Source organism: Macaca mulatta, chromosome 17, assembly GCF_049350105.2.
Source record: "Macaca mulatta isolate MMU2019108-1 chromosome 17, T2T-MMU8v2.0, whole genome shotgun sequence".
NCBI classification, from domain to species: Eukaryota; Metazoa; Chordata; class Mammalia; order Primates; family Cercopithecidae; genus Macaca; species Macaca mulatta.
Genome location: NC_133422.1, coordinates 33,531,216 through 33,603,304, shown reverse-complemented (window position 1 = coordinate 33,603,304; position 72,089 = coordinate 33,531,216).

Sequence of the window (72,089 nt, the reverse complement as noted above, 5' to 3'; positions counted from 1 at the left end):
GCCTCAGCCTCCCAAAGTGCTGGGATTACAGGTATAAGCCACCGTGCCAGGCCATATTTGCAGTCTTTTATCTGTCACCCCTGTTCCACTATTCCCTCCAAGTCTCCAAAGGCCATTGTATCATTCTTATGCCTTTGTGTCCTCATAGCTTAGTTCCCACATATCAGTGAGAACATCGATGTTTGGTTTTCCATTGCTGAATTACTTCACTTAGAATAATAGTCTCCAATCTCATACAGGTCACTGCAATTGCTGTTAATTCATTCCTTTTAATGGCTGTGTAATATTCTACCATATATACATATGCCACAGGTTCTTTATCCACTCATTGATTGATGGGCATTTGGGTTGGTTCCACAATTCTGCAATTGTGAATTATGCTGCTATAAATATATGTGTGCAATTATCTTTTTTGAATAATGACTTCTTTTCCTCTGGGTAGATACCCAGTAGTGGAATTGCTGGATCAAATAGTAGCTTTGCTTTTAGTTCTTTAAGGAATCTCCACACCATTTTCCATAGCGACTGTACTAGTTTACATTCCCACCAGCAGTGTAGAAGTGTTACCTGTTCACTAAATCCACACTAACATCTACTGGTTTTTTTAAGTTTTTGATTATGACCACTCCTGCCGGAGTGAGGTGGTATCGCATTGTGGTTTTGATTTGCATTTCCTTGGTGATTAGTGATGTTGAGCATTTTTTCACGTGTTTGTTGACCATTTGTATATCTTCTTTTGAGAATTGTCTATTCATGCCCTTAGTCCACTTTTTGATGAGATTTTTTTTTCTCACTGATTTGAGTTTGTTGTAGATTCTGGATATTAGTCTTTTGTCAGATGTATAGATTGTGAATATTTTCTCCCATTCTGTAGGATGTCTGTTTACTGTTCTGTTAATTTGCCATGCAAAAGCTCATAGTTTAATTAGGTCCCAGCCATTTATCTTTGTTTTTACTGCATTTGCTTTTGGGTTCTTGGTCATGAAATCCTTGCATAATCCAAAGTCTAGAAGGGTTTTTCCAGTGTTATCTTCTAGAATTTTTTTAGTTTCAGGTCTTTGGTTTAAGTCCTTAATCCATTTTGAGTTCATTTTTGTATGAGAGATGAAGATCCAGTTTCATTCTCCTACATGTGGCTAGCCAATTATCCCAGCACCATTTGTTGAAAAGGGTATCCTTTCCTCACTTTGTTTTTGTTTGCTTTGTCGCAGATCAGTTGCCTGTAATTATTTGGGTTTATTTCTGGGTTCCCTATTCTGTTCCATTGGTCCATGTGCCTATTTTTGTACCAGTACCATGCTGTTTGGGTGACTATGACCTTATAGTGTACTTTGAAAACAGGTAGTGTGATGCCTCCAGATTTGTTCTTTTTACTTAGTCTCACCTTGGCTATGTGGGCTCTTTTTGGTTCCACATGAATTTTAGAATTGTTTTTTCTAATTCTGCGAAGCATGATGGTAGTATTTTGATGGGGATTGCGTTGAATTTGTAGATTGCTTTTGACAGTGTGGTCATTTTTACAATATTGATTCTACTCATGCATGAGCATGGAGTGTGTTTCCATTTGTTCGTGTTACCTGTGATTCCTTTCAGCAGACATCTTTCAACTCCTTGGTTAGGTATATTCCTAAGTTTTTGTTTGTTTGTTTGTTTTTGTTGTTGTTGTTGTTTTGCAGTTATTATAAAAGAAGCTTAGTTCTTGATTTGAAGAGCTACTGATTTGTGTACATTATTCTTGTATCCTGAAACTTTGCTGAATTCCTTTATGAGTTCTAGTAGCTTTCTGGAGGAGTCCCTAGGATTTTCAAGGTAAACAATCATATCATCAGCAAACAGTGACAGTTTGACTTCCTCTTTACCTATTTGGATGCCCTTTATTTCTTTCTCTTGTCTGATTGTTCTGGGTAGGACTTTCAGTGCCTTTTTTTTTTTTTTTTTTTTTTTTTGAGACAGAGTCTTGCTCTGTTGCCCAGGCTAGAGTTCAGTGGTACAATTTTGGCTCACTGCAACCTTGCAACCTCTGTCTCCCAGATTCAAGCGATTCTCCTGTCTCAGCCTCCCAAGCAGCTGGGATTACAGGCACCTGTCACTGCACCTGGATAATGTATTTTTAGTAGAGATGGGGTTTCACCATTTTGGCAGGCTGATCTCGAACTCCTGACCTTGTGATCCACCCATCTTGGCCTCCCAAAGTGCCGGGATTACAGGCATGAGCCACCGCACCTGGCCTCCAGTGCTATATTGAAGTGGAGTGGTGACAGTGGGCATCCTTGTCTTGTTCCAGTTCTCAGAGAGAATGCTTTCAACTTTTCCCATTAAGTATTATGTTGGCTGTGAGTTTGTCATAGATGACTTTTATTACACTGAGGTATATCACTTGTATGCTGATTTTGCTGAAAGTTTTAATCAGAAAGGGATGCTGGATTTTGTCAAATGCTTTTTCTGCATCTACTGAAATAACTATGTGATTTTTTGTTTTTAATTCTGATTATACTGTGTATCACATTTCTTGACTTGCATACCTTAAACCATCCCTGCATCCCTGGTATAAAACCCACTTGATCATGGTGGATTATCTTTCTGATATGCTGTTGGATTAAGTTAGCTAGTATTTTGTTAAGGATTTTAGCATCTATGTTCATTAAGGATATAGGTCTGTAGTTTCCTTTTTCGGCTATGTCCTTTCCTGGTTTTGGTATTAGGGCGATGCTGGCTTCATAGAATTAATTAGGGAGTGTTCCTTCCTTCTCTATCTTGTGGAATAGTGTCAAAAGGATTGATACCAATTCTTTTTTGAATGTCTGACGTAATCCGTCTGGTCCTGGACTTTTATTTCTTGGTAATTTTTTAATTACCATTTCAATCTCGCTGCTTGTTATTGGTCTGTACAGGATATCTAATTCTTCTTGATTTAAGCTAGGAGCATTGTATTTTTCCAGGAATTTATCCATCTCTTCTTGGTTTTCTAGTTTATGTTCATAAGGGTGTTCATAGGAACTTTGAATGATCTTTTGTATTTCAGTGGCATCTGTTGTAATACTTACTGCTTTGTTTCTTAGTGAGGTTACTTGGATTTTTTCTTTTCTTGGTTAATCTTGCCAATGATCTATCAATTTTATTTATCTTTTCAAAGAACCAACTTTTCATTTCATTTATCTTTTTGTTGGTTTATTTGTTTCAATTTCATTTAGTTCTTCTTGATCTTGGTTATTTCATTTCTTCTGCTGGGTTTGGGTTTAGTTTGTTCTTGTTTTTCTAGCTCCTTGAGGTGTGACCTTAGAGTACCAGTTTGTGTTCTTTCAGTTCTTTTGATGTAGGCATTTAGGGCTATGAACTTTCCTCTTAGCATCACCTTTGATGTATCCCAGAGTCTTTGATAGGTTGTGTCATTTAATTTTTTAATTTCCATCTTGATTATGTTTTTAACCCAATACTCATTCAGGAGCAGGTTATTTAATTTCCTTGTGTTTGCATGGTTTTGAAGATTCCTGCTGGAGTTGATTTCCAGTCTCATTCCACTGTGATCTGAGAGAGTGCTTCATATAATTTCAATTTTTTTTTTTTTAAATTTACTGAGGCTCGTTTTATGGCCTATCATATGGTCTATCTTGGAGAAAGTTTCTTGTGCTATTGAATAGTATGTGTATTCTGTGGTTGTTGGATGAAATGTTCTGTATATATCCATTAAGTCCATTTATTCCAAGGTATAGTTTAAATCCATTCTTTCTTTTTTGACTTACTGTGTTGATAACCTGTCTAGTGCTGTCAGTGGAGTATTGAAGTCCCCTACCATTATTGTGTTGTTGTCTATCTCATTTCTTTGGTCTACTAGTAATTGTTTTATAAATTTTGAAGCTCCAGTTTTAGATGCATATGTTTAGAATCGTGATATTTTCCTGTTAGACAAGGCCTTTTACCATTATATAGCTTCCCTTCTTGTCTTTCTTAACTCTGTTGCTTTAAAGTTTGTTTTGTCTGATATAAGAATAACAACCCCTGCTCACTTTTGGTGTCCATTTGCATGAAATGCCTTTTTCCAGCCCTTTACTTTAAGGTTATATGAGTACCTATGTGTTAGGTGAGTCTCCTGAAGGCAGCAGATGGCTGGTTCGTGAGTTCTTATCCATTCTGCAGTTCTGTATCATTTACGTGGAGTATTTAGGCTACTTACATTTGGTGTTAGCATTGAAATGTGAGGTACCATTGCATTCATTGTGTTCTTTGTTACCTGTGTATTTTGCTTTGTTTTTTTGTTTGTTTTGTTTTGCTTTTTAACTTATGTTTGTGTTTTAAAGAGGTTCTATTTTGATGTGTTTCCAGATTTAGAGCTTCTTTTAGCAGTTCTTGTAGTGGTGGCTTCGTAATGGCAAATTATCTCAACATTCATTTGTCTGAAAAAGACCGTATCTTTCCTCCACAGATGATTTTTAGTTTCACTAGATACAAAATACTTGGCTGATAATTGTCTTGTTTGAGGAGGCTGAAGATAGGGCTTCAATCCCTTCTAGACTGTAGGGTTTCTACTGAGAAATCTGCTGTTAATCTGATAGATTTTCCTTTACACGTTACCTGGTGCTTCTCTCTCACAACCTTAAGATTCTTTCCTTCATCTTAACTTTGCATAACCTGATGACAATGTGCCTAGGTGAAGATCGTTTGACAATGAATTTCCTGAATGTTCTTTTTGCTTCTCGTATTTGGATGTCTAGGTCTCTAGAAAGGCCAGGAAAGTTTTCCTCAATTATTCCCCCAAATATGTTTTCCAAGCTTTTCAGATTCTCTTCTTTCTCAGGAGCACTGATTATTCTTAGGTTTGGTAGTTTAACATAATCCCAGACTTCTTGGAGGATTTGTTCGTATTTTCTTATCCTTTTTTCTTTGTCTTTGTTGAATTGGGTTAATTAAAAGACTTTGTCTTCGAGCTCTGAATTTCTTTCTTCTACTTGTTCAATTCTTTTGCTGAGACTTTCCAAGCATTTTGCATTTCTAAAAGTGTGTCCAAAGTTTCCTGAATTTTTTGTTTTATATTTAAGCTATCTATTTCCTTGAATATTTCTTCCTTCACTTCTTGCATCATTTTTTTGATTCTCAGTTTGCGTTGGGCTTCATCTTCTCTGGTCTCTCCTTGAGTAGCTTAATAACTAACCTCCTCAATTCTTTTTCAGGTAAATCAGAGATTTCTTCTTGGTTTGGATCCATTACTGGTGAAGTAGTGTGATTTTGGGGGGACACTGAAGAGCATTGTTTTGTCATATTACCAGGATGGATTTTCTGGTTCCTTCTCATTTGAGTAGGCTTTCTCAGAGGGACAGTCTAGGGCTGAAGGCTGTTGTTCAGAATCTTTTGTTTCACATGGTGTTCCCTTGATGTAGTACTTGCCCCCTTTTCCTATGGATGTGGCTGCCTGTGATCCAAACTGCAGTGATTGCTGTCTCTCTTCTGGGTCTAGCTACCTGGCAAGTCCACCTGGTTCTGGCTGGCACTGGGACTTGTCTGCACAGAGTCCTGTGATGTGAACTGTCTCTGGGTCTCTCAGCTGTGGATACCAGTGCCTGTTCCAGTGGAGGTGGTGGGGGCGTGCAATGGACTCAGTGAGGGTTTTTAGCTTTGGTAGTTCAAGGCTCTATTTTTGTGCCGGTTGGCCTCCTGCCAGGAGGTGGCACTTTCCAGAAAGCATCAACTGTGGTAGTATGGGAAGGAATCGGTATTGGGCAGGGTCCTAGAACTCCCCAAATTATATGCCCTTTGTCTTCAGCTACTAGAGTGGGTAGGGAAGGACCATCAGGGGCCGGCGGGAGAGGGGGTTGGGGGGAGAGCTAGGCTTGTTTGAGCTTAGACTCTCCTTTTGCAGGTCTTATTGGGGCTGCTGTGGGGGATGGGGGTGAGATTCCCAGGATACTGGAGTTGTGTACCTAGGAGGATTATGGTTGCCTCTGCTGAGTCATGCAGGTTGTCCGGGGAGTGGGGGAAAGCCAGCAGTCACAGGCCTCTCCCAGCTCCCATGCAAACTGAAATGCCAGTCTCACTCCCATTGCGCCACCTGCAACAGCCCCAGTCTCTTTCCAGGCAGATAGCAATAAGGATCTGAAAACTGCCCCAGGTTATACACTTCCCAGCTGCGAAAGAAAAGGGTTTGGTTCTTCCTCTGCCTGTGGAGTCTGCACAAGGGATTTGCACTCTCCCCCAAGTTTTGGCCAGGAAGCTTCTCACGCAGTTCAAATTGTTACAAAGTTCAGCCAGAGATTTCCTTCTTCCTGTGTAGTTTTACCCCAAGCTTCTCTCCCCTTGGATCCCTGTGGTGCCAGGTAGGAATGGCCTGATAGGGGACCCATCAAGATCCTAGGGCCTTTCTCCTGCTTCTTTTATCCCTGTATTTTGTTTGGCTCTCCAAATTGACTCAGCTCCAGGTAACGTCGGAAAAGACTCCGGTAAACAAACCTTCAGCTTCTCCAGTGGGAATGTGTGTTTAGGAGAGAAGAATCTCCCTTTCCCGCTTCCATGGTTGGGGTACTCACAAGTTTGGGAAAGTGTCCTGGATCTTGTAGGAGCAATCTGCTTCATTCAGAGGGTCTATGAGTCCTCTTGGGATTGCTGGTTTGTTCTTGCAGTTGACCTGGAGCTAAAATTCACAATGTGAGCCCCCACATGCTGCTCTGCCTAGAGCTACAATCTAGTCCTGCCTTCTATCCGCCTATGATGATCCTTCCCCTTGCATTCTAGCTCTTCCTCACCTTTGCCTGTCCAGATTTCAGACTTCTCTGACCTTTCTTGTAAAAATAAATGTTTCATTTTAAAATGATCTATAATATCTCTGTGTTTACTATATTTCTCTTATAACATTCAAATGTATATTATTGGCCAGGTGAGGTGGCTCATGCCTGTAATCACACCACTTTGAGAGGCCAAGATTGCTTGAGTTCAGGAGTTCACAACTAGCCTGGGCAAAATGGCAAAGCCCCATCTCTACAAAATATACAAAAAAAAAAAAAAAGATCAGGGCATGCTGGTGTGTTCCTTTAATCCCAGCTATTCTGGAGGCTGAGACATGAGAATCACGTGAACCCAGGAGGCAGAGGTTGCAGTGAGCCAAGATCACACTACTGCACTCCAGTCTGGGCAACAGCTAGACTCTGTCTCTGAAAACACAAGAACAAAAACAAACAAACAAAAAACCACCAAACCAACCAACCAACCAAACAAACAAAAAAAAATCGCCACAGATGTATATTATTTTGTTATATTTATGGAGCTATGGTTTCTTGTTTATATATAAATGCCTACAAGAGGAGATTCTCTTTGCTTCCTCAGCATGTAGGAGTATAATGTGTATGTTCAATTATACTTGCTAAAATTAGTGGATGAATAAACGACCAATGAAGCTACCTTTGAGGATTGAGAAAGGATTTTTGTTTTGCTCATTTTTGCTTTAAATAAAATAATGCCCTGACCTCTAAATGGAGCCACTCTATCAGTCATGATGAGTAACTAAGTTACTTTTGGAAAACTCTGATGGATATTTTTGAGATCTTTGTGTATAGAACCATGCCTAGCATGGAAAGAAAACACAATGGATATAGAAGAAATTCAATTATATATTTGTGACTCATTGCTATTCTACCTAAGTAGGCACTGTGCATTTACTTATTCTATCTAGAAGATTTAGACATAGTTAAGAAAATGAATTATAATGCCTACAAATCTTTAACATTAAAAAATTAACAATGAAGTATAAGATTTTATGATAAGTGTGGAAAGTTATATAGGGAGGACATATTATGGTTTTAAATGTATTTGAATCCACTGTCAGAGCCATTGTATGAGATATACTTGGCCTATTGATAGGCATAAAAATGAGTGGTAAGACTCATGTTCAGTAAAGCTCAGCCAAGTATTCCTAATAACTCTGAAAAAAAAGTTTACAGCTTTCAAAAAGATTTTGAAAGTATAAATTTAGGGAAAAATACATTTATTAGACTATTTCAATCTAATGTCTTGATTTGTTGTATGTTACTCCAATCAAAATTCCACTCTCTTACCTAAATGACAAAGACAAAAGAGTAATTTATTCCCTGAGGTACTGGATGTTGAGGGTTTGTATTATGGGAGTAAGGACTACCAAAGATAAAATATAATTATTTCACTCGAATTGTTTTTCTTAGAATTTGTTATATTGTACATTACCCTATCCCCCTAACTCAGATTATAACACTAAAACATACCTGGATTATTAAATTTATCTGTGGATTACTTTCTTGTCCCTAGAAACACTGGCATTCCAGAAAGTAAATTTATTTTTCACTTTCGGTTTTAGATTACTCACTTTTGGTAAACCGTTTGTGCTATATATTTCTGGTGAATTGTTAACTGATGAGTCTCATAAAGACACAGTTAAATGCTATAAAGACAAGTCTTTTGGCTTTATCAAATATCTTTCAAAAATTGTGAAGCTAAATGAGTAGATTTATCCTGTCTCCCCTCACTCCAACATAAAGGAAAAAAAAAAATAGTTATCTTATTGCTGCATAATAGCCTTATACTATATATACACAGCCTCTTTTACATCCAGTATATTTTATTGAAATATACAAAACATTTAAAAATTGTAAAATATGCTAAAAAATAATAGAGCAAAATGCAAGTTATCCCTCAATGTCACCCTTTAGAAAAAAGTTAGGAAGCTATTCTACATATTTCCTCTGAATTTGCTTTGAAATATGAATAAATTCCCATGACATTTGGTAAATGTATTTTCCTAAGAAAGATGCTGTGAATTTCTGGAAGTGTATGATTTGGCAATTACTAAAGAAATTATTCATTTCTCATGTATAAAAAATAAATAGTTGCATTAAATACATGTAACCTGTCAAAATGTTACTTATGGTTGCCTCCAGCAATACCAACGCATGTGCTCTGCTCATTCAATGTAATAATACATTTTCAATAATAAATAAATTAGGCAACAAATTTGTGTTACGTACTGAAACCAAGAAATAATTTTTTTCTATCTCATATCTCTATGACTTTTCTCTGTCTTATCCTCTTTCTCTCCCCTTTTCTTGCTCTCTTTTCCAATGCTCAGTACTCCATTGAAATCAACATCTTTTGAAAAAAAAAGTAAAACAAGTATTATGCCAAGAGAAAAGTAAACAGTCCAAAAAACAGGTATAATCTATATAATCAACACTCCTTGAAGGAGGTGGAACAAGGTGGTGGAATAGAGCCTTCCAGTAATCATCACCACACAGGAACAACAAATTACACAACTATCTATACAAAAAATTATCTATACAATAGATAATTGTAAAACTATCTATACAACAAATTACACAGCTATCTATACAAAAAATTATTCACAAAAAAAAAATAGGAGAGAGATCACAGTATTTGATTTTGACATAATAACAATAAAAGGAACATTGAAGAGAGTAGGAAGTACAATCTCACATTGTTTATGATCCATCCACAAACCCCAGGCAGTGCAGTATGGAGAGAAAATCTGTCCCTTTGGGAGAGGGAGAGAAAAGTTTGCATGGAACTTTGCCTTGGAAGCCAGTATAGGCCCAGCCAAGGTAAAACATGGCATCCTGTGTCTTCTGATTCCAGGCTGGTGCCCAAGTAAAGAATCACCCTGGGCCAGAAGGGAATCTGCTACCTTGGTAGGATGAACCCAGTCCTGACTGGCCTTGCCACAAGCAGACTAAAGTGGCCTTGGGTCCTGAATAAATGTCAATGGCAGTCAGGTAGTAGCAGCTGTGGGCCTTGGGTGAGCCAAGTGTGGGAAGGCTTCAAGTGCAACCCAGCATGGTGCCAGCTGCAGTAAACATAAAGATGCTTGCATTACTCTTCCCGCCAACTGCAGGCAATGCAGCACAGAAATGTTTTATTGTTGTAGGAAGGAGAGGGAAGCGAGCGTGGAACTTTGCCTGGAAACTCAGAAAACTCCCCCTGATCTTCTCCAAATCCACCAGGAGTGAAGACCTAGGAATCTGAAAGACATTTGCAGTGAACCAGGATTTAGGGTGCTCTCTTGTGTTAAAATGTATGTAGTGATCACAGGCTTAGGGAATTCAGTAGTCATTCTCCTTTAAATTTCTACAAGGCCCTCAGAAGAGGGGCAGGTAACAAACAAGTTCAGACTGCAAAAACTAGAAGAAATACCTAATTTTTCAATACCTAGACATTGATATACATCCACAAGCATCTAGAATATTCGGGAAAATATAATCTCACCAAGTGAACTAAATATGGTACAAGTGACTTACCTGAAGATATGAAAATATATGACCTCTCAGAGAAAGAATTCAAAACAGCTGTTTTGAGAAAACTCAACAAATTTTAAGAAAACAGAGAAGCAACTCAAAAATTTACTAGAGAAATTTAATGGAGATTGAAATAATAGACAATCAAACAGGAATTTTGAAACTATAAAATACAGCGGAAAAAAGTGAAACTTCATTAAAAGGTCACAACAGCAGAATTAAGCAGAAGAAAGGATAAGTGGGCCCAAAGACAGGCTATTCAAAAATACATGGTCAGAAGAGAAAATTTAATAAAAAAGAAGAATGAAAAGCAGCAAAGAATTCTCTATGGTATTACATCAAAAGAGCAAATGTGAAAGTCACTTGTCTCCAAGAGTCACTAGAGAAAGAGAAAGCAGTAGGAATGTTTTCAGATAAGTAATAATGAAAAACGTTCCAAACCTCGAGAAAGATATAAATATCTGGTACAGCAAGCTTAAAGATCACAAAGTCATCAAGTAGATTCAACCCAGTAAGATTACTGCAAGCATAAAAGAATCAAATTCTCAAAGGTTAAAGACAAAGAGATAATCATAAATACAGCAAGAGAAAAGAAGTAAGTAACATTTAAAGATACTCTGATACATCTGGCAGTAGGCTTTTCAGTGAAAACCTTGGAGGCTAGGAGAGAGTAGGATGACATATTTAAAGTAATGAAGGAAATAAAACTGCCATCTGATAATACTGTACTCAGCAGAGGTAAACTTCAAACATAATAGAGAGATAAGCACATTCACAGATGAAAGTTGAAGAACTTCATCACATCAAACGTGTCTTACAAGAAATTCTAAAGATAATTCTTCAATCTGAAAAAAAGGATGATAATGCACAATAAGGGAACATCTGAAGGTATAAAACACACTGATAAAGGAAATATACAGAAATATTTAGAGTACTCTAACATTGCAGTTGTGGTTTATAAACCACTCATATCTTTAGTATAAAAACCAAAAGATAAAACTATTAAAAACAATAACTACAACAATTTCTTAAGACATAGGTAATATAAAAACATGTAAATTTAGACATTAAAGAGTCTAAATGAAGTTAAAGTTTGGAGTTTCTTAGCTTTTGTTTGTTTGCTTGTCTATTCTTTTTACAATCAAAGTTAAATTCTCATCAATTTAAAATAACTTGTTATAACTACAAGATGTTTTTGTAAGACTCATGGTAATCACAAAGCAAAAATCTACAACAGATGCCCTAAAATGAAAAATCAAGAAATTAAAACACATTACAGAAGAAAATTAGTTAACCACAAAGGAAGACAGTAAGAAAGATTGAAAAAAAAAAAAAAAGATAAGAGTTACAAAACAACTAGGAAACAAGCAGCAAAATGGCAGTAGTAAGTTGTCACCTATTAGTGACACCTTGAGTGTAAATGGACTAAAATCTCTAATTAAGAGACATAGAATGACTGAATGTATTTTTTAAAGACCCAACTATGTGCTGCCTATAAGAAATCACTTCATCTATAAAGACACACAGACTGAAAGTGAACAGAAGGAAAGATATATTCCATGCAATTAGAAAAGGAAAAATACCAAAAGTAGCTATATTTATATCAGACCAAATAGACTTTAAGTAAAAACTAATTAAAAAGACAATGAAGGCCATTACATAATGAGGAGAAGGAGTCAATACGAGCAGGAGGATATAACAATTATATGTATATATACACCCAATACTGAAACACATAAATACATAGAGCAAATATTAACAGACCTAAACAAAGAGATCTACTTCAGGACAATAATAATAGGGAACTTGAGTAACTTACTTTCAGCAATGAACAGATCATCCAGACAGAAAATTAACAAATAAACATCAGTTAAACTCTGCTCTAGTCCAAATGAACCTAACAGTCATTTACAGAACATTTCACCCAACAGCTGCTGATACAGTCTCCATGATATGCTATATATTACATTACAAAATAAGTCTTTTTTTTTTCTTTTCAACTTTTATTTTAGGTTCAGAGTGTATGTGTGCAGATTTGTTACATTGGTAAATTGCATGTTGTAGGGGTTTGGTGTACTGGTTATTTTGTCACTGAGGTACTGAGCATAATACCCAATAGGTAGTTTCTTGATCCTCACCCTCCTCCCAACCTTTATCCTTAAGTAGGTTCCAGTGTTTGTTGTTTACCTATTTGTATTCAGATGTACTTAAAGTGCGGCTCCCACTTACAGTGAGAACATGCAGTGTTTGGTTTTCTTTTTCTACACTAATTCTCCTCAGAATAATGGCCTCCAGTTCCATCCATGCTTCTGCAAAGGATGGGCAGGTAGGTTGATTCTATGTCATTGTTACTGTGAATAGTGCTGTAACGAACATACATGTGCATGTGTTTTTATGGTAGAACAATTTATATTCCTTTGGATAGATACCCAATAATGGCATTGCTGGGTCAAATGTTAGTTTCCTTTTTAAATTTTTGAGAAATTGCCAAACTGCTTTCCACAGTGGCTAAACTAATTTATATATCTACCATCAATACATATGTGTTCCATTTTGCTTACAACGTTACTAGCATTTGTTATTTTATGACTTCTTAATACTAGTCATTCTGACTGGTTTGAGATTGTATCTCATTGTGGTTTTGATTTGCATTTCTCTAATGATTAATGATGTTGAGTTTTTTTCTTATGTTTGTTGGCTGCATGTATGTCTTCTTTGAGAAGTTCCTGTTCATGTCCTTTGCCCTTATTTAATGGGGTTACAAAAAAGTCTTAATACATTTTTTTCTTTTTTTTTTTTCTGAGAAGGAGACTCATTCTGTCGCCAGGCTGTAGTGCAGTGGCCCCATCTTGGCTCACTGCAACCTCTGCCTCCCGGGTTCAAGTGATTCTCCTGCCTCAGCCCCCCGAATAGTTGGGACTATAGTCACCTGCCACCATACCAAAATAATTTTTGTATTTTTACTAGAGACGAGGTCTCACCATATTGGCCAGGATGGTCTTGATCTCTTGATCTTGTTATCCACTCACCTCAGCCTCCCAAAGTGCTGGGATTACAGGCATGAGCCATCGCGCCTGGCCCCATAAATTTTTAAAAACTGAAATTTTATCAAGCATCTTTTCTGCCAATAATGGAATAAAACTAGAAATTCGTAACAAGAGGATTTTTAAAAACTAAAAATACATGGAAAGTAAACAATGTGCTCATAAACGACCAATGGGTCAATGAAAAAATCAAAGAGAAATTAAAATATTTCTTATGACAAATGAAAATGGAAGTAGAACATACCAAAATCTATGGGATTCAGCAAAAGCAGATCTGAGAAGGAAATTTATAGCAATAAATGCCTACATCAGAAAAGTAGAAAGATCTCAAATAAACCACCTAGTGACGTACCTCAAGCAACTAGCAAAACAAGAACAATCTAAACCTTAAATAAATGAAAGAAATATGTAATCAAAATCAGAGCAGAAATAAACCAAGTAGAGACTTTTAAAAAACACAAAAAATTAATGCATCAAAGAGCTGGTGTTTTTAAGATAAACAAAATCAGCAAACCTTTAGCTAGATTAACTAAGAAACAAAGAGAATTCACATAAATAAAATCAGATATGAAAAGGAAACATTACAACTGATATAATGAAATACAAAAGATTATAAGAAACCACTACAAATGCAACTATATATCAACAAATTAGAAAACCCAGAAGAAAGGGATAAGCTTCTGGACACATATGACTTACCAAGATTGAATAATAAAGAAATAGAAAACCTTAATAGACCACCAACAAGCAAGAGGATTAAAACAGTAACAAACAATCTCCTATCAAAGTAAAACACTGCATTTGATGTCTTTATTGCTGAATTCTATCAAAACATTTAAAGAAGAGCTAATATCAATTCTACCCAAACTATTTCAAAAAATTAAAGAGAGTGGAATACTTAAATCACTCTACAAGGCCAACATTCCCCAGATATCAAAACTAGCAACGAACAAAACAAAACAAAACATAACAAAACTACAGACCAATATCCTTTATGAACAGAGATGCAAAAATCCTCAACAAAATACTAGCAAACTGAATTCAACAGAATGTTAAAAAGATTTTCACTATGATGGAGTTGAATTCATCACAGGGATGCAGGGATGGTTTGACATATGTAAGTTAATATGGTATGATATACCACAGCAATGTAATCATAGACAAAAATCACGTGATCATTTCGAAACCATATGATTTGTTTTTGGAAAAGGTGTTAAAAATATTCAACATCTTTTCCTCATGAAAACTTTCAACAAATTGTGTATAACCAGAAAATACCATACCTCAACATAATAAAGGCCATATATGACAAACCCACAGCTAACATCATACTGAATGAGGAAACATTGAAAGCTTTTTCTCTAAGACCTGGAGGAAGACAAGGATGCCCGCTTTCACCATTTTTCTTCAACACATATACTTTTTTTTTGGTGGAGTCTTTAGATTTTATGTATATATATATATAGAGAGAGAATTTATATATATATATGAATATATAGACACATATATATACACATATACATATATAATATAAAACTAAAGACTCCACCAAAAAACTATTAAAATTAATAAACACATTTGATAAAGTTGCAGAATATAAAATCAACATACAGAAAGCAGTAGTGTTTTTATACATAAATATCTAAAAAACAAATGAGGAAAGCAATTTTATTTATAATAACTACAAATAAAATAAAATACCTAGTAATAAACTTAAGGTGGTGAAAGATCTCTACAATGAAATATATAAAACATTAAAGGAAGAAACTGAAGAGGATACAAATAAATGGAAGGATATCCTTGGTCTCTGGATTGGTGGAATTAATGGTAAGATTTCCATATTACTCAGAGTAATCTACAGATTCAATGCACTCCCTATTAAAATGCCAATGATACTCTACACAGTAATAGAAAACAATTTTAAAATTCATATGAAAACACAAAAGAAACCCTACTAGTGAGGATAATATTGAGCAAAAAGTGCAAAGCTGGAGGCATCACACTGTCCCACTTCAAAATATATATATATATATATATATACACACACACACACACACACATACACACATATATATATGCACATACACACACACCACATTTGTATATATTGGTCAACTGGTACAAAATTACAGTTAGGAGGAATAGGTTCTACTGTTCTATTATACAGTTGGGTAACCATAGCAAATAACAATGTAGTATATATTTTATGATAGCTATAAGGGAAGGTTTTGAATGTTGTCACCATAAAGAAATGATAAATGTTTAAGGCGATGGATACGATAATTATCCTGATTTATTATACAATGTAAATGTTTGTTGAAACATCACACTATACTTAATAAATATGTACAACTGTTTTGTGTACATGATTAATAAAAATAATTAATAAAAGCATGTTTTAAACACATACTTACAATGTTAAAAATAATCTTTAAGTACTTTTACTTATAATTGTACTACTTTTTTACATTTCAAACTCATTTACAGCTCTAATCTTATTTTATCCTCATAAAATCTGATGAGGACCTATAATGTTATTTTGACAATTTAGCATCATTGGAAATCAAGTTCAATTCAGGTCAACTAATTGACCATTTCTCATATGAAGTAGTAATTAGCAGCATATTTAGAGAATACAGTTTTCTTGACTTCATTTTTATATCATTTCCATAGAACAGGTAAATAGGTAATACTGGTCTTTTAATCCACTCTCCCCTTTAATAGAGCCAGTTTCATGGCTTGTCTTTTATTCATGTTTAAGTGTTCTAAATTCTCCTTCCTTGCCTCTCTCCTAATACAGAAATATAAGCAGTTGAGAAGGTCTTTCCTGCTTTAATCTAAAGATGAAAATGCAATTTTCAGTTTAATGGGCTGAGATGAACTTGGTGCTAAATTTTGAGATGACATTGGAGTCAGGATTAATTGAAAATCAGAATCCAGAGGCTAAGTAAAGAAATCAGGACAAATTCAGGTAATAAAATAGACTTTTTTTAAAGCAATGAGGCAGGACACTGAAAAACGTATTCAAATCTTGAAACATGTAATGTAGCTTTTAGGATCAGAGTTACTGAGATTTTTGTAAGTCAGAGCTGAAAGCAAAAGCCCTGCTTTTGGTTAAACCAAAAAAGCAGAGGTCTGGAATGGTTGGATTCTAGGCAGAGTCCTGAAATAGTCGTTTCCAGTAAGTTTCAGTAGATTCTTAATATAAAGCCATTATGGATGAGGTCTGAGAATAAATTTGTACTTATTTGCAAAGGAAGTATTTGGTATTATGTAAGGCACATGAATACACGTGTGGAGTATAGCATAGTAAAAGTAGCATAGGTATTAGGATGACACAAATGTAAATACTAATCTTAGTTCTACTAGTCACTATCTATGTGGTCTTGGAAAGGCTGAGGTTCAAATTTTCAGCTAACAAATGATGAAGAATTGTAATAAAATTTAAATAAGTCATGCAGGTGCTTACTAAATATGTATGCTGGGTACTCTCATTTTGCTTCCTGTAGAGATGATCTTGTGCTCTCTACCTTGCATTTTAAGAACACTATCCACTAGTCTCCTCTCTTGGGTTCAAATGAAGGAAGGCATCAGCAGGAAAAGAGAGAATGGGAGAAGAATTCAGTCTGGATAATCATATCTCTTCCTACTGGGTTGGCAAGGACTACCTTTCTGCACAAAAGGAGAATCTTGATGTCCCATCAGGTGCCCTCTCTTACCCCACAGTTTTAAATTTTTTCTGGGTTGCAGTGAACCCTCCGTCCCTTAACCTCTGTTGGCCAAAGATGATAGTCTCTTTCCTACTGTGGTTAATCACCATTGCTCGTTAGTTTTCCTTAAACCACCTCACACTTTTGTAAATAGTCCCTTTATCAAACTCTCTTCAAGCGTCCCTTTTCCATGGGACATCTGCTCCCCGATTGGGGCACTAATAGAGTTGTTATTATCATGATGATTATTATAATTATTATAATAATTATAATATTGGGCAATTGGTCTCACCAAATGCCCTGCCAAGTGTTGTTATGAAGGAGATACATAGTAACTGGCTTGACATTGTGAGAGCTATCAGATGACACATTAATATATAAAACAATCCATCTTGTGAGGCTGGTGGATAATTATCGAAAGCATCAGATGTCAAAAAGGGACTCAAAAGTAGTCATATCTGTTGAGAAATATACTAATTTATTATTATTTATAGTTAAGAGGCTATTGTTGAAAATTGCACAAATGACTTATATCTATTGACTTCTGTAAATAACTGCAAATGTAAAACTAAGGCAAAAAGAATTTTATCTTTTGCATTTTTGAGAATCCATAAAAATGTTATTATGTCTTCCTGGGAGTGGCTAGTATGTGACTTGCTGACAGAGAAGCCCCAGTGAGAGAGGCAGCTGTGAGTCAGTATGCCCATCCTGACCTCACCAGTGCTTTTCCTCCAGTGGCCGATTCACCATGGGGACTGGCTCCACACGAGCTCAATAGGAGCAGTAAGAAAAGTCCATTCAATTGCATGACACAACTGGAAGATACCGAGTGTTGAATAAAACATTTTGGCAAAAGATAAGAAATAGAATTAAACCAAAATATATTTTTAATTTAGAATGCCACAGACCATATTAGTTAAATAATTTAAGTAGTCAGACTTAAAAAAATTACACGTTGATGTTTTTCAGTTCCCTGAAGCAGTTTAATATATTTCAGAGAAAATCAACGAATTCACTTTTACAGAGCCAGAGCAAAATAAATTAGGATGAGGTATTCTCCTCCTAGTAAATGTCAAGAAGATGAACATTTATTTTCCTGGTGTTTCCTATCAGTGAGATTTCCAATAACCCGTAGTTTCAGGCAATTCTCTTCTTCTACCTCGATTGAACCCAGGCATTGGGATTGATTGCTACTGGTTTAGTATAGCTACAACTAATGGTTTGCAGATTGTTTTATAATCAAGCCTCGCTTGAAATGTCTATTAAAGTTTGCCACAGGAATCAGAATGTCAAGGTACTAAGGATAAATGACCTTTTCCAAGTCAGGTATAAAAACACTTCCTAATAAGATATATAGTTGTTTATTTTGAAGCTACTAAGAGTAATAAAAAATTAAAATAAAACAACTTGCAAATGCTACAAGAGATAAGTAAAATTTCGGAAGTTCTCTAGAAGAAAATTATGTTTCACAGTCTTTTGATGACATAAAAGGTAACAGAAAATCCTGAAGGTGTGTTGCTTTTCATTTGTAATGTTCACCTGAGGTTTGCCATCAATGTACGTAGACTACAAGAGAGCAGTCTAATAACCTTGAACTTCTTTCAAACGTGACCATTTTTAGATCATTTGAACTTTAGTTTCTCAAGCATCTCATGAATTTAAACAACAAAGATGAAGACAATAAATTGAACCCAATTTTCTGGGACTTACTTTTAAAGGAGTCAACATTTGTTTTGCCTGATGATATTTTAAAACAATTATTTGTATGTCGTGCCTATAAGATGTGTCTTATAATCTTCACTGACATAATTAAGATGTCTAAAAATGTATTTCTTTTGCCAATACCTCAGTTAATCTATTTTAAATATTCCAAATAATATGTGTGTGTGTGTGTGTGTGTATATATATATATAAAATTATCTAAATTAAGCCTCCGATTTTTTTTTTTAAGTAGTGACAAAAATAAAAGGAAGAACAAAAAGTCTCAAATAGAGTCTTTAGGAATAAATTGAGCAGGAAGAATTCGTTAAAAATTTGAAATATAGTTTTGAAAAGATTCTACTAAAAGAACCAAATTTTGTTGTTTTTGTTGAGGCTGATAATGTCCTGATCTGGTTTAATTAATGTAAGACAAATTATAACTTGTTCCCTCTGACCAAGAGAAAATCATGACAAATTTTGAACTGCTCTGAAAGAGTCTAAAACAAATATTTTAGGTTTAATTCAGTAGGTTTTAAAAATGCATGCAATATAACCAAATATTTCTAAATGTATGTATTTTGAAATACAATACATACAAGTATATTTTGTTGGATTTTGATATATCTGAGAGTATTTTAAAATGAAGTGTGAATACAGCTTAAATGTTAAATTATGAAATAATGACATCAAAAGAGGACTAAGATCAAAATGTTGAACTATATTGTTCCTAGTTTAACATCTTACATCCAAATATTCTTCTAAAAATATCTAACGTTTTGACTAGTGCATTAGAAAGATAGTTTTGCATATTCAAGAGATACAAGAATCAAAATTTCTTTACTGCAATAGGTTTTCTACTTATTTGTATAAACTCAAACTAATAATCATGCAAAGAAAGAATTTTAAAAAATAAAATTCAACTCAAATTCAAACTGTTTGATTATTAAATTCAAACTAAGAATCAATGAAAAGGAGGGTAAAAAAAGCATGTTTTCTGAATACTTGGGTATGAGGTAGGGAGAGGATGTAGAAAAATAAATTCCCCAGTAACTCCCAAAGGGATGGGGAGGTAGTTGTGAAACCAGTTACACTGTCAAACTAAGATATACCATTATTTCTGTGACTATGCGAAATCATAACTTTTTCATTGAGTTACATTAAAAAAGAAAATTATGGGCACTATTACAACTGGTCGTGTTGTTTTAAGCACATATTTTCTATCTACTTGTGTTTCGGCTTGCCCACTGGATTTTATTTATTCATTTTGATATAAACAAACTTTTGTATCTCATAATACATACATTTTTCCATCATTTTTTAGTCATTGGTTATTTTGACCATGGTTGGTTGAAGGTTTTGTTTGATTATATTTTCTTCCTCTTTGATAACTTGGTCTCTGTGATTATTTGAAATCAATATGAAAATAAAAGTGTAAAAGTATGTGTGGGGTTTTTGCTATTATTGATTTTTTTTAGCACCTAGTCACACCTCAGTGCCACTTTTGGGGGTAGAGAAATTGGGACAGAAGAGAAGAAAGGTGGAAAAAATAAAATATGAACAATAAATATCAAATGTCTTTACAGATCAAAATTTGTTTCATTTAAATGATTTAAAGTTACATTATTAGTAATGCTACTATTTTAGTTCAAAATAAAAATATTTGATGTATTTATGGGTGGGAATATACAGTGAAAAGCTAGAAATAGACTTTGAGTAAATGTTTTGAATAGCCCTTGTAATGGTTGGAGAGGAGTGTGTTAAAAGACATTAGACAAAAATCCTTCCTTATTATTTTCTCAATCTTTTTATATTTTATTGGAGGGATCTTAAGCTTTTGAGGACTAATAATTCTCCTTGTCATGCATTAGCATTTGAATTTTGACAAACCATAAGTCTGTTCTGAAAAGCATAAAAATAGATAAGCTTATCAGGATATTCACACTCACACCCTTTTAAAATAAGGTCTTATGAAGTATTTTGTAGTAGTTATAGATGGACTATCTAAGAATAGTCCTTCTTGAAATGGTTTTATCCTTTAAATAACATAAAACTAATTAATGTGTTATATATTTAAATACTCATACTACTCTACAGAACCTTTGGATTGTGTAAAGAAAAACATATAGATAAATAATTTTAAAAATTTAGAATAACTATATTATTTATTGTCAACTGTAGCTGAAAGGTTAAATGTGCTTATTGATTAGTTGCCTGTAATAAGACAAGAAAACCCTCTCTTACCACTCTTATTCAACACAGTATTGGAAGTCCTGGCCAGAACAATCAGGCAAGAGAAAGAAATAAAAGACATCCAAATAAGAAGAGAAGAAGTCAAATTATCCCAGTTTACAGGTGACATAATTCTCTGTCTAGAAAACCCCATAGTCTCAGCCCAAATGCTCCTAAAGCTGATAAACAACTTCAACAGTTTTAAGATAGAAAATCAATATGCAAAAATCAGTAGCACTTCAATACACCAAAAACATACAAGCTGAGAGCCAAATCAGGAACACAATCCCACTCATGATTCCCACAAAAACAATAAAATCCCTAGGAATACAGCTAACCAAGAAGGAGGAAGATTTTTATGAGAATTGGAAAACACTGCTCAAATAAATCAGAGATGACACAAACAAACAGAAAAACGTTCCATGTTCATGGGTAGGAAAAATCAATATTATTAAAATGACCATACTGCCAAAGCAATATTACGGATTCAGTGTTACTCCTATTAAACTGCCAATGACATTCTTTACAAAATTATGAAAATAAAAAAAAAAAACTATTTAAAAATTTTTATGGAACCTAAGAGGAGCCCAAATAGACAAGACAATCTTAAGCAAAAGAACAAAGCTAGAAGCATCACATTATCTGACTTCAAATTATACTACAGGGCTACAGTAACTCAAACAGCATGGTATTGGTATAAAAGCAGACACATAGACCAATGGAACAAAATAGAGAATCCAGAAATAAGGCTGTACATCTACAACCATCTGATCTTTGACAAACCTGACAGAAACAAGCAATGGGGAAAGGACTCCCTATTCTGAATATGGCTAGCCATATTCAGAAGATCAAGCCTGGGCCTCTACCTTATCCATCATGTAAAAATCAACTTGAGGCTGGGCACTGTGGCTCATGCCTGTAATCCCAGAACTTTGGGAAGCTGAGATGGGTGGATTGCCTGAACTCATGAGTTCTGGACCAGCCTGGATAACATGGTGAAACCCTGTCTCTACTAAAATACAAAAAATTAGCCAAGCATGGAGGCATGTGCCTGTAGTCCTAGCTACTTGAGAGGCTGAGGCAGGAGAATTGCTTGAACCAGGGAGGCAGAGGTTACAGTGAGCCAAGGTTGCGCTGCTGCACTCCAATCTGGGCAACAGAGGAAGACACTGTCTCAAAAGTAAAAAATAAAATTAAAATAAATAAATAAATAATAAAAATAAAAATCAACTTGAAATAGATTTAAGACATAAATGTGAAACCTAAAACTATAAAAACCTTCAAAATACAATTCTGGACATAGGATTTGGCAATAATTTCATGACAAAGATGCCAAAAGCAATTGCAACTAAAACAGAAATTGACAAATGGGATCCAATTAAACAAACTAAAGAGCTTTCGTACAGCAAAAGAAACTATGTACAGAGTGAACAGAAAACCTGCAGAGTGGGAGAAAATATTTGCAAACTATGCATCTGACAAAGGTTTAATATCCAGAATCTATAAGGAACTTAAACAAATTTACTAACAAAGATAAATGGCCCCTTTAAAAAGTGGGCAAAGACTATGAAGATATCTTTTCAAAAGAAGATATATTTGCTGCCAACAAACATATGAAAAAAAGCTCAACATTATTGATAATTAGAAAAATGCAAATCAAAACCACAATGAGATACCATCTCATGCCAATCAGAATGGCTACTATTAAAATGTCAAAAAATAACAGATGCTGGCAAAGTTACAGAGAAAAGAAAATGCTTATACACTGCTGGTGCAAGTGTAAATTAGTTTGGCTACTGTGAAAAGCAGTGTGGTGATTTCTCAAAAAACTTAAATCAGAATTACCAGTTGAGTAATCTCATTATTAAATATATGCTCCCCAAAATATAAATATAAATATATATATATATAAATACGTGTGTGTGTGTGTGTGTGTGTGTGTGTGTGTGTGTGTGTATAAAATAAATCGACACATACTGAAGACTGCACCTTTGGCTTCCCCACTTTTAAGGCTTTTGAACTTGGAGTGAACTACTACTGGCTTCTTTCTTCGCCAGTGTGCAGAAGGCCTATCATGATGGGACTTCACCTAGTGATTGAGTGAGCCAATTCTCTCTAATAAACTACCTTTCATACACACATATATCCTGTTAGTTCTGTCCCTCTGGAGAACCCTGACAAATACACACACTCACTATATCACAACTATGAGCAGCATCTGAGAAAGCCATTGCACATAGTTTCTCTATAACCAAGATATTCACAGAGAGTCTCTGCTACTAAAGCATCCATAACCAAAGTTAGGCAATAATAAACATTATAGTGATATCCTTGGTGGGGAGAAAAGCCCAATCCAATCAAAAATAAATTAAAAATAATAAGAAGTAATAACCTATTTGGACAAGAAAAAACAAAACAGAAAAATAATTCTAAGCAATATGAAATAACAGAGTTTTACATCACCAGAGAATCACACTAATTCTGGCAATAGATCCAAACCAAAATGAAATCTTTGAAACACTAAAGAATTCAAAATATTGATTATAAAGGTGCTCCATGAGATGCATGAAACATATTAAACTAACATAAAGAAATTTAAAATATTCAGGATATGAATTAAAAAAATTCTAAAGAAATAGATAGTTAAAATAAACCAAAAGAAACAGAACTTCTGGAAATGAAAGACTCATTTGGGGAATTATGAAGTGCAGTGGAAAATTCAGCAATAGAGTAGACCAGGCATAAGAAATACTTTTACAGCTTTAAGAAAATACTTTTGGACCAAGCATGGTGGCTCATGCCTGTAATCCCAGCACTTTGGGAGGCTGAGGCAGGCGGATCATGAGGTCAAGAGATTGAGACCATCCTGACCAATATGGTGAAACCCTGTATCTACTAAAACTACCAAAATTAGCTGGATATGGTAGTATGTGCCTGTAGTTCCAACTACTTGGGAGGCTGAGGCAGAAGAATGGCTTGAACCCAGGACCTGGAGGTTGCAGTGTGCAGAGATCATGCCACTGCACTCCAGCCTGGTGACAGAGCAAGATTCCATCTCAAAACAAAAACAAAAATTTTTGAAATAATCTAATCAGATAAAAATAAAGAAAAATGAAAAGAAATAACCTAAATCTCTAAGAAACGTAGTATTATGTAAGACATCTAAGCCTAAGAATCATAGTTATTTTTGAGGAGGAAGTAGAAGAAGCAAAATGTTTGGAAAACCTATTCGAGGGAATACTTAAGGAAAACTTCCTGTGTCATGCTAAAGATTTAGATATCTAGATACAAGAAACCCAAAGAACTCCTGGCAGATTCATTGCAAAAACGATGTCACTATGGAATAAAGTTGGCAGTCAATAGGCTATTTAAAGTCAACAGAAAGAAAAGGATTCTAAGAGTAGTGAGACAACAGCATCAAATAACTTGCAAAAGAAAAACTATCAGACTAATAGCAGACTTCTCAGCAGAAATATTACAAGCCAAAAGAAATTGGAATTCTATCTTCAGTCTTCTCAAAGAGGATAACTGTGAGCCATGAATTTTGTATTCTGAAAAGCTAAGTTTCATAAATGAATGAGAAATAAATTCTTTCTCAGAGAAGGATTTGTCATCACTAGATTTGCCCTACAAGAAATACTCAAAGATGTTCTAAATATTGAAATGAGAGGTTGATACCCACCCATATAGAACTACTCAAAAGTGTAAAACTCACAGTGTTTATAAAACAGTAACACAAAAGAGAATACAAAGCAACCTGATAACAATTAGCATGATGACCGGAACAGTAGTAGACATATCAAAATCAACTTTAAATATAAATAAACTAAATGCCCCACTTAAATCATATAGATTGGCAGAGTGAATTTAAAAAATACAATTCAAATATCTGCTGTCATCAAATATTTGCTGCCATCAAAATACAGTTCAAATATCTGCTACCTAATTCACAAAGATTCTTTTTTTTTTTTTTTTTTTTTCTTTTTTTGAGACGGAGTCGCGCTCTGTCTCCCAGGCTGGAGTGCGGTGGCGAGATCTCCACTCACTGCAAGCTCCGCCTCCCGGGTTCACGCCATTCTCCTGCCTCAGCCTCCCGTATGGCTGGAACTACAGGCGCCCGCCACCGCTCCCGGCTAATTTTTGAATTTTTAGTAGAGACGGGGTTTCACCGTATTAGTCAGGATGGTCTCGATCTCCTGACCTCGTGATCCGCCCATCTCGGCCTCCCAAAGTGCTGGGATTACAGGCGTGAGCCACCACGCCCAGCCCACAAAGATTCTTAATAGACTCAAGGTAAAGAGGTAGAAAAAAATATTCCACACAAATTGAAACCAAAATCAAGCACCAGTAGCTATTCTTATATCAGAAAAAAAACAGACTGAATTAACAATAGTAAAAAAAAGAAAAAGAATGTCATTATGTAATGGTAAAGGAATCAAGTCAACAAAAAGTTGTAATAATTATAAATATATATTAATCTAAAACTGAACCTCCTAGATTCACAAAACTAATACTACTAGACCTGAGAAAACACACTGAAAGCAATACAATAATAGTGATGGGGGATTGCCAACTAGAAGCAGCAGCAATTGGAGGCTCCCATCAAAAAGAACCATAACAGCATGTGAATGCTGCACCGGCAACAGAGGTATTTAAGTTCTCTGATCAGAACTGACTAGGCTGCTGGCATGACCCATGGAGAGTAAGAAAGAGCAGTGTGGTACCATGGCCCACTTGAGAGCCACACGAGGCAGTGGAGGCTCAGCCCCCGCCAAGGGAGGCAGTGAGTGAGCATGCTACCCAGCCAGAGAAACTGAGCTTTTTCCAAGGAACTGTGCAACCCACGGATTGGAAGATGCCACTTGTGAACCTGTGCCACCAGAGCCTACAGTCTCAACCCTGGAGCCTTGCAGATTCTCAACAGTCTCTCAGTTAGAATCTGCTTAAGCCTACTTAGTTCCTGGGTGGAGGGGCAACCAGCACCATAGCTGTGTCTGCCTGCTGTCTAAGCCCTTTGAGCTCCTTGTGGGAGGGAGAGGCAGCAGCAAAAACAGACTCACAACTGTCTAACACACTAAGCTCCCTGAGCAGGGGGAAGGGTGGCAGCCATCTCTGTAGTTCCAGGCCACGCTTTTCCCATTGGAGCTAGAGAGGCTGGATGGCTTGGTCACAAGAGGTGTTTTCCACAGCTCAACACACCATCTGTGGAAGACTGCAGCCAGAGCTCCACTTCAGGCCTGACCCTGACCCATCACTCCTTACTGGACAGCGCTGCCCTGGAGGAACTCCAAGACTCCAGCCAGGTGTGCAGGGACAGAACTCTAATCTACCTGGGCCTGAGCCCCTTGGCGGACAAGTGGCCGCAGTCTCTGCAGACCAGGAGACTTAGCCTTTCCTCCTGATAGTTCTGAGGAATCCAGGCAGCCCAGACAAGTGAGTTTTCCCTTCAGCGAAGCACACCTTCTTCACCAAGGGACACTCAAAGTGCTTCATTAAACAGGTCCTGTTCCCCATGTCACCCAGCTGGGTGAGACCCTCCAACAGGGGTTGTCAGGAACCCTATACAGGAGCAATCCTACTGGCATCAGTATTGGTGACCCTTGAGTTCAGAGAACCCAGAGGAAGGAGCAGGCATCCATCTTTGCTGTTCTCCAGCCTCTTTGAGTGACATCTCCAGGTGTGAGAGCAAACCAGATGAATAGTAAACCCCCAGCAAACTGCATCAGTCCTACAAAACAGGGACTTGACCATTTAAAGAAAAACAAACAGAAAGCAACAGCAACAGCATCAAAAAACCCATCCAAGGGTCAGCAGCCTCAAAGATCGAAACGAGACAAACTCATAAAGATAAGAAAAAAATCAATTAAAAAACACTGAAAATCCAAAAGGCCGGAGTGCCACTTCAGCAAGGGTGCAGAACTGGACGTAGGATCAGTTGGACAAACTGACAGAAGCAGGCTTCAGAAGATAGGTAATAACAAATTCCTCTGAGCTACAGAAGCATGTTCTAACCCAATGCAAAGAAGTTGACAACCTTCATAAAAGTTAGAAGATCTGCTGACTAGATAGAATAACCAGTTTAGAGAGGAAATAAATGACCCAAAGGAGATTAAAAACAAAGCATGAGAACTTCGTGAATCATACACAAGAATCAATAGCCGAATCAACCAAGGGAGAGAAAGGATATAAGAGTTTGAACACTACCTTGCTGAAATAAAGCACGCGGACAAGATTAGAGAAAAAAAGAATGAAAAGGAAAAAACAAAGCCTCCAAGAAATATGGAACTATGTAAAAAGACTGAACGTACAAATGATTGGAATGCCTGAAAGAGACAGGGAGAATGGAAATGAACTGGAAAACACACTTCAGGATATTATCCAGGAGAACTTCTTCAACCTAGCAAAACAGGCCAACATTCAGATTCAGGAAATACAGAGAACATCCCTATGATACTACACAAGAAGATTAACCCCAAGACATATAATCATCAGATTCTCCAAGGTCAAAATGATGAGAAAAAATGTTAAGCGCAGCCAGAGAGAAAGGTCAGATCACCTACAAAAGGAAGCCAATCAGACTGACAACGGATCTCTCAGCAGAAGCCCTACAAACCAGATGAGAGTGGAGGCCAATATTCAACATTCTTAAAGAAAAGAATTTTCAACCCAGAATTACATATCCAGCTAAACTAAACTTCATAAGTGACAGAGAAATAATTTCCTTTCCAGACAAGCAAATGCTGAGGGATTTCATCAACACCAGGCCTGCCTTGCAAGAGCTCCTGAATGAAGCAGTAAATATAGATAGGAAAAACCAGTACCAGCCACTGCAAAAACATGCCAAAATATAAAGACCAATGACACTATGAAGAATCTGCATCAACTAATGTGCAAAATAACCAGATAGCATCATAATGACAGGATCAAATTCACACATAATAATACTAACCTTAATGTAAATGGGCTAAATGCCCCAATTAAAAGTCACAGACTGGCAAATTGGATAAAGAGGCAAGACCCCTCAGTGCACTGTATTCAGGAGATCCATCTCAAGTGCAGACACACATAGGCTCAAAATAAACTGATGGAGGAAAATTTATGACGCAAATGGAAGCAAAAAAAAAAAAAAAAGCAGGGGTTGCAATCGTAGTCTCTGAGAAAACAGATTTTAAACCAACAAAGATAAAAAAAAAAAAAAAAACACAAAGAAGGACATTAAATAATGGTAAAAGGATTGACTCAACAAGAAGTGCTAACTGTTCTAAACATGTATACACCCAATACAGCAGCACTTGGATGCATAAAACAATATCTTAGAGAACTACAAAAAGACTTCAACTCTGACATAATAATAGCAGAAAACATTAACATTCCACTGTCAATATTAGACAGATCAATGAGGCAGAAAATTATTAACAATGATATCCAGGACTTGAACTCAGTTCTGGATCAAGTGGACCTAATAGGCATCCACAAAACTCTACACCACGAATCAAAAGAATATACATGCTTCTCAGTGCCAGAAGGCATTTATTCTAAAATTGACCACATAATTGGAAGTAAAACATTCCTCATCAAATGCAAAAGAACTGAAATCATAACAAACAGCCTCTCAGACCACAGTGAAATCAAATTAGAACTTAAGATTCAGAAACTCACTCAAAACTACATGAGTACATGGACATTGAACAATCTATTTCTGAATGACAACTGGGTAAATAATGAAATTAAGGCAGAAATCAAGGAGTTTTTTGAAACCAGTAAGAACAAAGGGACAATGTACCAGAATCTCTGGGACAGCTAAGGCAGTTTTAAGAGGGAAACATACAGCACTATCTCTCAACACAGCTAAGGCAGTGTTAAGACGGAAATGTATAGCACTAAATTCTCACATCTGAAAGCTAGAAAGATCTCAAATTGACACCCTAACATCATAATTAAAAGAGCCAGAGAAGCAAGAGCAAACTAATCCAAAAGGTAGCAGAGGAAAAGAAATAACTAAGAGCAGAGCAGAATTGAAGGAGAAAAAAACACAAAAAGACATCCAAAAAATCAATGAATCCAGGAGGTGGTTTTTTGAAACAATTAACAAAATTACAGACCACTAGCTAGACTACTAAAGAGGAAAAGAGAGAAGAATCAAATAGATACAATAAAAAATGATAAATGGTATATCACCATGACCCCACAGAAATAAAAACTACCATCAGAGAATACTGTAAACACCTCTATGCAAATAAACTAGAAAATCTAGAAGAAATGTTTAAATTCTTGGACACATACCCTGCCAAGACTAAACTGGGAAGAAATCAAATCCCTGAATACACCAATAAAAAGTTCTGAAATTGAGGCAGTAATTAATAGCCTACCAACTACAAAAATCTCAGGATCAGATAGATACACAGCAAAATTCTGCCAGAGGTACAAAGAGGAGATGGTACCATCCTTCTGAAACTATTCCAAACAATTGAAAGGGAGGGAATCCTCCCTAACTCATTTTATGAAGCCAGCATCATTCTGATACCTAAACCTGGCAGAGACACAACAACAAAAAAGAAAACTTCAGGCCAATATCCCTGATGAACATCGATGCAAAAATCCTCAGTAAAATACTGGCAAACTGAATCCAGTAGCACGTCAAAAAACTTATCCACCACCATCAAGTCGGCTTCATCCATGAGATGCAAGGCTCATTCAACATGTGCAAATCAATAAACGTAATCTATCACATAAACAGATCAAACGACAAATATCAAATGATTCAATAGATGCAGAAAAGCCCTTTGATAAAATTCAACATCCTTTCACGTTAAAAACTCTCAATACACTAGATATTGATGGAATATATCTCAAAATAATAAGAGCCAGTTATGACAAACCCACAGCCAATATCACATTGAATGAGCAAAAGCTGTAAGCACTCCCTTTGAAAACTGTACAAGACAAGGATGCCCTCCCTCACCACTCCTATTCAATGTAGTATTGGAATTTCTGGCCAGGGCAATCAGGCAAGAGAAAGAAATAAAGGCATTGAAATAGGAAGAGAGGAAATCAAATTGTCTCTGTTTGCAGATGATGTTCTATATTTAGAAAACTCCATTGTCTCTGCCCCAAAACTCCTGAAGCTCATAAGCAACTTCAGCAAAGCATCAGGATACAAAATCAATGTGCAAAAATCACAAGCATTCCTAAACACCAACAAAAGACAAGCAGAGAGCCAAATCATGAATGAACTCTCATTCACAGATGCTACAGGGAGAATAAGATACCTAGGAATAGAGCTAAGAAAGGATGTGAAAGACCTCTTCAAGGAGAATTACATACCCCTGCTCAAGGAAATAAGAGAGGATGCAAACAAATGGAAAAATATGCCATGCTTATGGATAGGAGAAATCAATATCGTGAAAATGGCCATACTGCCCAAGGTAATTTATAGATTCAATGCTATTCTCATCAAACTACCATTGACATTCTTCACAGAATTATAAAAATCTACTTTAAATTTCATATGGAACCAAAAAAGAGCCCATATAGCCAAGACAATCCTAAGCAAAAAGATCAAAGCTGGAGGCATCACGTTACTTGACTTCAAACTATACTACAAGGCTACAGTAACGAAAACAGCATGGTAATGGTACCAAAACAGACATATAAACCAATGGAATAGAAGAGAGACCTCAAATATAACACCACACATCTACAACCATCTGATCGTCAACAAACCTGACAAAAACAAGCAATGGGGAAAGGTTTTTCTATCCAATAAATGGTGCTAGGAAAATGGCTACCCATATACAGAAAACTGAAACTGGACCCCTTCCTTACACCTTCATAAAAATTAACTCAGGATGAATTGAAGATCTAAATGTAAAACCCCAAATCATAAAAACTCTAGAAGAAAACTTAAGCAATACCATTCAGGACATAGGCATGAGCAAAGACATCATGACTAAAACACCAAAAGCAATTGCAACAAAAGTCAAAATTGACAAATGGGATCAAATTAAACTAAAGAGCTTCTGTACATCAAAAGAAACTATCATCAGAGTGAACAGGCAACCTATAGAATGGGAGAAAAATTTTGCAATCTACCCATCTGACAAAGGTCTAATATCTAGAATCTATAAAGAACTTAAACAAATTTACAAGTAAAAAACAAAATGCCCATTAAAAAGTGGGCAAAGGATACGAACAGACACTTCTCAAAAGAAGATATTTATGCAGCCAACAAACATGAAAAAAAGCTCAACATCACTGAACACTCGAGTAATGCGAATAAAAACTACAGTGAGATACCATCTCATGCCAGTCAGAGTAGCAATTATTAAAAAGTCAAGAAACAATAGATGCTGGCAAGGCTGTGGAGAAATAGGAACACTTTTACACTGTTGGTGGGAATGCAAATTAGTTCAACCATTGTAGAAGACAGTGTGGTGATTCCTTAAGGATCTAGAGTCAGAAATACCATTTGGCCCAGCAATCCCATTACTGGGTATATACCTAAAGTAATATAAATCATTCTACTGTAAAGACACATACACATGAATGCTGATTGCATCACTGTTTAAAATAGCAAAGGCATGCAACCAACCCAAATGCCCATCAGTGATAGATTGGATAAAGAAAATGTGGTACATATACACCATGGAATACTACGCAGCCACAAAAAGAAATGAGATCATGTCCTTTGCAGGCACATGGATGAAGCTGGAAGCCATCATCATCAGCAAACTAACACAGGAACAGAAAACCAAACACTACAAGTTCTCACTCATAAGTAGGAGTTGAGCAATGAGAACACATGGTCACAGGGAGGGGAACAACACACACCTGGGGCTGTTGGTAGGTGAGGGCAAGGGGAGGGAACCTAGAGAATGGGTCAATAAGTGCAGCAAGCCACCATGGCACACATATACCTATGTAACAAACCTGCACGTTCTGTACATGTATCCCGTAACTTAAAGTAAAATAATAATAATAATAATAAAAAGCAGTAGGGTACTTCAACACTCCATTGACAGCCCCAGACAGATCATCAAGGCAAAAAGGCATATAGAAACACTGGACGTAAACTGGACTCTAGAACAAATAGACATTTGTTCTGGGCTCTAGAACAAATAGATTCTAGAACTAACAGACTTTTACTGAACATTCTCCCCTAAAACTGCAGGATATACATGCTTTCTATCAGCAAATGAAACATTTTTCAAGATATACCATGTGATAGACCAATGGAACAGGACAGAGAGTTCGGAAATAAGGTCTCTGTAAAGAAGTCTCAGTAAATCACACACACACAAAATGAAAATCATATTTTCTTCTCAGACCACAGTGGAATAAAACTACAAATCCATTCCAAGAGGAACTCTTAAGACTCAATGCAAACACATGAAAATTAAACAACCTGTTCCTGAATGATCTTTGGGTAAATAATGAAATCAAGATAAAAATTAATATTTTTTTTGAAATGAATAAGACTAACACAAGCTATCAAAATTTCTGGGATACGGCAAAAGCATTACTAACAGGGAGGTTAATAGCACTAAAATGTCTTCATTGAAAAGACAGAAAGATCACAAATTGATGACCTAACATCACACCTCAGGGAATTAGAGAAACAAGAACAAAGCAAATTCAAAGCTAGCAGAAGAAAAGGAAGAAAGATTAGAGTAGGACTAAATTGAAACCAAAATAAATAAATAAATAAAATGATAAATGAAATAAAATGTTGGTTGTTTAACAAGATAAACACAATTGATAGACCAGTAGCTAGATTAACCATGAGGAAAAAATGCGATTCAAATAAGCGCAATCAGAAATGAAAATGGGGACATTACTACTGATAACACAGAAAAACAAAAGCTCATCGAAGACTACTATGACCACTTCAATGAACACAAACTAGAAAATCCGCATATGGATAAAATCCTGGAGGCATACAACCCTCCAAGTTTGAATCACAAAGAAATAGAAATCCAGAGCAGATCGATAATGAGAAGTGAGATTGAACTGAGAATAAAAAATCTTCCAACAACAACAGTGAAGCCCAGGACCAGATGGATTCAGAGATAATTCTACCAGATGATTAAAGAAGACCTGATACCAATACTACTAAAACTATTCCAAAATCAAGAAGGATGAAATTCCCTTCTGATTCATTCTATAAAGCCAAGATTACACTGATACCAAAGCCAGAAAAGGATGCAACAACAGAAAATAAGTCTATGGACCAATATCTCTGATGAACACAGATGCAAATATCCTCAATAAAATACAGGCAAACCAAATCCAACAACACATCAAAGAGATAATTCACCACAAGGTGAATACCAGGGATGCAAGGATGCAAGCATGATTCAATATATCCAAGTCAATAAATGTGATTCACTACATAAACAGAATCAAAAACAAAAACGATATGATCATTTCAATGGATGCAGGAAAAGTAGTCAATAATATCCAACATGTCTTTATGACAAACAACTAAAAAAACTAGGCATTGTAGGAACATACTTCAAAATAATTAAAGACATATATCACAAATGCACAGTCAACATTGTACTGAATGGGGAAAAGTTGAAAACATCCCCCCTCAGAACTGGAAAAAGCCAAGGGTGCCCACTGTTACCACTTCTATTAAAAGAAATGGAAGCTCTAGCCAGAGCAGTAAGGCAAGAGTAAGAAAGAAAGGGCATCCAAATTGGAAAAGAGGAAGTCAAACTCTGTTTGCTGATAATATAACCTTATACCTAGAAAACCCTAAAGAGTTCTTCAAAAGACCTCTAGTTTGAATAAATGAATTCAGTAAAGTTACAGGTTACAAAATTAATGTATATAAATCAGTAGTACTGCTATACATCAATGACTATCAAGTAAGAATCAAATGAAGAAATCAATCCAATTTACAATAGCTACAATAAAAATAAAATACCTGTGAATATACTTAGCCAAGGAGGTGAAACATTTCTATAAGGGGAACTACAAAATGCTGGTGATGTAAATCACAGGTAACACAGACAAATGGAAAAACATCCCACACTCATGGAATGGAATATTTTACTTTGTGAAAATGACCATACAGCCCAAAGCAATCTACAGATTCAATGCAATTCCTATCAAAATACCAATGTCATTTTTCACAGAATTAGAAAAAATTCCTAAAATTCATATGGAACTAGATAAGAGCCTGAATAGTCAAAGCAATTCCAAGGAGAAAGAAGAAAGCTTGAGGCATCATGTTGCTTAACTTCAAATTATAGTGTAATGCTGTAGTAGACACATAGACCAATGGAACAGAATAGAGAATCCAGAAATAACGCCAAATACTTACAACAACTGCCTGATCTTCCACAAAGCAGATAAAAACATACACTGGGGAAAGGACACCCTATTTAATAAATCCTAGGAAAATTAGATAGCTACATGCAGAAGAATAAAACTGGATCCCTATCTGTCTCTCAACATATCAAAAATTTAACTCAAGATGAACGAAAGACTTACATCTAGAACCTGAAACCATAAAATTTCTAGGGGGGAAAAAAAAAAACTAGGAAAAACTCTTCTAGACATTGGCCTAGGCAAAGAATTTACAACTAAGACCCCAAAAGCAAATTGAACCAAAATGAAAATAGACAAGTGAGATGTAATTAAACTAAATAGCTTCTGCACAGCAAAATAAAAAAATCACATAGTAAACAGACAACCAACAGAATGGGAGAAAATATTTGCAAACTGTGTATTCGACAAAGAACTGATATCCAAAATCTACAAAGAACTAAAACAAATCAGCAACAAAAACCAATAATCCTATTAAAAAGTGGTCCAACAACATGAATAGACATTTTTCAAAAGAAGATACACAAATGGCCAACAAACATGAAAAAATGCTTGTTACTAATCATCAGGGAAATGCAAGTTAAAACCACAATGAGTTACCACGTGACCCCATACAGAACAGCTATGAGTGAAATGTCAAAAAATAATAGATGTTGGTATAGATGCCATGAAAAGGGAATTCTTACACACTATTGGTAGAAACGTAAATTAGTACAACCTCTATAGAAAACGGCATGGAGATTTCTCAAAGAACTAAAAGTAAATCTACCATTTGATCCAGCAGTCCCACTACTGGATGTATGCCCAAAAGAAATTGTCATATCAAAAGACACCTGCATTTGTATTTTTATCACAGCACAATTCACAATTACAAAGCTATGGAATGAGCCATACGGTATATGTATGTATACCATGAAATACTACTCAGCTATTAAAAAGAACAAAATAACGTTTCTTGCAGCAACTTGCATGGGACTCTGAAGGCCATTATCCTAAGCGAAGTATCTCAGGAATGGAAAACCAAATACTGCATGTTCTCACTTGTTAGAGGGAGCTACATTACGGGTATACAGGAGCATACAGAGTGGTATAATGGACAAGGGAAACTCTGGGTGCAGTGGAGAGGGATGAAAAACTACTTATTGGATACAATGGACACTATTCAGATGACAGGTACACTAAAAGTCCAGACTTTACCAACATACAATTAATCCGTGTAATACAAAAATCACTTGTACCCCATATCTATTGAAATAAAAACAGTTTCAAAACATGAGTGTAAAGGTAGAGGCCACACTTCTATGTCTAAATTAAGGCATTTATGCTTGGCTTTACTACAAATTTATCGTATGGATCCCTCCTTTTCAATGAGTCTGTATACATCTTAGAAACAATTATTTAAAATAATTTGTTGACAATGATATATTCACAGAAAAATAATAGAAAATCCTGTATGAATTGAAAGGCATTTTAAGCTAAATAGTACTTTACCCAAATAAAAATGTTTAAAATTGTTTTTGTTTTGAATAAAGGTTTCTATTGTTTTTATTTATATGAACTATATTTTTGTCATTCAATAAAATCAAATTTTTGATTGAAAAATATTTTCATGAAGACTCATTACCCTGCTAAGCTTTGTTGACTCAGCATTTAATTATGAGAAAATAGGCAGTTTCAAAACTTCGTAATAGCAGTCATCTCCTTTGCAATGGTAGTCATTAAACCTGGGAAAGGGTACACCACAAATCTCACTAACTGGGAAAGATGGCATCTTGAAATTCATAATGTTTAAATCAATAATAGTAATATAAATGTTTTTAAGATTGAAAAGTCTAATTCAAATGGTAGTTATTTTAATCACAATGGAAAATAAGTGCACAGTTCAACCTACAAATAATATGGTGAACATTTTTAAAATATGCCAGTCTCCAAATTAAAAGCATAATTATGTTCAGAATCAGGAAGGAAGGATGACAGAATATTACCCATTGCTTTCTTCATTTGTCATTAATAAGCATTATGCTCTTTAGAATTTAAATGGACCTAAGAAGAGCACAATGAAATAATTTTTATTTCATTTTGAAGTGCAAGTAAAACCATCTCATTAAGGAAATCATGTTATAATGACTGAAGAACAACTAGTCTTATATAACTGCATTGAGAGCAAAGGCTATCTTTAATACACACAATGTAAGAGCATTATTGAAAGATTTTCTGTCATGCATTTTCAATTAAAGCCAATTTGTCACCAAAAAAGACATTTCTTAAGTCATTAGCTAATTGTGAGTATCAAAAGTTCTTGGAATAAGGAATCCCAGAGAGATAAAAATGATCATGATTATATGAGTACCACTATGTAATAATATACCAAAAAGGGATCTAAGGAATGTTCTTTTTTGACCTACACTGTTGTTTAACAATGGGGTCTTTAATCTCCCAGCATCTGGGGATTTTCAAGGTATCTTTTTGTTATTGATTTCTAATTTAATTCTATTGTGCTCTGAGAACAGACATTGTATGATTTCTATTCTTTTAAATTTGTTAAGGTGTGTTTTATACCTTAATTTAGACCTAGAATGTGTTCTATACCTTGGTGAATATTCCATATGGTTTTGAAAGAATGTGTATTCCAGAGTAGTTGGACGAAGCAGTCTATAGATGCAAATTTTTTCAAAGAGGATACTTTTCCACCCAGGAGGATCTTGTTAAAATTTTCCTGTCAGTGAGTAGAGAATATCAACCTAATTTACTTTCATATATTTAATTTCCCCCATCTTTATACAAATACTTTCTACACTCATATTCAGCTTATCCTTAATTCCCATTGTGTTTCCAATTATCTCACATTTCAAACCACCTACTTTTCCATTACCATAGCCCTGTTAACCAAAATGCAGTCTAAAACTATTTTCATACTTAACAGCTTACTACCATCAAACTTTATATTTTGACCTCCCTATCTCTCTGCTAACGAATTACCATTCTCTCAGTTTCTTATGCACAGAAACTCAGAGTCACTTTTCTTCCTTTTATATACCCTATAAATAATCCATTGCTACAATTTAATTCTTCCACAATTTTCTATCACTTTTTTCCTCTGTTTACACTTTTATTGTGAACATTACAGTTATTACTGCATTATTGAGCAATTATAGTAGTTTTCCAATGGGTCCTTTGCTTCTCATTTTCTGATGCCTAGCAGAGTCCCTCTAATTCACTTCGTATAATACTAGCAGATAAATAATCATAGCATCCTAGTGTCACCAAATTACTGCTTCAGCCACAATGTCTTAGTTGCCTAGTCCTTCAACTTACAGAATTCAATATTAAGCACTTTAGATGGATTCAGGATTCTATACACATTCGTATTTCTTATGCTTCTGACAGAAGCTAAAAATTCTACTCAGTGTCTTCCAAATAATTTTATGCTATCTTATATCCACATCTGTAAATTTGTCCTTTTTCTTTGCCCATCAAATCTTCCAAATTATTTAAACTCTCCGTGAATCTTTCCATGTCCATGACAGATCATACTGGCCAATTTAACTTTCTGAAATATCATTTTTAATTGTAGTGTCCAATTATTTTTGTACCTCAATTTGCTAACTAATGTTGAAAAGATTTGAGTTCACATTTGCACGTTATGTCTCCATCACAATTACCAGCTTAAGGCAGAAAGAATATTGGCCGGGCGCGGTGGCTCAAGCCTGTAATCCTAGCACTTTGGGAGGCCAAGACGGGCGGATCACAAGGTCAGCAGATCGAGACCATCCTGGTTAACACGGCGAAACCCCGTCTCTACTAAAAAATACAAAAAACTAGCCGGGCGAGGTGGCAGGCGCCTGTAGTCCCAGCTACTCGGGAGGCTGAGGCAGGAGAATGGCGTAAACCCGGGAGGCGGAGCTTGCAGTGAGCTGAGATCTGGCCACTGCACTCCAGCCTGGGCGACAGAGCTAGACTCCGACTCAAAAAAAAAAAAAAAAAAAAAAAAGAATATTTTAGTTTTTGCTGCATTCCTTATAGCATATAGTAGCATATTTCAGATATTATAGACATCTATTATTATTTTGACTTTCTGTTTCTGCTTCTGAGTCTATTGTAATTAATAATTACGATTATTCTGATAAAGGAACTTGATATTATGAGAAGCTCTAATTACTGTTACCGTTAACTTAAGTATCTACATACTATTAGATGATATAACGTCAGAGACACAGTAACAGGATTCCACAGATAAAATAATACCAAATAGGGACACATCCATTAGCAATCACAGCACAGTAAACGTCCCTGAGTTGGACTATTTAACCAGTCCCTGTGTGGGATTAGGGGAACTGGGGGAAAGGGGAAAGAGGAGAAGAAAGGTTACTGTTTAGATCACTAGAGTTAAGCAAAGAACAATAGATTATCTCCTTCCTAACACATATCTCTTCCACACTATCTTGTTTTATTTATTCATAAGTTCAGTGAAAAGCATTTGTCATGGGATAGATTGTGTAAATGATATTTTGTGTTCTCAATTCTAAAACGTATGTTTTATTTCAGGTTTTTACATTTCTAGGCCAAGGCATGTCTTGCAATTTGTGTGTGTTTTTCATGTGGTGCAGTTATTATACATAGTTTTAAGTATGTAACTTTTAAACATATGATGTACCAAACACAGTCAAAATCTTAGAATTAAGGAAATATAATATATTTATTGATGTTATATGCAGTACACTTCTCAAGACAATGAAGGAATAGAAGCTTAATCTGAATCGATATACAATCTGTTGGAATCTTCATGCGTTCTAACCATTAAACGTTATTCTCAGTATTAGAGTTCCATTTTCTTATGGTTAAAACTGTAGTAAGTCTTACTTTAAAAATTACAGCTATAACACATACTCAGCTGTAAATTATAAGAATGGTTTGTGTTCACAATTTGTTTTAGCTGAAGAAAATAGGGAACATTTTGTCTATTAGGATGAAATGGTTAAGGAAGAACATTAGCATCCAGAACATAGTTTTTTTAAATTTTTTTCTTCTACTACAATTGTGGAGCACTGCTACGATGACTATTAGAATTGCTAAATTTTATCTTTAGCACATGAGTGGCTTATCAGAGAAGTGGAGTAGAAATTAGTTTCAAGGAGCCAGGCCATCAAAGTTGAGTGTGTGGACCATGTGAATTTCCTTAGGGATTCCTATAAGTGAGAATATGGGTTAAAAATTAATTAAATGAAAATTAGATTTTCTCGATTTATGCAAAATCAGAGGGCACAAAGTGGTTGTAATTTGGAAAGCTAATGTAAACACTCAAGTTTATAAAACTATGATATACCAGTTACCACTATGAAATAGGTAATAAATTTTAAAGTGATTTTAAAAAGTGGTTCATTAAAATAAAACCTAATAATGGTAGCTGAAATTCAAACAGATAAGATGTTTTAAAATATAACATAATTTCATAGTCTTTAAATAAGGAGTGGCCATTAACAACAAATGAGTTCTCAGACATAACAAATAAAAGTACAGTGTGTGTTAAATGTGAATTTCATATTACACATACCTGTACAAAAAAAAAAAAAAAAGTATTGCTTAGTTGGATGTCCTATATTTTTTTTCTGGAAACCCTATACTAAGGCCTTACTCATTAGAACACAGAAACAACAGACATATGACTTTCTCTAAAATTGCAAGTTGTGTTAAAAACAGTGACAAATATACCAGCCAGCCAAATTTCTTAGCAACTAAGATAAATTACCTTGCGTATTTACCTTGCATATTTCATTGCACATTCTGCTTAACTACCCAAATGGCAGAGAAAATTGAATAGCTCTAAATCTGTGTAAGGGTCCGTTGCTTTAAGTCACTTGTTTCAAATTACAAAATTCTTTGAAGTCTCTTTTTTCTGTTTTAAATGTATACATTGTATTTCATACATATATAAATTGTTTGTACAAAAATAATGCTTTAAATTATTTGTAGCTGAATAAAACTGAGAGCCTGGCCCGAATGCCAGATTTATCCCAAAGCTTCTCTTTTGCCCTGGTACACTGGAGGAGCATCAACACCGAGTTAGTGAATTGCAGGTACAATGAAGTTAGCACAAGCCTATAATTTCACTTAGAATAGCTTCACTGTTTATTTACTTTTTCAGCAGTCTGGAAGCAAATTTTTCCTGTTTCCTTTTCTCTGCTTTTTACACCTTTAGTCTTATTCATACTCCTAAATATTTACCTTATCAATTACCTCTCTTATATTTCCAGCTCCTTATCATTTCTTGCCTAGATATCTATAAAAGCATCTTAATTGTTGTTCTGCTTTCAGCCTTTTCTTCTTTCCATGCTCCAATCCAACCTCCACACTGCACCAGAACTATTTTTCTGAACAGAATATGTATTATTGCATTATTGTATTATTTCCCTGTTTAAAATACTTTAATGATTCTCTTTTGTTTTCAAATCCATATGCCTTAATTGAATACACAAGTTGCACCATGTTCAAAGTCTAGTTATTTCAACTTTTTTTCTATATATCCCTTTAGATTACACCTACTTATCTCTCAACCTATGTTGTTTGCATGAATCCTTTCCTTGATCCCAACAGAATGACTTAAGTTTCATCTCCTATGTCCTTGTTGGACCTTGTGTGTAACTTTTCTTGGGAGCTCTTTTCATTTAATCTACATTGCAATTATCACTAAATTTTCAGTCACTCCTATTAATTCCAAAGGCCCTCAGAGAAGAATTTGACTTTTAAGTCAATTATAATACTTAGTACACTGCCTGAAACATTGTAATCACTCAATAAATGCTTGTGGAATGAATATATCAATGAACAACCTGTGTTTTAATTTCATATTTAACAGTAAACAATCAACATATCTGATTGTTTTCTAACCATAATATGAAGAATGGAGCCAAAGCTGGTCAATAAAGTTGTTTTTGCTGTAGTATTCTAAGCCACATATAAATTTTGCTGCTTACTTATTCTAACACATTAAATTTTTCTGAAATATATAATTAATTGAGCGATATTTATTGCACATTTGCTACCCCCATGGCAGTTCCAAAAGTACAATGACAAGACATGAATGACATATCACTGCTCAGGTAGTATAATGTTCAGGGACAAGGATCATTTATCATGCCTCAACTAGGCCTTAAATTATGATAGAAATGCACTGAGGCTCATTTTTGCTGGTTTCATTAGAATGTAGTCCTATATTCCTTGGCAGGCATTTCAGCTCAGACTCCCCACTGGCAACTTAATAATATTAAAGGATAACAAAATGAGTCACGAATGATGAAAATAGAGTTACAAATAATAGAATACTTGGAAGTGAAATATGTTCATTATTTTGTTTATTTTTAAGTGAGCAAAAAGCAGTTGTAAAAATTGTTTCTATTGATAAATGTTTATCGTGCATTTATATTTCTCAAATATTCACCGGGCAACAGAGTGTGAACAAAAGAGCTTATGTCACAGAATGCTTGTAGCCGTGAAACAGATTATGTCAAGACAACATAGTTAGAGATTACATGGCATCCTGCTCTTAATTATCCAGCATCTTTGAACAGAAAAAGGAATTCATATCTTTCACTCATTCAAAATTTCCATATTGATCAGGTCAAACTATGTGACATATATTGTAGATATGAGATATACTACAACCATGATTACATCTCAGAAAATATGATTTCATCTCCAACAATCTAGTGCAATTAATTGAGTACTGATAAGGATATGTGCTGTTAATGATTTGTGCCCTGGGTCCCATAAGAAGTAAAATTTCCCTTTCTTTTGGGTAGTAGTTTTAGGTTTACAGCAAAATTAAAGGGAAGGTACAGAGATTTTCTGTATACTCCCTACCCCATAAATGCATAGCCTCCCCCTTCATCAACATTCCTCCACAGAGAGGTACATTTGTCATGTGAATGAAAAATATATGTGGACATATTATAGTCACCTGAGTCCATAGTTTACGTCAGGGTTCACTCTGGTGTTGAACATTCTATAGGTTTAGACAAATGTATAATGACATATATCCATTAGTATAGTATCATACAGACTATTTTCACTACCTCAAAACTCTTCTGTGTTCCACCTATTCATCCCTCCCCCTCCCTAACCCCTGGTGAGCATTGATCTTTTTGCTGTCTTCATAGTTTTGCCTTTTACAAAGTGCCATATAGTTGGAATCATACATAATATAGCCTTTTCAGACTGGTTTCTTTCACCTAGTAAAATGCATTTAGGATTCCTCCCAGTCTTTCCATGGCTTCATGGTCCCCTTCTTTTGTTCTGAATAATATTCCATTATCCAGATACATCACAGTATTCTTATCCATCGACCTACTGAAGAATATCGTGGTTGCTTCCAACTTTTGGCAATTATGAATAAAGCTGCTATAAACATCTGTGTGTAGATTTTTGTGTGGACATAAATAATCATCTCCTTTGGGTAAATATAAAGAAGTTGATTGCTGGATTGTGTAGTAAGAGTATGTTTAGTTTTGTTTATAAACCACAAAATTGTCTTTCAAAGGATCTGTACCACTCTCACAAGAAATGATTGAGAATTCGTGTTATTGTACATCATTGCCAACATTTGGTATTGTCAGTGTTCCAGATTTTGGCTATTCTAATAAATGTGCAGTGGTATCTCTCACTCTCACCGTTTTAATTTGCATTTCCCAGATGACATATAATGATGAACAGATGTTCATATATTTATTTGTCATCTGTAATCTTCCTTGGTGAGGTGCCTGTTAAGGTTTTTACTTATTTTTAAATTAGATTATTTGTTTCCTTATTGTGGAGTTTTAAGAGTTCTTCATATATTTGGATAACAATCCTTTATCAGATGTGTCCTTTGTAAATATTTTATTCCACACTGTAGATTGTCTTTTCGTTCTCTTAGCACTGTTTTTCATAGAGAAGAAATTTTTAATTTTAATAAAGTCTAGCTTATTGATTCTTTCTTTCATGGATTATGTTTTTGGTGTTATATCTAAAAAGTCATATCATACCCAAGGTTTTCTCCTATGTTGTTTTCTAAGAGTTGTATACTTTCATGTTTTACATGTAGGCCTAAGATATTTTTTCAGCTAATTTTTGTGAAGAGTTTAAGGTTTGTGGTGTCTAGATTCCTTGTTTTGCCTTATTTGACATGCAGATGTCTACTTGTTCCACAGTATTTATTAAACAGATTATATTTGCTTCATTGTATTGCCTTTGCTCCTTTGTCAAACATCAGTTGACTAGATTTATGTGAGTCTATTTCTAGGTTCTTCATTGTGTTCCATCAATTTATGTGTCTCTTCTCTTGCCAGTATCATGCTGTCTTAATTTCTGTAGCACTAGAGTAAATCTGGAATTGGGTAGTGTCAGTCCTCCAACTTTGTTATTCTCCTTCAGTATTTTGTTTGATATTCTGAGTCTCTTACCTCTCCATATAAACTTTAGAGTTAGGTTGTGAATATCCAAAAATGCCTCACTAAGGTTTTGGTTGAGATTGCATCGAATTTATAGATCAAGTTGGAAAGAAATGCCATCTTGATGATATTGAGTCTTTCTATAAACGAACATGGAAAATCTCTCCATTTATTTAGGGTTTTTTTTTGTTTATTTATCAAAGTTTTATAGTTTCTTGTATAAACTTTTTGTTATACTTAAGAATGTAAGTGGTATTGTGTTTTTAGCTTGTTATACTTAAGAATGCAAGTGGTATTGCGTTTTTAGTTTGTTATACTTAAGAAGGTAAGTGGTATTGTGTTTTTAGTATCAAAATATACTTTTTCATTGCTGGTGAGGAAAGTGATTGACTTTTGCATATTAACCTTGTGTCCTGCAATTTGCTATAATTGTTATTGGTTTCATAAGTTTTTGTAAATTCTTTTAGATTTCTACATAGACAGTCATGTTATCTGCGAGAAAAGTTTTATATTTTCCTTCTCGATCAGAGTACTTGTTATTTTCTTTTCTTGTCTTATTGCATTAGTACTTCCAGAATGATGCTAAAAAGAAGTGATAGGAGGGGGACATTCTGTCCTTGTTCCTAATCTTACTAGGAATGCTTCACATGTCTCGCCATTAAGTATGAAGTTAGCAGTAGGAATTTTGTACATATTCTTTACCACATTGAAGTTCACTTATATTCCTAGTTTACTGAGAGTTTTCAATCAAGAGTTAAGTGTTAGAATTTGTCAGATTTATTTTTTGCATTTATTGATATGATCATGTGATTTCTTTAACCTATTGACATAATGGATTACATTAATTGGCTTTTGAATGTTCATTCAGCTGTGTACAGCTGGGATAAATCCTACATTTTTCTTTTTATATATAAGAAAAATATTTTTAAATAACTTATAATTTGTTCATGATAACATTTTGCTAATGAATGAACACTTTACTAATGAACTAACATTTAATGAATGTAAAGAATTAGAAAATGCAAAAAGAAAGAATTTCAAGTGCTTTTGCGCCTTTAATGGGTCTTGATGCCCTTTGAGAACCTAATAAAAGATTATGAATTCTAAAGAATAATGCAAATTGCACAAATAAACACAATTTGGCATTAATTTGTACTTTGTGCCACAGAAGTAATTATGCTCCACTTGCCTGTTTTAATAGGTAAGTAGGCTCTGAAGAGTTAAATATTCTAAATGAAATGCACTAAATACAATTATAACTGATGCTACAAGAAGGATGTGTGTAAATTGGTTTTGGGTTAAATTAATTTATGGCAATTAATGAAAGAATATAATAGAGTAGTTGCTTTTAAGGAGATTTTTAAAATGCAAAATTACATGTACTTACTACTTTGCAGGAGAGGTAATTATTTCTTTGAGTTGTATATTGAAAATTGTAACTCTTACACCATTTTATAAAAAGGCTAAAATAGAGAAATAGCTTTACCTACAATCCCAATTATAAGGGTGTCATTCCCATGGCAACTCTCACTATATCTTAGGCATTGCCACATTTTTGATAATATGATGTTGTTTCCTAAATTAATATTTAACGGTTATTAAGGCTGGTTTATAATTCGGAAAAGTCACTGAACTTGTCTACCTGCTGACCTTGACTCATGCTATCTTTCACTAGAATGTCCTGGGGAGATCTTAGTTAGCAAATTAGTTATGGGCTCAGATAACAAATAGCTTTCCTTGTGAATTATTCTAAAGCCTCAGATAGACAACATTGCTTATTTCTTTGTGCTCCCACAGACTCAGGTCACACAATCAGGTTACAGTTCATTCATTCAGGCTCTGCAGTCAATATCTTCTGATAGATTATGAGTTCTCTAGGGCAGGAGCAGAGTCTCATCCATCTATGCTATTTCAGCCTCAGTGCTTGTCAAGAGAGTAAACCTTCACATTGGTTTGCTGAATCAAGACACTTAATGGTTTTTCTGTCAAATGTAAGCATATTATCAGTAGTTGTTAAGAATATTTACCTATTCTTACTAAATTCTAAGAAGCTGTATAAGCAAAGAAGCCATATTTATCTTATGCACCATTGAAAACACAACATTGGTCATGGTGCTTGGTACATTGCAGACAATCAATAAGTAATTGCTGAATGACTATTGAACAAATTAATTCAAAGTAGCATGAAGGGTACTTACAGAATATATTACTCCCAGTAAACATCTTTTAAATGCTGTAAGTTACAGGAAGGCTTTTCTTTCAATTCATAAAGAAGCTCTTTTGTCATTTATTTATTCATTTCTTTACATCACAGCTATTACAGCAGAGAAGGAAAAGAAGTCACTACAATAAACTGTGATGAGGGCCATGAAAGAGAAGTACAAGTCTGAATTAAGTGCATAGACCTAGCAAATATCATTGTATAAAAGTCTAGAAAGTCTAGAAAGACCTAGAGAAAATGATATTGAAAATGAGAACTGAAGTCTGATGAATTAGACTGGGAAGAAGGCATGGAGGTGAAGAGTGCTCTTGAAGAACAACTTTCCTTAAAAGCCAGAAATTTAAAAAGCAGAGAATTCCAGAAAATAAAAGTAAAGGGAGTACCTATAACTATGACTCACTGCTACCCACATACACTGGGTCCTCTCAAGTACAGTATATTCCAATCTTTCTCAACTTAAAAATAAAAAGAAAGAAAATTTAAAACCAACCTGTTGAGAAGCACCCCCAACACACACAATGCAACCATTTTTTCACTCTCACATTCTACCATTTCCCACTGAAATGTCACTTTGTCAGCAGGGACTTTCCTTACCACTGCCCTCTAGACTTTGTATCTCCCTTTCTTTCATTCACTGTCACCTGAGGAGGTGTATGTTATGTTCAACTGTTCATATCTGTCTCCTTTTACAGTAAAGCGAAAGCTCTTTGAGGGACTTTTGTCTAGACTGGACTAACTAACTGAATGAACAGATGAAAGCAAAGAGTCTGATGCTTTCATTATTGTCAGCCCCTTCAAGCCATAGAGCAACCTTTGAAATATTTAAAAAATGTAATTTTTTTCAGGCCATTCACTTATTTAAACCTGCCTATGTCTTTGCACTACAGGAAAAATATGAGCTGCAATTCAAAACCTGGATTGATAAAATGTCTGTAAAATCTGGCTTCAGGTTCCCTAGAAACTTAAGCTTTACTCTTCAGCACCAAGGAGAAAGGCTTTTTATCAATTTCTTGAACAAATCATGCTTTTCCCCTCCGCCTGGCATTTCCAGAAGGAATCCTCTTCCCTTCTTAGGAAGCTTCTTCTTCCAACTTTCTCCCTTCATAGAACTAACTCAGGTTTCAGAACTCCACTTCAGCACTTGAATAAAAGTGCTGTAATTTATAGCATGTGTGTGAGCCCATTTTTTAGATATTTCCAAAATTTCTTCAAAGAGACCATGCAATCGCAAAAGCAATGTTTCTATAAGGACTTCTATATGTCTTATGAGGTTATTCCTTTTTACTTCGTCTGTCTTGGCAGTGTTAATAAACAATACCTTCTTTTAAGTGTACATTTTGTAATTGTGTATGGCTTTTGGTTTGTCGTTGGTAGTGGGAATTCAGTAAATCACCAACTGTGTTAGTCCATTTAGTGTTCCTGTAAGGGAATACCAGAGGCTGAGTAATTTATAAAAAAGAGAAGTTTCCTTCGGCTCATGGTTCTGCGAGCTTTATAGGAAGCATGTCAATGGTATGTGCTTAGTTTCTGGTGAGGGCCTCAGGAAGCTTCCAATCATGGCAGAAGGCAGAAGGGGAGCAGGCATGTCACATGGAGAGACAGGGAGCAAGAGAGAATAGAAGTTCCAGTTTTTTTTTAAAAAACAACCAAATCTCATGTGAACTCAGAATGAGAACTCACTTAACTCACTCATTGTCGTGAGGATGGCACCAAGCCATTCATGAGGTATTCGCTCCCATGACCCTAGTGTCTCTCACCAGGCCCCGCCTCCAATATTGGGGATCATGTTTCAACATGGCATTTGGAGGGGACAAAAATATCCAAACCATATTATCAAGTATTTATTTGTTACAATCACTCTTAGTTTTATATCACTGCCACGACAAATTACCACAGATTTAGTCACTTAAAACAATACAATTTTATATTACAGTTATAGTGGTCAGAAGTCCTAAAAAAGTCTCAGTGGGCTAAAATCAAGGTCTGACCATATTACTTTCTGGAAGCTTTGCATTCAGTTGCCTTTCCCAGGTTTGAGAAATCAACTGCATTCTTCAGCTCATGGCCCCTTCCTCAATCTTAAAAGATAGTAACAGCGGACCAAGTACTTCTCATGCTATTGTATCTTTGTTTCTCCACAACTTGTTCGAGTCTCTACCTTTATGGAATCATGCAATTAGGTTGGGCCCACCTGCATAATAAAGTTTTTAAAACACATTTTTATTTCTTCATTTGGCTGAAAACTACATATTCTAATTATTTTCTTTTGACAATTACACAGTTTTATTCTCACTGCTTAATTTTACATAATCTAAATTTAATCAATAAAATGATGTTTAAATGCAATCTTTTTAAAATGTTATCTTAATTCATAATGTATTTCTGCCTTGTCTTATACCCCAAAGATTTGCCATTATAGTTACTACTGCATTATCATGCTTATTTTACATTTGCTTAGGTTTTTTTTTTTGTTTTTTGTTTTTAATCACTACTTGCATCTCACTCCATTTTCAAGGTAAAGTTTTCTTCTTTCTAAAGTGCACACAATTTTACTTCCTACAGTGAGGGTCTATTAATGATAAAGATTCACTTTGTGTCTCTCTAAATATATGTAGTATCTATATATTAACATATATACACACATATAACCTACACTATTGTTTTATAAGTTTTAGATTATTGCTATTTTCTTGTGTTGTATTATCATTTGGCTCTGTTATTGTGAATAGCCGCATGTCAGTGAAATTACTGATTACCAGAGGTAATTCTTTTGTATTGCTGTTACAAACTTATTTTTGTATTGTTTCATCTAACTGAGTGTTCTTTGTCTTTTAGAGTGCATACTTTGTGTCCTGATTTTGAAAACTTATGTGTTTTTTTTCCATCCTGGGAAATTATCTATAAATTTTTATTTTAATACTGTCTCTATTACATTTCTTTTATGTTTCATTCTAGAAATATTTTCAAACATAATTAACTTTCTCAATCTTTTGTTTTTTTTCTTTTAACCTCTGTTTTGTATTTTTAATATATCTCTCTTTTAGTTGGCTTCATTTGCAGTTTTCTAAAAGTAATTCAATCTTCAATCATTTCTAATGTATTTTTACTTTTATATCATTTAGAACTTAATTTTTAAAATTACACTTTTTTATTTCTACAAGTTGTGCTGTACATTTTGTGTTTATTTTTTATAGAATTATGCTTTAACATTGGATTTCTTTTATATTTAATTTTGTTAAACATAGAGAAAATCTTGTGATGTGGCTCTTTCAGTTTTATAAAACTTGAATTAGCATAATAGTATACAGTCATTTTAAAACTAAGATGACTTTCAGTCATGTCTTATAGATTTGTAAATTTTTTCTTTGAAATCACCAAAACTGAGGTGACATTCTGGTATAATCGAGCTATCCCACATATATAATTTATGTGAAAGCAACCCGACTCAAATCAGGGGAGGTTAGATGAGCTTAAAAAAAAAAAAAAAAAAAAAAAAAAAAAAAAAAAAAAAAAAACCACAAAGCTTACAAGTTTAAGGTGACAGTTTTCTGAATATAGGTCTGATTTTTCATTTAAGAACTGTTGATCTTAGACACACTCCTAGCAATTTTAATGAGCTCTAATACTGTCAGTATAAGACAGAACTGAGAAATATAGAAAAATAAAAAATGCCTAGATGTAGAGAATATTGGAAGGATGATAGAAAAACAAATCAGGCTAAAATATACTAATGGTCAACAATGAAAGGCATAAAATTGTAGTAAAGGAGTTGCGATGTAATCCTTTAGAAGAATACTAAAATATTTTGATGGTGTGAATGCCATGATCAAATGTCTATTTGAGAAAGTTAACATAGTTTTCAGCGAAAATGTAGAAATAAGTTCAGAGGCTATTGTAATAGTACATTGATCATATATATGATCCATCATCTTCTGTCCACTGTGAACTTCTGAAAGAAGGACTCAGTGATTTATATATCGACAGGTGTCCCCAGAACCTTAATTCAGTTACTGGAACATAATAGTTAATCTCTAAGTCATACTTGAGTTGAACTAAAAATAAAAAAAAGAATGGCTTTAAATGCTAATGTTTAGAAAATGTAGTAAAAATAAGATTCTCAGTTTTTACCTGTGCTTTTTATATACCTTTTACTATTGACATTTAAAACCTAATAAAATGGCTATGTATAGTAAGTGGTAAAAATTTGAAGTAGATATTTAGCTTCTACTATAAAACTTAAAGTGTTTGATAGATATTGGGTTCTATTATTAAGATTTTAAATTATCAAGAAAAATAGTGACACATTGTATATTTTGGTTATAATATTTAGCTACTCTGAACTATTTTTGTACTAGTAAGATATAATACAACTATGTCTATTAAAATGTGTTCTATAAGATACATCATTTTCATCGAGATAAATGGATTAAGGGAGCAGATGGTGGAAGGGGCAAAAAGGCGACTTCAAGCTTCCTTTATAGTGGCACCTAATCCGATTTATGTGGGCTCCACCTTCATGGCCTAATCACTTTCCAAAGTCCGTATCACTCAATACAATATAATCTTGGTGGTTAGGCTTTAATGTATGAATTTTGGAGAGACATAAACATTTAAATTATAGCAGTGATGAACCCTTGTATATCCCAAGGTAAAAAAAAAAAAAAATGAACCTCAACTCATATTTTTCACTGAAGTTAATTCAAAATGGATCATAGAGCTAAATGTTACAGTTAAAATTATGAACTTCTAGGAGATGACATAGCAGGCTATCCTTGTGAAATTGGATTGCAAAATGTCTCTTAGGTACAACAAAAAAGCCATATTCCATTAAAAAATTGATAAATCAGACTTTACCAGAAAAAGAAATTCTGATTTTCATAAGACACTAAGAAAATGAAAAAAAAGTTACAGACCGAGAAAAAATATTTACAAATTAGTATCTGATAAATGATTTGTATCCAGAATGTATAAATAACTCTCAATAATAAAAAAGCAAATAATCTAATTTTAAAAGGCTAAGAATGTAAGCAAACATTGGCCAACAAGGTATCAGATGACAATATAAAAGGTGTTGCTGAGAACGTGGGTCAATCAGCATTTTTACACTCTGCGGCTAGAAGTTGAAAACAGTGCATCTTTGAAAAGCAGTTAGCAGTTTCTTAAAAGTTCAACACACATGTATCATGTGAAGTAGTCATTTCATTCTTAGATATTTATCCAAGAGAAATGAAAGCGTATGTACTCAAATATTTAGAACAGCTTCATTTGTAAAAACAAAACTTTGGAAACAAGGCAAAAGTCCATTAAAAAGTGAATGGACAAAAATTCTTGATATATACATAAAATTGAATCCTAGTCACCAATTTAAAAAAGTAATTGTTTATACAGAAAAACACATGGATGAAAATCTAAAAAAACTATGCTGAGTGAAAAAAATTAAAAGAGAATATATAATATGTAATTATGCCTAAATAAAATTATAGAGAATTCATTACTAATTGTAGTGAGAGAAAACAGAACAACATTTGCATGGATAAAGTGAGAGAGAAAGAAGGAAGTAGAAGGAAGAAAGGATTACAATGGAGCTTGAGGAAATTTTAGTCAGTGATGGCTAAGTTTGCTATCTTGATCGTGGTAATATTTTAACATGTGCATGCATATTTCAAAGCTTCCCAAATCATAAACTTTAAAAATATGCAGTTTATGTATTAAATAAATCATTTCTTAAAAATCAAAATTTTGGGTATAACACTCACCAACATTAAAAATTAACTGTTTGGACAGGAAATATAAAAACAAGTCTGGAGCATTTTGATGTATTAAAGAAAAATCCACAATGATGAAAATATCTCAAAAGAGCATGGAAGCCAATTGGAGTTCTCAATATCAAAGACGAAACAATTTGAACAATAAAACAAATAAAATAGTGATTGAATTACAACCTGAAATATAAAACGAGTATTACATACTTAAATGATTAAATGACTGAATAAATAAACAAACAGGAGAAAACACAAATCTCCTGTGCAGAAAAATCCAAAATAACTTGTGTAGATTCTCTACCCTCAGGAGGTGGAATATAGTTCCCTATCCTGAACTTGTGAACTGTGCATAGTGACCTCCAAAGAGTACAGTGTGGAAGTGCAAGAGAAGGGAAATTTACAGTGTAGAAACCTGACAAATATTCTCTCAGCCAAGTGAGCAAGAACAGCTTCAACAAGTGATGGATAAGTCATATTAATTGTATGCACTGCTGATACGATGTATTGAAAATGGCACTTTACCTCTGGTCTTCCTAACAACTTGTAACACCAGGTCAATCATAAGTAAAGCATAAGACAAATCCAAATTGAGGAAATTTTTACAAGAGCTGACCATTACTCTCTAAATTATCAGGAACATCAAAAACAAGGAAAGCCGGAGAAACTGTCATAGCCAAGAGGAGCCTCGAGCCACATGGTAACTAAATGTAATATGGTATCTTAGCTGATAGCATAAAGCAGACAAAGGGAATTATTAAAGAAATCTGAATAAAGAATGGACTTTAGTTAATAATTATACATTTTAAAAACATGCAGTTTATATATTAAATAAATCGTTTCTTAAAAATTAAGGTCTACAATATAACATTCACCAATATTAAAAGTTAACTGATTGGACAGGAAATATACAAAATGAGTATGGAGCATTTGATGTACTAAAAACAAAACCACAATGCTGAAAATATGTGAAAAGAGCATAAAAGCCAACGGAAGGAATTCTCAATATCAAATGTTTATGTCTCTCCAAATATTGATAATGTATCAACATTTGTCCATTAAAATTGTGATAAATATGCCATACTAATGTAAAATGCTAGCAACAGGGGAGACAGGATGTGGGCTAATATGGAAACGCTCTGTACTATCTTCACAATTTTTCTGTAAATATAAAATTATCCTAAAGTTTTAAGAAGTTTACTTTTAAAAATGGTAACTGAAGCACACTACAAAAAAGTGCAGAGACACCAAATTTGTAGCTCTAGTGGCACAATCTGTTAGAATGTGATACTTACAAGAGACACCAAATTTGTTCTCCATAACTTCTGCCCCATGGTCAAGACTGCCCTCTACACTTACCTGTTTAATTTTCCCAACTTCTTGTGGGCTCCACCCAGTGAGTGAATACAATAGCTGTAAACAAAGGACTCACCGTAAGTATTCTTTTCTGTTTTTTACAAGTATTCTTAATAGAAAGTTTTCTATATTTTTGAGGAGAGAAATGGACACTAAACATAAATATGAAAAAAATAGCCAAGTAGTAAAAATGTGGATGATACTTCTCTATATGTCTTACAAAATCCATGGTGTGGCGGTTATACATCCAAACACTAGAGGCTTCAATCCTAGCTGTGACACTAGCAGTTTCACTTTTAGCCGTTGCTTTAAACATTTGTAGGAAAATGAATAGAAGCTACTTATATCATGCAGGCTTTACAAGGTGTAATTTGTGCACAATGTTTACAACTCTGTAAGATTAGTCACTAATACTACTTCGTGCCTCCCAACTATTCCACAGTATGGTAAACTATAGAATAATGAAGCCACAAACTCTAAGCTCTTTTCTTTTCTTTAACGTTTTAATATTAACCCTCTTTATACGGTTACATCCCAATTATTTTTGCTTGGAAACAGAGTGTAATGTGTCTGGAGAATGAATTCAAGCCTCATGTTAATTGTCTGAAATCCAATTTGTTGTCTGCATCCCTTTAGAAATGTGAGCTATGTAGTATGCAATATTCATTATATGGCTAGATACCTCATATGAGAGTAATTTAATTGTCAGTGCTGCTCAACCATTGTTTAATGAATTCCTAACAATTTGAAAGGCAAGCTGTTGGAAGGCCATTATTAAATTTCATATTTGCTCTGCAGTTTTCTTCACCATTGCTTCATCTATTTAGGATTATGATAACATTAACTTTTGAATTCCTTGAGAAAAATATAACTTTTTGCATAATGAAAAATTTGAACTTTTTATCTACTTGGAAAATAGGGTAAATTTATTTTGAAGGCAGGCTTGCAATTAGGTCGAAGAGTGATAATCACACTAGTCTGTATAATAAAACGGATTCATAAAACGAAAGGAATGTTTGTTCACTCATTTACACAGTAGCACACTAGACAACATTATGGTAGACACAGAAGGAAAATTCACGTAATTAGAGCAAAAGTTAATCTTAGCTTATAAGCAGCTTAATAAATTGTAACCACTAATATTTCAAAAAGAAAACTCTATCAAAGCATGTTCTATTTATATTATTGATGATGCCACAAAGCATAATAGACGATGTATTACTGTGTTCATTTATCATAATATCTCAAGAGGCACACAGGAAAATAACACATTTTGGGGGGGTTCATGTGAAAATCAAATAGATTAAATTTGAGGAAGAAAACTGATTAGATCAATAACTTTAGATGTCAAAAACAAGCAAAGCAGGTCTACACGAATATTTTCAGACTCTTCAGTATTATAAACCTTGAGTCTTACAACGCATTGAATAAAGTAAGTTCTTTCATGTACATTTGGATACTTCCTGAAACTCCTAAATATCTCATAAAATAATATTTACTTATTATTTCATCATGGCCAAGAATACTGAGAAAGCAGAAAATCATGACTGAGCTATGTCATATATATGTACATCCTTTCATGGACTCAGTGGGCTTTTATGAAAAATGCAAAATAAAATGCAAACATGTTTCCCAGATTTTGGGAAGACATTATTAATGAGAAGGATTGTTAAGCACACTGCAATTAAAAATTGACAAATTAAATAAAAAGTAACAATTGGGCTGTTTGCTGAATTAATGAAATCTAATGTATTTAAGAAAATCTATCAATTCATTGTTGCTTTGATGGAGCTTCAGGAAATTCTTAGTAGCACTAGGTAAAGTGTTGCCGATTATGAAGAGAAGTGAGATTACCAAACGCTTATATTTTGAGAAATAGGATGAATTCTCTGTCCTGATATTCAATACCAACTGCCAGGATTCATCATATAAACATTATCCATAAAATTAAAATAGGAGGATGACACAGTGGACAGACCATGCATGTTGCAGTTGAAGAGACACAAATGTAAATTCTTATTGGAACTCTGAAGGTTTAAAATTACTTATTGTCTCAGAATCCTAACATCCCATCTGTAAATAAGGAGTTTTGGTTACATGCTGTGGTAGCCATCTTTCTTGGTGCCTAGCAATACTTCCTTCATTCTTCACGTTACAGATACCATCCTCATGGACACAGAATGGTCATGTCACACAGGCTAGGCTAGTCAACCCGCTCCCCTTTTCCCAACCTCCAAGAGTGAATGATACCTAAGGATGAGAACCTCACCGAAGCTGGGTCAGTCAGATTTCCCCAACTGTTTTATACAAAGTAGAGATGAGGGACACCTGGCCCCTGTTCCCTTTGGTCAGGAATCTGCATGGCATTAAATCTGGAGTCAACTACAGACATGCTTCTGATAAAGAGAAGCACAGCTATGATAGCAAAACAACAACAACAACAACAACAAAAACAGATACGAGATGTGAAATAAAGACTTTCTGGGGTCACTCCCATCCCTGACAGCCCCGTGGCTTCAAATGCATGTCAACTAAACTTCCTTTTCAAATCAAGCAAGTTAGAGAAGAATTAGCCACTTATAACTAGATTTCTACTAATATTCCTTCCTTGGGGGATGTTTTTGGAGATAAGAGAGAGTGCATGTAAAGTATCAGTCATAGATTAGGAACATTGTGAACTGAAGATATTTTTATTATAATTTTTTTTACTCAGTTTATACATAAAGAGTCTGATTTTTTTTTGGACTCAGGCTGGGGTAAAAATAAAAGTAAAATTGAAATTTTCCTTTTGATAATTTAGGCCAAAATTTGATAGCACAATTGTTATGACTAGTACTCCCACTGTGACTTAGACCAGTATTGCTAGCACATCCATTATTGCTACTGCAACTACTACTTTACCTATATTTGCTGGACGACTAATATTTCTTCTTGTTTTGCTTTTTAACTTTTATTTTTTAAGTTCACGGGTACATGTGCAAGTTTGGTACATAGGTAAACTTGTGTCATGGAGATTTGTTGTACAGATTATTTCATTACCCAGGTATTAAGCCTAGTACCTATTAGTTATTTGTCCTGATTCTTTCCTTCCACTGACCTTCCACCCTCTGATAGGCCTCAGTGTGAGTTGTTCCTTCTATATGGCAATATGTTCTCATCATTTAGCTCACACTTGTAAGTGAGAACATCTGGTTTTCGGTTCCTGTGTTAGCTTGCTACGGATAATGTCCTCCACCTCCATCCATGTCCCTGGAGAGGACATGAGCTCATTCTATTTTATGGCTGCATAGTATTCCATGGTCTGTATGCACTACATTTTCTTTGTTGAGTCTATCATTGATGACCATTTAGGCTGATTCCATGTCTTTGCTAATGTGAATAGTGCTGCAATGAACATACACATGCATGCGTCTTTATGACACAACAGTTTATATTCCTTTGTGTATATTTCTTTTTGTAAATACCATTCCTTCAAACAATATTTCTGTCTTTGAGGAACTGTCACACTGTCTTCCATAAAGGTTGAACTAATTTGCACTCCCACCAACAGTGTATAACTGTTCCTTTTTCTCCACAACCTCATCAGCATCTGTTGTTTTTTTTTTTCTAACTTTCTAATAATAGCCATTCTGACTGGTGTGAGATGGTATCTAATTGTGGTTTTGATTTGCGTTTCTCTAATGATCAGTAATGTTGAGGTTTTTTTTTTTTTTCATATGCTTATTGGTCACATGTATGTCCTCTTTTGAAATGTGTCTGTTCATGTCCTTTGCCTACTTTTTAATGAGGTTGTTTGTTTTTCTCTTGTAAATTTGATTAAGTTCCTTATAGATTCTGGATATTAGACCTCTATTGGATGCAGATCCAACTTACAAATATTTTCTCCCATTCTGTAGGTTGTCTGTTTTCTCTGTCATTTCTTTTATTGTGCAGAAGCACATTAGTTTAATTAGATCCCATTTGTCCATTTTTGTTTGTCTTTGCAATTGCTTTTGGTATCTTCATCATTAAATCTTTGCTTGTGCCTATGTCCTGAATGGCGCTGCCTAGGTTGTCTCTCAGGGTTTTTAAAGTTTTAGGTTTTACATTTAAGTTTTTAATCCATCTTGAGTTAATTTTTGTATATGGTGTAAGGAAGAGGTCCTATTTCAATCTTCTGCAAATGCCTAGCCAGTTATCCCAGCACCATTTATTGAATAGGGAACTATTTTGCTTGTTTTTGTCAGGTTTGTCAAAGGTCAGATAGTTGTACATGTGTGGACTTATGTCTGGGGTCTCTATTCTGTTCCATTGGTCTACATGATGACTACAATTTCTGGCACCTATGCTAAGGCTTTTTTTTTTTTTTTTTAACATCATCTCATTTAATCTTCACAGAATTTACTTTATTCTGTTAATTTTTGTCATTATCCCAATTGATAAAGAAGAATAATAGTACCTTAGTGAGATTAAGGGGCATACCCTGAATTCATGTTCAGATATGCTTTACTCTAAACCAGACTACCTGATCATTGAATCATGCTTACCGACATTAATATAATTCAGATAAAAATGGGCTGTTGACTGAAATCATACAGACATCTTTTTCATGTTTCTGTTCCTCTGTGTGTACAAATACAGCACAAATCCAAGTGGCAGGACCACTGAAAATTTCAAAATGAAAGCAAGCAAGTGTTATCCCAAGCTGTAACATGAATGCCAACTCTGTTTGAGCACAATGCTGGGAGATGAAAAGAAATTCGTGCTTCATATTATTGATTCACCTTTAATATATTTATAGAACATATAGAAATTTGGTAGATGCTATTTACATATTAAGGATTTATGAAATGAGGAACGAAATGTTGCTATTGTTTCTAGTCCAAGTCTTGAGAGAATTAGTCATAAGCAATACATCTAATAACTGCTTCTGCTAAGAAAAAATTGAAGTTGTCATAAATCCAGATCATGCTGGAAAAAACTAAAATTATCCCTAAACTGAATGGAAGGGTAGAATATTGCTAGAGGGAGAAACAGTTTCTAAAGGAGCCAGAAAATGGCAATTTAGTGAGTTGTTCCCTTCATCTATTCTGCATCCAATTTTTAAATGTTCTTTATCTGGCTTTAGTCTTACACTGGTCATATACTCTGCAACTAAATCTTTTAGTCGTTTTGGGGTCAGTTTCAGTGTTCTTTTCTTTATATTAAGTTATTTGTCTTAAAATAACTTAAAAACTACCTTCTGGGAAATCTCTTCTCCCTTTTCAGCTGTCAAAATGATTTAAAGTGTGACCTCTCAATCAATGGGCAGTGGCCACTTTGTCTATAGATGATTTTTTTTTCCTTACTCTCTTTTGTCTTTTGTTCCCTAAATGTGCCATCTAAAGCAGTGCCTTTGAGTTGCTCAAATTGGTCCATTTCTTGAATTGTCTTCCCCTTTCAATGTTTCATTTAATGTTTCTCTAATGGTTAGTTACTGTCAGTAGCCTTGCAAAAAGGTATGCCTATGAGTTTATGTCCTCACTAATGCACATAATCTTGAATATTTAATAATACAATTCTTTGAAAGGATGCAGTTTTATCTAATTGCAGGCTCATTTTCTTGTCCTTCTTGTGGAATATGCTTTGTGAAATTTCCATTGGTATTTTTAATCTTAATTTAGACTTCATAATATTAAAAAAAACTTCACAAGAGACATATTTTCTGAATGTCAGGCATAATTTTACTATCAGTAAATAGTGAGTATGGACAACAAGGGAAATAAAATATAAAAATAGCATTTATTTAGTAATATTTTTTGCCTTTTTTTTTTTTTTTTTTTGAGACGGAGTCTCACGCTGTTGCCCAGGCTGGAGTGCAGTGGCGCGATCTCGGCTCACTGCAAGCTCCGCCTCCCGGGTTCCCGCCATTCTCCTGCCTCAGCCTCCTGAGTAGCTGGGACTACAGGCGCCCGCCACCGCGCCCGGCTAATTTTTTGTATTTTTAGTAGAGACGGGGTTTCACTGTGGTCTCGATCTCCTGACCTTGTGATCCGCCCGCCTCGGCCTCCCAAAGTGCTGGGATTACAGGCTTGGGCCACCGCGCCCGGCCTTGCCATTTTTTTACTCTACTAGATATTACCTCATTTAATGTTTACCACGACTTTATGTTATTTGAAAAACGTTCAGTTACAGTCAATGAATAGGTGTATTTTTGTTTACTAATTATTGCTTCATTGTAAAGCTATAAGCCAAGCATTTGCAAATATATACATATTAAAGTATAAGAAACATTTATTATAAAACTAAATAAGAAAAAATATAAACCATTATCTGCCAAAAATACTGTTCAAAATAAATACACTTTGTTTCCTCCTGCCATTTTTTTATTGCAAATTTATCACTTCTTGAGCACTCCACACAACCTTACTGGTGCCAGATAGATGATAGGCTCTGAATAGCTTATCATTTCTTTCATTCACTAGATTTAGGGTAGCTCTTCAACCAAGGCTTGACTGGAAAACATATCTGTCCTCACTACTGTTTTTGTTTAGGCCCTTCTCACGTCGTCCCGGGACAATTTTTCAGTTTTTCAAAGATCTCCATTTCTCATTCTTCTTTTGCTTGACTTTATTTTCTCTTTACCTCTGTTCAGGTATTTTTTTTTTCAAGTGTAATTCAGAATATAAATGCAACATATTTTAAAATCTAGTTTTAGTGTATCTTTCCAAGTATACTCTGAGATACTTCACACAAAGCCCTATACTTTTCCCACTGTTCCCGTGACGCAGAAAACATTCCTGTTTAAAGGATGCATTACTTCTGGGAGGGCAGCATGAAGCATGAGGAGATCAACACACCCTCCATATTATGCTCACCAAGAACATCTGAAAATGAGATTAAGAAAAACAATATCATACATAATTTCATCAAAAAGAATAAAATATTTGAGATTTTTTCATGGGAAGTTCAAGGCCTGTTTTCTGAAAACAACAAAACATTGCTGAAAAAAAGTTTTAAGAGATCTGAAATAAATAGGCATTCTATGTTTATGCGCTACAAAGCTCAACATTGTTTAAAGAAAGCATTTCTTTATAGTTTTATCAACAGGTTTAACACAATCCCTGTTAAAATCTCAGCTGATAGTTTTGTAAATATTGATTAGCTTGTCTTAACATTTAAATGAGAATGAAAAGGGCTCACAATAACCAAAACAATTTTGAAGAAGAACCATGACAAAGGTTACTATACATTTTCAATAATCATAACACTGTGATACTGGTGCAAGAAAAGATCCATAGATAAATAGAATGAAATTGAAAATTCAGAAATAAAACCTTAGCATCTACGTTTCATTGACTTTTAATAAAGCCACTAAGGCAGTTGAATGGAGGGAAAAGGTAGTCTTTACAACAAATGATTCTGAGAAAATTAGATAATCCCATTAAAATTCCTAATTTAGGTACTTTACTCATATCATAAGACAAAAATTAACTTAAAATAGATCGTACACGAAAATGGAAAGGCTAAAATATAAAATTTTTGAAGAATATATAGGAGAAAATTTTTGTGAAAGTAATTTAGACCATAGATTTTTAGACATAACACCAGTAATGGTACATAAAATTTTAAAAAAAATAGATTGGATTTCATTAAAAATAACTTTTCGTCGGCACATACATGACTTAAAGAACTTAAAGAAGAATACAATACAATAAAATATAATATAAAATAAAATAAAATAACTTTTTGGTCAGGTTCAGTGGCTCATGCCTATAATTCCAGTAGTTTGGGAGGCCAAGGCAGGTGGAATACCTGAGGTCAGGAGTTTGAGACCAGCCTGAACAGTATGGTGAAACCTGTCTCTACTAAACACAAAAAATTAGCTGGGCATGGTGGCGGGCGCCTGTAGTCCCAGGTACTTGGGAGGCTGAGGCAGGAGAATCACTTGAACTTGGGAGGCGAAGGTTACAGTGAGCCATGATTGCATCAATGTACTCCAGCTTGGGCAACAGGAGCAAAAACTCCATCTTAAATAAATAAATCAGTAAATCAATGACTTTTGGGCTTCAAAAGACATCTCTAAGGAAAGAAAAAGATAACACATTGACTGGGAGGAAATATTTGTGAAACACAATATCCATTTAAATACTTATAACCAGAATATATAAAGAATTCTTATAAATTAAGAAGGAGACAACATAATTTAAAAATCAGCAAATCAATACAATAGGCATTTCACCAAAGAAGATATATGAATGGTTAATAAGCACATATTGTGAAGAAAATATATTCTCGCATAGGGAAGAGAAGAAAGGTAGAATTTTGAAACCTTGGATTCAAACATGAAAGACTCTCATTCTTAAAAGGACAGATTTGTGACTAGAAAGGCATCTCTCAGGAATAAAACGAAATTGACTTTTCCAGAACATAGTTTAGTACAACGATAGCTGTAATGAACAGATTTTATATTTATTTCCATTTGCTAGGAAATTTCGTGATTAACTTATTATAATGGTCTCAAGGTGCTGAGAGATCAGGCTTGCACCTCGTCACTCCTGTCCTTTCTTTCTTTCTACTCCAGACACAAAATAAAATATTTGCAGCCTCAGCACCTTTACACAAGCTGTCTGCATGGTTTGCTCTTAGGCATCTTCCACAACTCTACTGTCACATCTTCAAATGATCTTTCCTAATGCCTTCTCTAAAAGGCATCCCTTTCCTGACTCAGTGACAATATTGTTTTTATCGCCCTATCCTGGTTTGTTGCATTCATTGCATTTCCAATTACAGAATATTCAGAATGAAAGAAAAGTTGTCATACTTGCTATCAGCTTCATCTTGGCACCCAAAGTGACTGTGATTGAGAAAGTTGGTTTAGAAATTTCAGGGGGAAAGGCTGGAATTAGCCTCCCTCGCCCAGTAGCAACATGTATGAGAAAGTCTGCCACAGGAAAACTGCACTGCTGAAGGGCTGGCCTCAATATCAAAGTCTCTTTTAAGGGGCTTATCATCACTCCATAAGAGTCTCAGAATGTAGCAGCCCTGTGTCTGGAACCCATGTAATCCACTTTTCTACTTTTTAATTTTATTTCTTTTTTTCAGTTTCATTTCTTTTTTCGCAATTTGCAAGATACGAAAAGTGAGAAAAGCCACCTCAAGAAAAATGAGAAGCAAAGTTTGCTGCATTGACCAGGGTTAAATTGTGACTGTAATATACTTAGTGATTAAAAAGAAAGAAAAAAAAAGTATGTTCCGTTATGAGCTTTGAATATGCCTATGTTCAAAATATCTGAAAATATCTACCTCGTGATCTCCTTTCTAAGTGTTACAAGTTGAAATTTAAAAAGGTGATTGAAAAACGTTTGCACACTTAAGTATGGTAAAACAGTTTTTTATTAGATCTTACATGAATGAACCAGGCAATTACTTTCTCCATTCAAGCCACCTACTTTTAGAAATGCACTGGTTTTCTCTGATATGAAGAACAAATGTGACTTTTGAAACAGCTCCACTGCTCCATTTTATTAAATAGGATGGGTGGTGATTGTGGCAGTAAGTCTTTTTAACGATTCACTCCGGCACTGCAAGCTTCTGCAAACATTGTAAATGTGAGTTAACATTCTGGAGACCAGTCTTTCACAGATAGTGGCTATGCAGGGTTAAACAGCATAAATCTGCTAGAGGTATAGCCATATTTCTATCAAGCAAGGGAAAGAATCATTATTTTCCTGGCCAAGTGAATACCTAGAAAAGAAGACCTGGTGTGCATATTCAATCTTTGATGAATATATTCTTCTTAACTAATCATTTAACACATCTCTATCTAAAGACGAATCATTCTCATTAAAAACTAAGGAACTATACTTAGTCCTCTAATTCTGTTTGAATAGAAAATTAAATTGTTTTATGACTTTTCTTTTTCTTTTTCTTTTTTTTTTTTTTTTTTGAGATGGAGTCTCGCTCTGTTGCCCAGGCTGGAGTGCAGTAGCGCGATCTCCACTCACTGCAAGCTCCACCTCCCGGGTTCACGCCATTCTCCTGCCTCAGCCTCCTGAGTAGCTGGGACTACAGGCACCCGCCACCACGCCCAGCTAATTTTTTTTTTTTTTTTTTTTTTTGTATTTTTAGTAGAGACGGGGTTTCAGCGTGTTAACCAGGATGGTCTGGATCTTCTGACCTTGTGATCCTCCCGCCTCGGCCTCCCAAAGTGCTGGGACCACAGGCGTGAGCCACCGCGCCTGGCCTGTTTTATGTCTTAATTCTCCATTTGTCATTAACAGCTCAGAACCAAAGGGAGAAATAAATAATGCTATGAAAATGTGTAGCTGTTGCAGCATTTATAATATCCAGCAGGAATAGTTAAGATATGAGGGGAAAATTGTTAATTATTAAAAACAATATTCCATATAAATACCAAGGCACGTCCTGCTCCTGGAGGCTTTTAACAATGTTTTACTTGGTGATGCTTAGGGTTGAACATGAAAATAAATGAAATAATCATGATGATTTATATTTCATGATGTGATTTAAAAGCCATTGTAAGAATGATCTTTTCCATCCTCAGAGCAACCATGAAGAATATTATTATTGTCCTATTTATAGATGTAAAAACTAAAGCTCAGAGAGGCTGAGTGACTTACTCAAAGAACCATAGCTGACGATGATTGTAATGAACTCAAGGTGTCTTTATCTGAGATCAGAAATACTACCACTATAGATAAAATAGTGCTTATAACTTCCACATATTATTTTCAGTTGTGTGTTAAATACAAATGTGAATAAATTAGATGAGTTGTGAAGATGATCTAACTAGTATATTAGCTATAACTTTAAGAACAAAATGCTTTTTGTAGCTTCTGAGATATGTTCATAATACTGTTACATTGTACAGTAGGAATTTGTCATTCATTTGTTTCTCCAAGTATTTACTGAGTACCTACTGTATACCAGCATTGGAAGCAGCCACTGAGATGAAGAAGAATTCTTGTGTTCCAGTACCCCAGAATCTAATGGAGAGAAAAGCAAAAACAATCACAAATAAATGTGACAAGTGTAACAGTGCTGAGCAAGCAGATGTGTTTTGTACTCAGCCCTCCTGGGAAGGCCAAGGCAGATTCCTTTGAAAAATGATGTCGAGGACAGGTGAAGGATGCTAAGTTAGGGGTCTAACTTATGTGTAGAATGCAGGGGAAAGTGCCAGACAGAAGGAATACTATTCAGAAAACATGGGTATATGCAGAACCATAAAGTGTTAAGATCTTATGGAAATATCTTGTATAGACAGTCTCAAGGAGCACACACAAAGTAGACACTTTGCAAGAGCATTTATTTAAAATGCATTTGGTACTTAAAAATGAATCATTTGTAGCTTGTTATTTAATTAACAACTTAGCAAAAGAGGGATGGTAATGGTAAAGTTCTGCAAGTCTTATACTATGAATTGGAAATCCTCAAAGACCTCAAAAACTAACTTAAATTATTAATGCTTAATTATGCAGACTATGGAGAATATTATGGAAAAGTATATTCAGGTTAGTGAAATATTGATTAACTTTACCATTAATATATAATGTTTCCATGTACTCTCCATAGGGGTAGAATTGCCCAACTATAACATCATCAAATTCTTAAAAGAATTTGTCTCTCTGCATAGGAATGGTACGCTTGTGATCAGCTGGACCTTCTGAAACACGTTAAGGTACATGTGACTCATAATGACACATTTTGGCCAGTGATGATCCGTATATAGGATGGTAGTCCTATAATAATTTTTTTTTCTTGAGACACGGTCTCACTGTCACCCAAGCTGGAGTGCAGTGGTGCCATCCTCCCGGGTCAGTCTTTCAAGTAGGTGGGACTACAGGCATGTACCACCACACCACCTAATTTTTTTTTGTACTTTTGGTAGAGATAGGGTCTCCCTGTGTTGTCAGGCTGATTTCAAACTCCTGGCCCTAAGTGATCCTCCTACCTGGGCCTCCAAAAGTGCTGGGATTACAGGTGTGAGCCACCACAATGGCCAAGATTATAATTAAGCTGAAAATTTTCTACTACCTAGTGATGTCATAGCCTTATAATGTGTCAGTGTAACACACTATTCACGTGTTTATGGTAATGCTGGTGTAAACAAACCTACTGTGATATCAGTCACATAAAAGTATAGCATATACAACTTATATACAGTATATAATACTTGAAAATGATAATAAATAACTATGTTACTGGTTTGTATGTATTTACTATACTATACTTATTATTTTAGAGTGTACTGCTTCTACAAATATATAAGTATATTATATATACAGTTAACTTTATATGTGTGTGTGTGTGTGTGTGTGTGTATAAAGTTAACTGTAAAACAGCCTCAGGCAGGTTCTTCAAGAAGTATCCAGAAGACATCACTTATCATAGGCGATGACATCTCCATGCATGTTATTGCCCCTGAAGGCCATCCAGTGATACGAGATGTGAAGGTTGAAGGCAGTGATATTAATGATCCTGACCCTGTAGTCCTAGGCTAATGTGTGTCATTTTTTCTTAGTTTTTAACACAATTGTTTAAAAAAATTCAAAAATTTTAATTTAAAAATAGAAAAAAGCTTAAAGAATGAGAATATATAAAAGAAACATTGTTGTACAGCTGTACGAGGTGTTGGTATTTTAATCAAAGTGTTATTATAAAAGAGTCAAAAAGTTAAAAAATAGTTTTACAAAGGAAAATGTTGTAAGCTAAGGTTAATTTATTATTGAAGAAAGAAACAAATTATAAATTAGTGGAGCCTAAGTGTACAGTGTTTATAAAGTCTACAGAGTGTACAGTAGCCTCCTAGGCCTTCACATTCACTCACCATTAGCTTGGAGACTCATCCAAAGCAACTTCCTGTCCTGCGAGCTCCACTTATGGTAAGTGTCCTATGCAGGTGTACCATTTTTTATCTTTTATACCATATTTTTACTATACATTTTCTATACTTAGATGTGTTTAGATACAGAAATACTTTCCATAGCGTTACAGTTGCCTGTGATATTCAGTATAGCAACATGCTATACAGATTTGTAGCCTAGGAGCAATAGCCTATATCCTATAGCCTATGTGTGCAGTGAGCTATACCATCTAGGTTTGTGTAAGTACACTGTATGTTGTTCACACAAGGACAAAATTGTCTAAGGAACACAATTTTGTTATTAAGCAATGCATGACTGTATATTTTATAATTATGCCTCTTTCAACTTTGAGGATATTTCCCAGTTTTCAGTCTTCCCATTACAGCTCATTTCTACTACTCTTATCCTACTACTCATCCCATACATCATTCTTTTTCTTCTTATATTCAGCCAGTATCAAGTGTGGGAATCAGCGTTTGCCTGCCGATGAAAACAGAGACCTGAATCTTAAAGCAATCAGTTTATGACTGTCAAAAAAGTACCTAGTATTCAGAGCATAAGTCTTCTCTAGGGATCAAGCTCAAAACCAACGGAAAAAATAAAGTCTCATGTAGAAAGAGTTGGGCTAGAAAAGATGGAGTTAAACTTCATGTGGGTAGCAAAGTTTGGGTTGAGATGAATAACTTCATGTGCTGTAAAAAAGAAGTTGTAGAGTATATTCTAGTTATTTTGCTGAAGTTCTGTAAAATGGGTGTGAGCCACTTTTTCTTCCTGTCTTTGAGATCCAGTGGACCTTCTCTGTGATCTTATGCTATGATTTCCATCCCTTCCGCAGCTACTACAGAAATTATTTTCTGAAACAGGGGTCAACGAACCACAGCCCATGGGTTACATCACACCCACCACCTGTTTTTGTCAATAAAGTTTGATTTGAAATAAAGTCACACCCATTAATTTACTTATTGTTTCTGACTTCTTTTGTTCTACAAGGGCAGAGGTGAAGGTATAAAGCACTGACTGGCCCTTTGTAGAAAAGTTTGCCTGCTCTGAAAGACTCATTAAATAATTATAAATATTGCCTTTCTTTATTTTATTTTCATGTGATTTATTCCTCTCCAGTAAAGTTGTGTGCCTTTTTGAGTAGATGTCATGAATTGTGTGACCTGGTATCTCTAAACAAGGCCAAGTAAAGTAAACTTTAAACAATAAATATTCAAGTTCTAGGAATTTAGAAATTATATATCTTATTTATTGTTGTACCCTCAGGGTCTTGCAGTGTGTTGAGTGCATAGATGTGCAAGAAAAAATGTAAAGAAATGAAAGAATGCTGGTTATAGAGCTTGGGATATAACTAAAATATTTGATTTTAAAGACAAAATCAAACTATACATACTGAGTCAAATCCAATGGCAGATGCAAACTGTACATTAATATATAAGGAAAAATCAAGTAGTCAGCTTCAAACATGGAGTCTAGCATGGGTCATTCAACCATTGCATAAATTGTGACCTATTATAGTTGAAGATAACTGTCTTTATAAAAATAAGCATTCTGATAGAGGATATTTACTCTAAATAGTAAACACTCTTCCACATATTTTTCTACCAACATAGTGCTGATTCTTTCAGACAACAATTTCCATGCTTGGTTCCAACTTAAGACTAATTTTGTCTCCAAAAATATGCAAAGCCCACCAAGAGAGGACTTAATTGTTAGGAAAATAGTGCAGGTTTTTTACTTCTTAGTTGCTATTTTATTTTTTTATTACCTTGCCTTAGCTCATGTTATCCCTTTTCTCATACTGATTTACAGATCTAAAAATGAAGCTAAAGGAACATATTCTGAAGTCTGGAAATGTGGAACCTGCTGATTTTCTAGAGGAAAACTCAAAACCTGTAGATATCTGTTGACTGTTTAAGAGCTGTCACATCAAAATAAGAGTCAATGTGGCATTCTAGGAAATAATTTTGATGGGGTGTTTTCTGTTTGGCTTTCTAATATTATTTGGCAAAAAAAAAATCATTTTACGTGAAAATTATAGGCCAAGATGGATTCTCTGATGCTTTTGTGCTGCACCAGTCTACAGCTAGGTAGTATCATGATGCTCTAAGTGTTGTTTCACAGTCCTTTAGCACATGTTCTAACATCTACACTCCTCCTTCCCTGCCCACATTCATTTGGGCCACTTCAGCTGATCACCTAGCAGCTGTTTCAGCATCCTGCTGTCATTCATCCTCTACATGTATCCAGCCCAGTGAAACTACATTAAAGTGAGCAGGGATTCACTACAGGAAGATTGGCTGCCTGCCAGGACTTCATTATTAGTGATCTTTCTTATTGCTCATGTTTCATAGCCTCTTGGGTAACACTGAATCAGGGTTTTAAGAAACTAGATAGAGAGTTGTGGCAAGCCCACATTTCACTGCCTACACTCTGTAGATGCCAAGCTTGACTGGTGACAAGTACATCCCCCGAATGTTTGTGCAGTTAACGTGGTATTTCAATTTCTGTGCACTAAGATGATTTGGCAAGAGTGGTGGTGACTACACCTGCTTAACAGAAGGAAAATGCCTCATCACAACCCCAAATAACATGATGTTATGCTATTATAATATCAAGGATGTTACCACAGCATATTAGTATAGAATATTGTTACCTACTTTTTCCATATCAACCAAACATTTATTTTCTGATTGCTCTTTTTAACAATCAAGATATGTGCATTTTATATGACAATGCCTTTATTTTAGTTAATAGTTTCAACTCACCAGCAAAATTAGGAAAAAACTCTGAAGAATATGAAATTAAACAGAAATACATTTGGAATTAATGTCTTATTTTTCAAATTCATGTCATATTTATCATTTCAAAACCAAAATGAGTATCCAAAAAGCAGAAAAAGGAAGCTTTGAAGTGCTTTCCTTCTTTGATTTTGGCCCAGTAGGAAATAAAGATTCATAAATGGGGATTATAATCTCGTTTTATAAACCAGCTTGCCAAATCATCTCCTAGATGATGACATCAGCCAATAGATTTTGAACAATGTTAAATATGAAAAATAAGCATTATTCACTCTAATGTTCTCATATTTTAAATGAGAAAATAAGTCAAGCAGCCTATTAAATGTCACATGCTTAGTTAGCAGCATTTTTTTTTTTTTTTTTTTTTTTTTTTTGAGACGGAGTCTCGCTCTGTCTCCCGGGCTGGAGTTGCAGTGGCCGGATCTCAGCTCACTTAGTTAGCAGCATTTTTGGGCCCACAATTCTTTTCATTTTACTCTACCACTGAGGAGATATGTTCTTTTATTTTAGACAGAAAAAGCCTCAGATTTCCTCACCACCATCCACTGCTTCTCCCCATTTTTTAAAATTTCTTCCCAAAATGCCACTTTCACTTTACCCTGGAAAGCTTTATTGTAAGTAAAATGGAGAGACGAATCAAGGAATTTTACTTTTTCTTAGTGTTTGGCTGAGCACACCATGAAAAGTCAACAAGATTTACTGACTGAGGCAATAAAGTATACTTTCTTGCTTTCCTTCAAGAATCATAGAGGGGCAAGCATAGTGAAAAGCATATGGTATAAAAATAAAAGCACAGGACAAGGGGTCAATAAAACCCGTATGTAAGAGCCAGGTCTTTGATTAACCATATTATCTGTACACGTCTGAATCTCATTGACATCCTGTGTAAAATACAAACAACACCTATCTCATGGAGTTACAAGTTTAATGAAATGATTCATTCATTTAGAAAAAAAAAATATTTTTCAAGAAACTACTATGTATTAAGGATTATTCCAGATGCAGGGGTTATTGTAGTGAACAAAACAAGTACAACTCTATCTTCATGGAGCTTTTATTCTGGTGTAGAAATCAGACAACAATCATAATAAATCTGTAACTTACATGGTATTCTATGATGTAGTAAATGCTATGGATACATTTAAAGCAGAGTAAGGAGGATGGAACATGCTGGGGGAGGACTGGTGGCCTGGACGTAGAGCGGTCAGGGTAGGCTTCAATGAGAAGGAGGCATTTGCAGGAAACAAGAGGCAGATATCCAAATGGATACCTGGAAATTAATATGTTCAGCCAGACAAAATATTTGATATGAAGACCCTAAGGCAGAAATATTCCTGCCCTACACTAGGAAGAATGAGGGGGACAGTATGATTTGAGTGAAGTGACAGAGAGTACAGGAAGTGAAGTCAGAGATAGTGCGAGACTCAGGTCACTCAGGCCATTGAGAAACTGTAAAGCCATTAGTTTTACATTGAGTAAAATAAAGAATTAGTGATAGAGTTTTATCTGGGGCATGGTATGGTCTTATTAGTTTATAAATGTTTCACTTTGGCTTCTCTATAGACAGTAGACCAAGCAGAAGTGAAGGGAAAATGAAGGTGTTAGAAGCAGGGGTCCAGTTAGGAGATGACCAAAGTCATTCAAGAGAGATATTATATCTCAAAAGAGGATTGAAGCAGAGGCATTGATGAGAAGTATACTAGCTATAGTTCCCCTCAGTGTACATGGGGCATTGGCCCCAGGTCCCTTCCCCATACCAAAATCCACAGTTACTCAAGTCCTGAAGTCTGCACTTCAGACACTGTGTATACAAAATGTCCCATAGAGGCTGGTTTTGTAACCTGCAAATACTATATTTTTCATTTGCCTTTGGTTGTGGATGTGGAACTCACTCATATGGAGGGTCAACTACATTTATTTTTTTTAAATCAATGTATTATCTGAACCCTCACAGTTCAAACCCATGTTGTTCAAGGATCAATTGTACATATTTTTGAAGGTGTAACCAAGAGGAATTCCCAACAGATTGGATAGAACTAGAAAGACAAAATTAATTAAAACACCAAGATTTCTGGACTGGGAAACTACAAGAATAGAGCACCAGAAGAATTGAGATCAGGTGTTTGTGGTAAAATCAGCTGAAGACCAGGAGTTCAACTTGGATATCTTGAGTTTGACATGCCTATTGGGAAACCAGTAAGAGATGTTAAGCAGACATTATATGAAGGAGTCTGAAGTTCAGAAGAAGTATAGAGGCTGGAGATATAGCTTGGGGAGTCATTAACTGATAGATTGCATTTGAAGTCATATGAAATACTTGTTAATCTGATTATTCTGTTTTTCCCTACCAGACTGTATGAAGTTATTATGCTGCATTGTATGTTTTGTAATATTGCCTGTGGGCTCATTTTCAAAATAACTCAATCTGTGGGATTATGTTGAAGTCATTAAGTTAGAAAATATTGATTTGAAGTTGTACAGACCTCAGGAGTAATATAAACTCAGGTTAAAACTAGGACCAGCTTTAGGTCATTAATTTTTGTATTTTACATTTGTTTATTTTTATTGAACAGAAAGTGATTTTTTTGAGTCACCTATGTACAATATTGCTAGAAAAAAATACCCTTAAGTAACATAACCCGTAAAGTAGCTCCAACAAATTACATCAAACACTGTATCCTGACGATAGTGACATTTAAAACATGTGACATATTTAACAACTAACCATAATATACCACACACATGAAAAAATACAACCTTCTCAGAGATAGAAATATTACAGAAAACATACTCTGATTATAATACAATAAAACTGTAAAACACCACCATGTGTGGAAAATAAATGTTTTAAAACATCCTATAATTTGTAAGTAAAATGTACAAATACATAATACTTGGATCAAAGAAAACAGGCCTAAACAATGTGATATCTAGAAGATAGCAATTATAAAATTATTGAATATCAAAAGGAATGTGATACAACTAAAGCAGTACATGGAGGAAGTTTTAGATTCTTAAATATGTATGTTGAAAAGCAAGGAAATATACTAATCTTTGAATTCAAGAAGCTGTAGAAGATCAAAAGAAATTATAGCACTCTGTGTCAATGGCAATGAAGGTGACAGTATACTCTTTACATCTTCCCAAACCCCCACATAAAAACTAAGCTCAACAACAAAATCTCAAACCCAGAGCAAACATTTACAATCATTTGCATAGTCAAATGATAATTTCTATTTATTTTCAATAATTGTAAAAAAATAGTAGTAGTATCAACATTGTTACCCTGAAAACATTTTTATGCAATAAGCAATAAAGCAAATTATAGTTATGGAATATTTTAATTTTATTGTGATCTGTGTTCTAGAGAACCAAGCTTCTCATTCTGAAAGAAAAGAGATACTGAT